A 66,491-nucleotide genomic window follows, 5' to 3' on the forward strand; every position below is an offset into this window, starting at 1 on the left:
AGTGTTTGAATAAACTAACTACACTTCAGTCTTGCTGGTGACAGGCCACTTGGGGATAGAGTTAATAAGGAACTGAAAAACTGGGAAAGAGGAATTGGAATCATTTTTTGGGTGAAAGGAAAATTCCAACCAAGGCAAAAAATCTTTTAGGTCCTAGCTTCAAACTACTATTAAACAGCTGCAAGTCAGAACAGAGTGAGTCTCTCTGAAATTTAGTCTGTTCAGTTTGATTCCCTGGGAAGTTAATTTTCTTAATTTAAAAGCTGCTAATTGGCAGGCTAAGGTCCACATCTGGTGCATGTATTGTCTTGGCATAGACACATTAAAATTTTTTTAACGAGTTGACATTTAAAAATTGAAAGATTGCACAAAAATCTTAATTTGCCACTTGTTCTTAATGCAAAAGATCTGGCAACACTGTCCATTGAAGCTGGCAATTGTTTGGAGTTGAATGGCAGTCCTCTCCTTTAACAGGGCTTGTGCTCTCTGATTTTCCCAAGGTCCCCACCACTCCCTATTGTCTCCCAGGTCAGGAGGCCAAGGGTCACATACCATTTATCATCATGTTTGGTCTATTCTTCTCAAACATGCCTCCCTTTGAATCAATTATATTATTCACCCATATTCCTGAGTTTGTGACCCCTTTTCCAGCTCAATGTAATTGTTTGAGTGGCTGCCTGTTGTGTGCCCTATAGTGCAGGGAGAGACTTTTAAAGGAGCTCAAGGATCTATAACCTAATTCATTGCTTTTCAACTCTGGGTCATGATCCATTAGTGGGGTCATGAAATCACTTGGTTTAATGGATTTCAGCCAGAATCTTTAGAATGGAATAAAATGAAAATATTGAAGTGCAATACACACATTAAATATTATTTCATGAGACTTTTGTTACATGTATGTACTAGGCATGAAAATAGTCCAAGTGAGAGACTGTTGTGGGATTATGGTGCATCTGGAAATATTCATGAGATGTCAGCAGCTTAGAAGAAAGAGGTACCAAGTTGACTGGCCAATGTGAAGGTGGAAGGGTAGTTCAAACAAAGGATAACAGAGAGCCAAGACCCCAGGGAGTGTGCAATGTCCCTTCAACTGCCTAATGGAGAGCACACACAGAAGCAGGAAAACCTTGGGGGTAGCGGGGGAGAGGGAACAATTTGGAGGACTCTGTTCCGTGCCAAGACTTAAATATTTCTCTCTGGAGAAGTAGGAACCCACTGTAAAAGAACCACCATATCTGTAAAGCCTTCTCAATAAAAGTCAGCCTCTACAAGGTCAAACTTAACCCTTTAGGCCCTATTATCCTTATTTAATAGTTAAGAAAAAAGCAGCACACAAAGGCTAAACAATTCACTAAAGGTCAAGAGCAGAGCAGAAGTCAAGGTCTGATTACAAAGCCCACACATTTCTCATTACACTTTTTTTGGGGTGGGGGAACAAGATTCACTTTTTTTTTGAGCAAAAGCAATGCAGTAAGTGCAGTGTTTAAAAGAGATTAAGTTACCATGTGTGTACAGCGTACTTGAGACACTGGAAGCAAGACGTCTATCCTATCTAGAACCTAGAACTGAAAACTTATTAATAGTAATCATCATCCAGGAAAGGGAACTACTTTCTCAGGCTGGCCATGAGGTCAATTATTTCAACTAAACTTACATAGCTAGTGCTTATTTCAACAATGGAGAAAAACAGTAATTTTGAAGATTGAAGACCATTCTGATTTTTCTGGCCATACACAGATCATTGTTCTAATTCTCTTCACAGAACTGTACACTGTTAGAGGTTAAAATTCAGCTTGTAAGCGATGTTTTCCCAGAGAATTCAGTACTATCATTATGCTAATTTTTACAAATAAAAAGGATTTCTAATGTCCAAGGTAGAGAAAAGTTAATTAAAATCAAAACCATGTATCTCAGGTATTTTTAACTCATACATTGTATTGTATTGTATTGTTCTCTTGGTCTCTGAAAGAAATGAACCAAGAATGGGATTATGAAAATAGGTGACAGAGTAGAGTTCAGAGGAATTCACTGGGCTAAGGTTGAACTTGCCCCATTGGTGATGAGTGTGGAGTGGGTATGCCCTCTGACATCCTACGGGGCATTAATCTTAAGTTTCTTTGCAAGACCTTTTAGAAATTAGAGGCATTCACATGGAGCCTGACAGAGCACTTAAGGTGGTGCTTTGTTGAAATTAAGGAGTAGCTTTGGAAACATTTGTAGATGCAAGATGTTATGTGGACCTGGGTGGTTAATACGCAAAATTTAAAAACAATGTTTTTTGACAAAATGTGACTCATATTACACATTACAAATTCTATAATCTGAAAATGATCCGTTCTCTGCAGTATTACAAACTATAACCCACACCTGCTTAGAGAGCTCCCCAAACACATCATTGCGTTCAGACTGTCTCCCCGCACTCAAATGCTCCCATCTGCCCCTCCCGCCTTTGCCCTTAGGTTCCAACATGTTTGAAAGCCCAATTTATTATCTGGTTCCTTTGACTTCAGTTATTTATTCAACATGGAGCACCTGCTCTCTGCTGGGCAGAACAGACTTGGTTCCTGCTACCACAGATCAGTCTAGCAGCAGTCAATAATTACCAAATGCTATAAACAAAATGCGCAAGGTGCTGTGCAGAAGTATAAGGTGAACTAACTTAGATTGGGGGCCCAGAGAGGCATCTCTGAGGCAATATTTAGCTGAGGTCTGAAAGATGAGTAGGAGTTAGCTGAGCAAGACTGACCAAGCACTGGAGAGGGGTTAACAAGTAAAAAGCACTGAGGCAGGAAGGAGAGCTGCAGGTTCAGGAACTGAAAGGAGCCCATGGCTGGAGTGCAGGGGAAGACATGGGGAAGCCTTAAAGATTATCTTTAGTCCTGTGACCATGACCTTCCCCTAGCCTTCCTGAGGTGCCCCAAGCTGGACCAAGAATCCTTCCTTTGTGCATCCTCTGGATTATACTGGCACTGTTTCTGGCAGGCTCCTTTATTAAATTCCTGAAGGCAGAGATTATCTTAATTTAATTTTGGACATTCAATATATCACAAATAATCAGGAGTATTTTGTTGATTCAAACAAAAGAATCAGAGGACTAATTACTTTCCTTAGCTTTGCCACCAAGCTACAGCACAGACTCATCCCTGGATCCTCTGGACTCGCAACCTTTTTCAAATTAATGGTGTCCAAAGACCTACTTGATCAGAGGTCTCAAATTATGAATGTGCCTCCTCAGGGTAACTTGTTTATCATCTCTAGTGGGCAAAAAGTAAGACAGCTGAGTTAGGGTAAAGTTGTGTCTGAATTTTCCCTTAGTCTGTTGATTTTCTTAAGAAAAAATAGTAAGTTTCTAAAAATGACTTTGGTTTACCTCGAATGAAAGGCACAGATAGTTTTGAATTCCTTCCAGTAGTAATAAGAGAACGAGGTGCTCAATGAATCCCAATACTTTTATTCTGAATCACAAGTTCCTGAGTGACTAAATTCCTAGTCAAACTTAAATTGGGTGGTGACCAACTACCAGAAAATAAACACCTACTTTATTAATACAATAACAACAGAAAGGGTTTCCAATTTCTTAGAAGAAAAATAACATGAACCGGCACCACCTGGTAAGTGTTACAAGAGTAAAAGCCCACACTTATTGTTCTAAGAGCTCCCTACCACACTGCTGATGTTTCATCAAAGACAACTACCATCAGGGCTGCTGTAGGATCATGGGTAGTTTCATAGTCAAAAGAACACTGAAAAGATGTTATTCCTGTTTTAGAAGCTCTTGATGTAGAGAGAACTTATTAATGTGGAAAACAGAGTCTTGCTTCTTGAATTCAAGATAAGCCACGAGCTAATCTATTCCTTTTTCTCTGATAGCATCTGCAGGGCACCCTGTGAAGAATCCTTTTTCATTCCTACCACCTTATGTGGGTGAGAGGAGAGGAAAGGGTGGAAAGGTGCCAGGGTACTAACAGGCGACTCGGGTGGTGTTCTGCACTCTGCTCCCTTTCTGTTGGCAGTAGTAGGCGTCTTTTCTGGCAGCTGCAGCAGCTTGATGAGGGGAGAAAGAGGTCACCCACCAATCACCTCTTCTTGAAACCATATTTTTTGCGTTCATAGAAGAGATCTGTCTTAGAGCTCCCCAAATTGACAATCTTCGGGCAACCATCTCTCTGGAAAACAGAACAGAGAAGTTGTTAAAAGTCTTTGAGCCTACACTGAGAGGAATTTAACATAAAAATAACTTTTGGATTAATGGTCCAGCCATTCATCTTGCCATTTTAGTTACCTATTTGACCAATTGTCCAGAACTTACTAAGCACCTAGAATGTGCCAGGGCTTATCTACCCTTAATCCAGTGGTCTGCACTTAAACAATGCTGGATTCTTAGCCCACTTCTGTTGCTAATACATATGATATAGTTGAGGAAGGATCTAAAACTCTTAAGATGTCCAGCGAGTTTTCTTCTAGTGAAAGGTAAAAGGTAATCATCTACATATAAAGCTCTCTAGCTCTCTTCCACTATCCCAAGAAAGGAGAGAATATAACCAAGGGAAAAAACCTAAAGCCTTTTAGGAAATAGTACCTTACATTTAAAATGCCACAGGAGAATACTGGGCTTGATATGTCCTTATTAATTCACTTAATTTGACACACAGTCTTGGGGGAAGAGTGCTCCTGTGCCAGAGATGGCTGCTGACAGTCCCAGTCTGATTTGTAATGACATGCTCCTCTGGCCATTTTGTGAGCTTGAGTGGTTTCAGTGAAGCCCCTGGGAAGCTGTGTTCTGCAGAAATGATGACTTCATCACTTGATTTGGAATGATGGGAGAGTTGCTACTGGAAAAAACCTTCACAGGTCTGATGATTTTATTAAACATCCATTCAAAGGAGGTTGCTAGCTGTGACATTGGGCTATGGAATAAATCAATGAAGTCCTTAGAAATCTCATTTTTAATTCAGCTGATTTATCATTCCAAGGACTAATATCAACACTACAAAAATATGTGAAAACACACAAAGCCAACACTAACATTTCATTATTTTCTAGAAAGCAAGTACTACGTATTACATTGAGAACTACCATCTGTAGAGTGTGGTGTGCTGAGGGAACCAGGCTATGAGCCCACGCCACCAATTGCTTGCTAGGTGAACTCTAGTAAGCCAGGTACTCTGTATTGAAAGTCCTGGAAGTGAGGAAGCAGCTGCCTTTCCGGGCTCAAAGCAGCCTGACATGAAACACAGTGGTGCTCTAAGACCTTTAGAGATGCTATGAGGTTGTGTGGTATGATGATAGCCTGCCCAGGCTTACTGTGCTTTACCGACCGGGCGAACATGTGCAAGTCACATCTCTTTGGACTCATATTCTGCAACTGCACAAGAAGCAGACTGGTTAATGTCTGCAAACCTGTGTTCATCTAGCCCTAGAGTCCTAGGAGGTGCCATCCCAATGTGTGCAGCTCCACTCACTCATAGCCTAGGATAAAGACAGGAGGTTCTGGGGCTAGGCTACCTGAATTCTGATTAAGTTGTTAACCTCCCTTTTTCTCTGTTTAGTCACATATAAAATTATTACAATGGCAGAACTTACCTCCTAGAATCAAGAATCAATAAATATACTTAGAATGGTGCTTGGCATATAGTCAACTCTTAATAAGTTATAAGTTGCCAAAGAGAAATATCAGCAATTTCACAATGGTTCAAACACACACACGCACACAGCTTCTGTCTAAGGTATTTTTATGAGGACAGAACTACATATTTTTTTAAAAGTTGGTAAACCAACGCATTGTATTATTAGATCTTTGGGGTTTATGGCATTTTTTCTCACTGACTTACAGGATTCCTGCTTGGTTGCCTAAACTTGTTTTTTATTTTCTACGTATCTCCTATGGATCTCATGGTTGTTCCCCAAATCTACCTATGTTGTGAGAGGTGAGGATGTGGGCACTGGAACTGTGGCTTTTGTTGGAATGCCTATGAATGGGGGGCATGGAAAATTTGTGAGTTGAGCTAGAATACATTTTTAAAATACCTGCAAATGTCTGCCTCACGGCAGCAATTCTTTAACAAATACATGCATGAATACTGAAAATGTCATCCTCTCAGTCTTCTCCAAGGACACACATTTCCCCATTCCCAGCACAGGGAGCTATTATTTTAGGCAGCTGTAGCTTGAATCGAATGTCTGTAGTAAATGTTTTATGGCTACTTAATTTCTAAAATTTCACAAAAAAGTAGACATTGGACCACCAAGTACTTGTTTCTCTTATACTAAACGTATCCACTAACACATCACCGGGAGAACCCTAAACTGGGCTTCTGCAGCAACCAAGGAGAACTCAGTGCCTTTGGGTTTCTTTCCTGAGGAGGGTTGTGTGTCAAATCCATTTCTATGGCAGGAAAGTAAGCTACAAAAATTAGCCTGTACCAGTGATGAAAACCCAGCCAGGACTTTCAAGTAAAACTAAAACTATTGACATGGGGTCCACAGCTCTATTTCTTACAAATGGTAACAAAGAAATATGAACAGGTGCATCTATCAAGACCTGCTTTATTAATAAACTTAAAGGTGAAATGCTGTCCATTCTTCCAGCAACTATTTAATGAATACCAATAATGTAAAAACCAGACTATTTGCTGGTTTGGGACCTAGGAGTAGCATCACATCATCTATCTGAAAGTTTATTTTATTCAGCTTCTTAAAAATATATTTTTATTAATTTCAGAGAGGAAGGGAGAGCGGGAGAGAGAAATAGAAACATCAACGATGAGAGCCACTGATCAGCTGCCTCCTGCACGCCCCCTACTGGGGATCCAGTCGGTAACCTGGGCATGTGCCCTGACTGGGAATCGAACAGAGAGCTCCTGGATCACAGGTCGATGCTCGATCACTGAGCCACGCTGGCTGAGCTGAAATTTTATTTTTAAAGACCTTCAAACTCTCAGTAACTGCATTCATGAGGTAACAGAGTTTATTACTTCCTTCTTGTACATTTCCCCAAAGCCACACACAGCATGCTAGTAGCAAAACCAAGTCTTGAACAAGGGCTTTCTCTCTTCCAGTCTGGTGTTTTTTCTAACAGGGCTTCACAAAGGAAAGAACCAAACTTTTCACATGGTCTAGGCAGTTACAGATAATGACAAATTTCTGAATTAACTTTGAAAAGTACTGATTATCTTCTGCATCTATCTAACTGCTCTGATGTTCACTGAAATGGGGAGAAGAGAATGGTAGAAATAGCAAGAGTGAGAGGCATATCCTTAGCCACCCTAAGAATATAGTGAGGTGGTAGAGTTAAGTGCTTTGAGTTAGACCATGCATCCTCAAAGGGAATGAAAACACCTGTGACATTATAGTGGTTTATGATCTAAAGCTCCTCCTTACCCAACAAAATCTTAGTATTTAATTCCTCTTGTTAGGGAGAAAATTTAAATTTTCAATTTTCACCGGCCTGGGCATGGCTCAGCAGTTGGGCATCGACATATGATCTAGGAGATCAAGGTTCGATTCCCGGTCAGGACACATGCCCAGGTTGCAGGTTCAATCCCCAGTAAGGGGTTTGTGCAGGAGGCGACTGATCAATGACTCTCATCATTGATGTTTCTCCCTCTCCCTTCCTCTCTCTGAAATCAATAAAGATATATTTAAAAAAAAAAAAATTTAAAAAATAAATAAATTTAAAATTTTCTCCTTGGGGGGGTGATAATGAAAAAAAAGCTGAGAAATACTGAGTGAGTTAGACCTGGATTCTAGTCCTAGATCTGCCACTTATTAGCCATGCGACCTTGAGCCAAGTTGCCTAACACTTCTAAGCCTTAATTTCCTCACCTATATCACATAGAATTTTTGGAAAAGAATGTTCAGCACAGTACCTGGCACACAGCAAAAGCTCCATAAATATTAGCTGCTATTTTGTTTTCTGGTTGGGACAGCTGAGGAAAATGATAAATAAAAGGAGAAAAGGAACCAAGGATTATGGGGGGAATCAGATGCTGCTGCATTAGAAGAAACTACAAATTAGTCCTCTGATGGCAAAGCCCACAGGTACTATCCCTGACTCCTGAGTATTCTCAAAGTTTTGAAAAACTAGAGAACACTCAATTTCGTTTATTGGTTAATTCTCTTAAAAATGATGAAAGTTGCAGGAAGAGAACAATAATGAGGGTTGCTTGGGTTGTGGCAAGATTTCTGCATAGGAAAAAGTCTTAGGCACTTAATCTACACAGTGATCTGTAGGCTGAGAGGCTAGATCATGTCACTGGACTGCTTTGTGTTCCTTGGAAACTTGCTGAGTAAATATAAGCTAGGTGTCATCTCAAATATCCTCAAAACATTCCTGTATAATGTGAAATAGGGGAGGTGACATCTAGGATAATGCTCAGGGACAGAATGAGGCAAGAGGATCCAAAGGTATCAGGTCACATACCACATGCAAATGAGTCATACCAATTAACATTTATTAAGCACTCTCCGGTTGCAAGCTTATGCCAGATAACAACTCTAGCTACAACCATGAAAAAGTTCAAGAAAATATCCTAAATGGACTCTAGCTAGTTTAAGATTATTTGTACTTTCCTATTCACTGCTGTTGTCTCACCATGGTTTCACTGCTTATATAGGCTATAAATAATTACCAAACACCTACTATGTAACAGACAATCTGTAGGGGGAACTCCTATGGATGACTTATAGGGGCAGCACCAAAAATATGTCCCATGCTTACACTACATGCCAGACGCTGTACCAAGAAGTGGGGAAAACAAGATAGAAATCCACAATCCAAGGTCCTTTCTCTAAAGGAGTGGAATCTAGCTGGTGGATCAGAGAAGCAGGATATGATTCGACAGCCAAAGGTAAATAAACGCAAATCAGAATTTAGGGCAGGAGGATGTTCAAACCACCAACTGAAATTATGTTTGTCATACTTTATGACCCCTCTCATCTCCCTAAATAATAGAAAACTTAATAAACAGTCTTATCTGGCCTGATATATCACACTTACTGGGGGTAGACAGGATCCATATGCATAGACTGCTGAAGTGGCTGGGTTGTTTCTCAACAGAGGCACATTCTACCAAAAAGAGTTATGAAAGGACAACTTGGGGTAATGGGGACACCACTAGGTTTAGTCAGGCAGTCTGCTTGCCACTTATTAGTTAGATGAGAGACTGTAAAATGGGGATAAAAATAATTCCTATTTAACAAAGTTACTGTGAAGAATCAGGGAGATAACATCTATAAACTATCTACTCTTTGCTCATGGGAATATTAAGAATTATACATTTTTTGCCTTATCCTAGATTAGGTAACCAGATACCTTCTATTAGCCTATTGGTATTGTGCCACACTCCCTTTTATTGTGTCATAAGAAGAAAACAAGCTGATTCATGGGATTTCCCCCCAAAGAAGTCTGCTAAAGAAAAATGGTAAAACTTACCCTAACTATAGATCTATACGCCCTCTATCTTGCATTTGACTTAGGCAATTGAATAGCTAGCCACTGCCACAACATAATGTCCAGGGCCGAAAATGTCATGAGACAGAATCACAATCAATTCCACAATATCAAACCAAAGGCATTCTTTAACCGCTTAAAAACGAAATCAACCTGACTTGTCCCCAATTTAAATGTCACTACCTCCACCCAAGCAGTCCTTAATGATAGTAAAGAGAATTACTGAGTGGCTATTACACACTATGCACTGTGCTAGGACATACAAAATGCAGGTTGTTGCGTCTGAATAAAAATAATCAGAGAGACATCAAAGGAATAGAGAGTAGGCTCTCCAAATTGCCAGTGTCGACAAAGATTTGCTTCTCTTGCGTTTTTACCCTTGATGGAAAATAACTGCCTTTTATTGGACTACACCCAGTTTGGCTCAGAATTTGAAGAAAAATTATAACTTAGGTGACTAACTGAACATAGTAATCTCCACAGACCATAGGAGTTTGCCATGGTTGGCAAAGTGTTTTTAAATAAAAGATCAGATGGAAAGCTTAGAACATACTCACATCCTTCTCCTGGATGGTGCACTCCTTACAATAATAGGCATCAGAGACTCCGGGGCCTCCACAGATCACACAGCGCCCCTGGTAGGAGCCATAGTTACACTCATCACATATGCGCACCAGGGTGCAGGGACGCACATAGGAGTCACAGATCACACACTTGCCATCACCTGTGAGGGAAAGAGAATGGAGTTATGCCCACTTGCAAGTACCTCAAGTTCTTGCTCTCCTGTTATGGGGGAAAACACTAATCTCCTTTTGACAGTGATTTAGGGCTTTCTACTTTGGCATTACAAAACTTGGCTTACTTAGTGTCCACCTCAATCCCCACAACACTTAAGAAAAAGTTAATCAATTAACAAGTAAAGCGTTTAGAACAGCACCTGGTAGATGGTAAGTCCATATAATTACTGGCAAAAACTGTGTGTGGTGGAGATGGGGGTCATGCTACTTCCTATCTATCCAAAGACAAATTTCCTCAAAACCTAAACATAGTGTCTAAAATGTGCAAGCTGGAGTAGCGAGGTGGAGGAGGCCTTTGGTTGTGGTGCCCCATTCAGTGTTCACATGCTTCCAGAAACATCCACATAAAGCCCTCTATGCGGCACCACAGGAAATGCCCGTTTACTGGCTCCACAGAAACTGAGTGCAAGAGGTGGGGTGCTGGGGAGGGCGTGTTCCACTCACATTTTTCACACAGTCTTCCGATGGCTGCAAGATGAAAGATGGTAGAGTACAATTAGAATTAAGATTTTGACGGAAGGGAAAAACATCCTTGAGCTTGGGCTGGGAACAGAAGCAGGGACTGCAGTGAGCCCTGAGCGATTTTATCCACTTCATTCTCATAAACTTTCCAAAGCCACACCTTCCTGAAACCCCCCCCTGGTCCTGGGCAAGGAGTTTCTCCCGACCCCGTCCCGGCCACTAGCCTCCGGCTCCCAGCAGCACGCCCCGCCTCCTTTCCATTGGAGGCCGCGAACCTGCGCGCTTCGACACTACCCGCCGACAGGCGGGAAACGTGGTGCCTAGGCGGCAAGACCCTAGGAGGAGATGGGAACCCCTGACTCCCCAACTCCTAGTACCACCCGAACCCACAGAGCCACGGTCATGGAAGCTGTCTCACCAACGCCAGCCTGCTTGCGACAAAAGATCAAGTCCGGGTGATGTTTAGCCATAGTTCGCACTCAAGCCGGCCACCGGAAGCTCCGGGAACTTCCGCCCGACCTTTAACCTCCATTGTTCCTGCCTCCTTGTTGCCGTGATTGGTCCTCTAAGACTTCCATAGGCGTTTGCAGTATTTTCACCAAGTCCCGCTCACTCTCGCGCGATCAAAACCCTTAAGTTCCCAAAACTAGTTTCCCTTGTAGTTGGGGAGCCAAGTCGTGGCTAGTCTGTGACTCATAAAAAAGTGCCTTTGCCCGATTTGGATGGAAGAGACAAACTGAAGTACAAATATGAAATCTGCCCTCGATAAGACATCTCTGTGCAGGTATTTACTGCCATAACAGTTTTTATGCAGCTTTTCCGCCTCCCCTGTGGGTCGCTAACTCCAGAGCTCCGCCCACTGCGCTCGCGGGGCTCCCGAGCGTCTGAGGAAGCCCCGCCTTCCCCGTGAGGCCTTTCGTCTCGGGCCACGCCCCCTGCCCGGAGGCTTTAAAAACACCGTGTGGCACGTCACTTTCACGCGACCTCATCTTTGTCAGTGCACAAAATGGCGCCTTACAGCCTCCTGGTGACCCGGCTGCAGGTGAGCGAGCTCAGGGTCCTCTGGGTTCACGGGGGCGGGGTGCCTCCCAGTGTGCCTGCGGCTGTGGGCGAGGCGAGGCCTGGCAGGCCCGACCTGCGGTGACGTTTTGTGTACCTGTCCCGGCCGCGGGCCCAGGGCCCGTGCCGGGTCCTCCAGCTCCTGAGGTCAAGGCTTCCCAACTCTGTCAGCTCCCCCAGCCCTGTCCCGGCCCCGCGGGCAGCGTGGGTCTAAGCGGCGGCGGCCGGGTGGAGAGTGGAGGCACCTCTTTCTCCTCTTTGAGGATTGCACTCTCGTTCCCTGTAGGGTTTCTTTCCGTTCCTCAAGGTGAGGACAAGGTGACTGGGGGAATGGGCGTTGTTGAGCCTGCTAGGCCCGGAGCCTGAGGCCTCGCTTCTCATCTCTCAGCAGCAGACTTGCTAGCCAGGTGCATGTACAGTTGCCAGGCCTGGAGTCTGGAGAAGAACCTAGACTCCTGTTCGGTCTTTTGAGGATCCTGCGGAACACATAGCCAAGGATTGCAAAAGGCGTTACGGCCCCAGATGTAGTAAATAATAACAGTAATCTCTAACCTTTGCACAATATTGCAAGACTTTTCTTATCATATTTTGACTCATAATCATCCGGTGAGGTGACTATTCTCATTTGATAAGTAATGAAACTACTAGAAAGTAGGTGAAAGTTACTGTTGTCGCCAAAGTGGCCTGAGCATCTCGTCCTATAGCCCCTTTGTTCTCCTTGTTCATGTCAGCCTGTCCTCACAGAACTTTCTGAGCCAGAGTGTGATTTTTGAGCTAACGTTTGTATTTTTGAGAGTACCAGAATGGAGTATTTTGAGCTCACAGTTAGTTGCTTTTCAATTACTAAATGGAGGGGTAAAGAGACTCAACAGTTTGACCTTGACTCTCCTGTTATGAACCATCTAGAAAACTGACTGTGACTGCCAGATAGATTTTTCACTCTTAACATGACAGCCCTAGGAAGGTGCTATACTCAAAGCATGTATTCAATATCAAGCATGTATTTTGTTAATAAAAATAAAGCAATTATTTGTAGATATTCTCTGAAAGTCTGTCAACTTTGTGAATCTACTTTGAATCAAGCGGCACAACTTGGATTTAAAAATAAATTGTTACATGCTGTACTCAGGAAGCATTATGTTACTAGAAGGTTTTTTTGTGTTTTTTTTATGACTGTTTAAATTTAAGCCATATGGTTAAAGTGAAGTCATTTATCTTAAAATACTTCTGATCTCTCAATTCTGGGGAAAGACAGGGTTTTTTCCCTAACTGCCTCTTCAGATCTTTTGACTCTCCAGGTTAACACTGTGGAAATACTGTAGTTGTTTCTTCCTGATCCTGCTATCTCCTGATGTAGTGAAGTCAGGAAAGATTATTTAAGATAAATGATTACAGGTTTATTGAGCTTGGAAGAGAGGACTAATATCAGTATTTTTGAACTGAAAAAGGATCTTGGAAAACATGAGTGTTAGACCAATATAGAAAAAGATCTGGGCTATAGTTCATATTCTACCCTGACCCTGTGACCTTGAACAAGTTAGTTCTGTATCCTAGTTTCTTCATCTGTCATTTGGCTTCCATTCAGATTGTTATGATGAGTGTTATAAAGTCACAAGAAAGTTTATGATTATCATGTAATCCAACTTCCTCTTTTACACATAGACAAAACTCAAGACCTTGAGGGCCTGGGTGACTTCCAGGAACAGAGTCAGGATTAAAATCCAGGTCTATTTGTTCATTAAGATGAACGAACAGCATTATACCACTCTGCCTCCCAATAGCCAGGCTGTGCTAAATAATTGCCAGATGGCCAGCTAACACTGTCCTCTGAAAACCTTGACCTCTTTTGTGTTTAGCTCCGTTAGAGATGTGATGGAACTACTTGGTTGTCATGTCTGTGGAACCCTGTCTATGCATTAAATTTTTTCCTACTTCATTCACCACATATTTACTGAGCATCCATGGCTTGCTTCATATACAATGATAAGCAGAACAGACAATTCCTGTTCTTATAAAGTTTCCACTATATTCTAATATATTCTGCTACAGAGAGCCTTGGAGATCTTTCTCAGCCAAAATATTTTTCTTCTGCTCTTGACTGGACCAAAGGTGAAGGTAGATAATAGAATGATGGCAATTACTACTACCACTAAGAGTAGCTAACATTTACCGTACTGTGTACCAGAAATCTCACATGACCCTGCGAGATAAGGCAAACCTATTAGCTCTGTCTTACAGGTCAAGAAACATAATGTAATGGTCAAGAGCATGGAGTCTTACATCACACTGCCTTATTCCAATGCTGACTCCAGTACTCACTAGCTGTGACTCTGGGCATGTTACTGCACCTCTCTATGCCTGTTTCTTCACCTGTGTGATACAGGTAATAAATAGCACTTCAGACTTACCTAATAATCATATTATAGTTGCTGAGTATTTAGGACCCTGCCTGCATGTAGTAAGTGCTATATGCTTATTAAGTAAAACAAAATAAACTTGCCTAGGGCCTTATCTCTAGCAGATGTCATTTGAATCAGCACCTTTCTGTTCCAAAGCATGAGATCCCAGCCACTGCACTATACTGCTTTCCTTTGGCATCAAGATTCAGCCTGTTGCCCAGGGTGCCATTAATGCTCCATAACCTGAGAACAGTGCTCTCTATAAGTTGAAAGTGTTCTATCATTTGACAGTACCTGCTAGCAGGTAGTAAAATTAGAAACAGAGTGAAGAAAATGGAGGTGAAATTATTGAAAAGCCACATTTACTTTCTGGTTTTTATTATTTACTTTTGTGCAAAGGGCTATGGGCAGTAAATACATGGAGTCAGGATTTGCAAATACATTTCTGAGGTCTTTGGTTTTGCCTTTAGGAACTGGGATGCTCAGTTTTCATGTGACATTTGGGATACTGTGTAACCTGTATGTAAATCTCAGGTGGCAGTTAACCACGAGAAGTCTGACATTTGGCAGAAGTTAAGTTGAAAGTGCCTCTATAAAGTGCCATGTAAAAAAAATCTTGCTTTGAATTATGAAATAGTTCATTCTGGTTGCATGTTCACTGTAGTACTTTCTCTGCTGTCCTATAGTCAGCTGTTGATTTGAATCGAGTGAATGAATGATCGAATAGATGAGTAAACAAACTTCCAATCTCAAATTTGGGAGAGGGAGTAAAATCACTGTCTTGAAGACCAGGGGAGCATACCATTACCTTTGGGACAAGCTGTTCCCAGAATATTTATTGAAAGCTTACTATATGCTTAGCGCTATTCTAGACACTGGGAGTGCAGCAGTGACCAAGCATAGTAGAGCTTGTATTGTAGTTTTGGGGAGACAGAAGATAAACAAGTAGACAAAATTGTAGTTACTAAGGGAGATAAAATAGGATAGTGTGGTAGAGGAGGGGTGGGGATATGACATGGCTTTAACCGGGGTAGCTGGGGAAGGCCTCTCAAGAGAGGTGACATTTGAGCTGATACTTCAATGATAAGAAGGCAGTCCTTCAGCATTTTGGGAGGGGAGAGACTTCAAGTAGAAGGAGCAGCAGGTACAAAGCACCTGAGATAATTATGAGCTTAGCATGCTGAGGATAAGAAATATGGCTAGTGTGGCTGCGGTGTTGAGAGGAAGGTCTTAGCAAGGGGTAGCAGCCAGGGTTATGTAGGCTCTGATAAGGATTTGGGGTTTTACTCCAAGTGTAATGAAGCTTTTAAGCTGTGGAACAACAGTATCTGATTTATGGTTGAGAAAACTCATTTAGGCTGCTGCTTGATGGGCCACAGAGGGACAAAAGAGGAGGCAGGGAGACTAGTGGGGCTGATCGAATTAACCAGGGAGTGGTGAAGGTGTCTAGAGCTACGGTTCTCATGGAAATATTTTGGAGGCATATGGGTTGGATGTGGAGTGTGAAGGATAGAGAATAATTAAGGATGACTCCTAGGTTTGGGGCTTGAGCAATTGAGGGATGGATGAACTTGAATTCAGTAGTCACGTGTTCGCATAGCACTTGTAAAACTTAGGTGTGGGCCGAAGCTCATTTATAAATTCTTGATCTTTTTATCAGCTCTCCGCATTACCTGTATTTCACAGGTAAGGAAGCTGAATGGGACCAAGTGTCGAGCCTAGGGTCCCTCACTTGAGTGTGAGCATCATGTCTGAAGTGAGCCACATTCTGTCTCAGGCCTTAGTCTGGTACCTGTTGTCTTAGGACCATCTGGGAAGTATTTAAAATGAGTGTTGCCCTGGCTGGTGTGGCTCAGTTGGGCGTCGTCTCATGGACTGGAAGGTCACTGGTTCCATTCCTGGTCGGGGCCCATGCCTTGGTTTGGGATCCATCCCTGGGTGCAGGAGACAGCCGATCTATGTTCTGCTCTCACATTGATGTTTCTCTTTCTCCCTCTCCCTTCCTCTCTCTCTAAAAAAAATCAATTAAAATATTTTTGAAAAATGAGTATTGATGCTTGAGTAGTCCGTCTTCATTTGCTCCAGCTTTGTTTGACTCACCTGGTTTGGAAGGTGTGGGCTCTGGGCCTCTCAGCATAAAGAAGGGAGGGACTACAGGAAGGCTGCTTGTAGCCTTTAAAAAATAGCACATAGAATAGCAGGAACCTGAGGGATACTTCCTCTACCACAGACTTACCGTGGGGCCTCAAGCAAGGTCTCAACCCTTTGTGGCCTTCAGTTTGCACATCTGCAAAATGGGACAATTAATAGCTGTCTTCCCATTAAGGGGTCCTGAAGACCTAGTAATACTTAAAAAGTTCCTTAAACTCTAATGCAGTATAAAAATTTGCAAATACAGTGGTACCTGGGTTTTTGAACATTTCTATTGACTAACATCTCATGTTATGAATGCCGTAAACCAGGAAGTCAGTGCTTGGGTTTTCGAACACGCCTTGGGAGTCGAGCATGCCACATGGCCTCCACTGAGTGCAAGATCCTGAGGCCTAGCTGTCGGCTGTTGATCCCTCAGTTTTTTGAACGTTTCAGAACTCGAATGGTCTTCCAGGACGGATTACATTCGAAAACCGAGGTACCACTGTAGTTTTTGGTGTTATTTTAGGAATGGGCCATTTCTAACATTGACAGTAGGGACAGACTTTTTCTTCAGATTGTTCCAAAATGAACCTGTAAAAGCTCTTCTTTATTTTGGGGGATCCTGAAAGGAATGGAGACTGGTTTTCTTGGATTCATTCTGCAAAGCTTGGGCCAAAGGAAGGAGCACCAGCTTTGGAGCTAAGACTGTAATTTCACCTTTGCTGTGTAGCTCTGGGCAAAATAGTTAATATTCTAGAGCCTCAGTTTTGTAATCTGTAAAATGGGTACAGTACCTTCTGCCTCAGATGGTAGTTGTATTAGATGGGACTGTGCGTATAAAGTACTTGAGGCAAATCTGGCGCAGGGTATAAGCACTTGGTGAATGTTACTCTCTGTCACTAGTCCCGAGGATGGCCTACAGCCTCATGGCCCCGGCATTTACCCTCAGCTCACATGTTTGAAAAAGACTGGTTCTAGGGAAGTTGCTTGTTCCTTCGGTAATCTGCATGGGTACCGGGTATGTACTAACTGTTGAGGAAAACCTTCGGGGACTGCTCTAATAGAGTTGGGAGAAGAGGTAAAATGAACCCATTGGCTTCCTGTGTTCTGTTCTCTAAGCTGAAGGGCAACATTGAGAAAATGAGTTCTAGAATTGCATTTACAGTATTTTAATCATTAAATATTAAATTCCTTGAGGGTTTTAGGCCCAGTAGTAGTATTCCTACTTTCACCTATGGAAATTGAGAGAGTTTCTGACTGGGAGCTTTAATTCCGTGGCCAGTGCTGGGAGGATGTACCTAAGGGGTCTCAGGAATTCCTTTAGCTCTGCCCCCAATTCAGTGCTGGGCTCCTTCGCCTTCTGCTGGATATTTGTGGTGTTACTGTTTTTGTTTACGTTCACGGGAGAGAGTTGCAGAGCTGGTGAAGACAAGGCCCTGCCTGTGAGAGAGCTTATATGCTGGCGAGGAAGAAGTCACTTGATAGCCGTAATACACTGGGCTGAAGTAAGGGGAGGGGCTCCGTGTTGGGTGGGCTAAGACCGCCCTGAACCTTGGCAGTTGCCGTGGCACGTTTAGCCAGGCCTCTGCGCCAGTCACCAAGCGAGGTCTTGTTTTACAAATAACACCTGTTTGTCCCTCACAACCACCCTAAGAAGTAGGTATCATTAGCCTGTTTTCAAGATGATGAGACTGAGACCCAGGGAGGTTAAATAGTTGTCTGAGGTCACAGCTAGCATGTAACACAGCCAGATTTTGAATGCCGATCTGTTTGGCTGCTGAATGCAAACTTTCTACCACTCAACCAGACTGTTTCCCCAGAGTCCTCCCTGGGAGTAGAGAGTAGAAACTAGATGTCTGTAGAGTAGGCTAAATAGAGGGGGACACAGTTCGGTTGGCTCCGTGCCATGCCCTGTTTGGGTGTATGTCTGTTTGCTGCTGTGAATGCCTCCTGCTCACAATACCTGCAAGAGCTTGAGAGGGAGAGGCTAAACTGTGGGTCAGCCTCACAGGCTGCCTCCTGAGCTCGCAAGTGTGTGTTGGTGCAGATCTACTGCCTGGGGGCCAGAGCAGGGCTGTGGATTTGCATGCATTTCACAGTGTGGCTGGAGTCTCTACTGCTGACACCAGCAGCAAAGGAGAACTAGACAGATGAGTGAATCTATCAACTGATTCCTTAAAGGAACACCCTACTGCCTTGTATCCTATTAGAGGCTGTAACTTGGAGAGACACCAGTCCCTGTCACCTTTCCAAGCCTCTGACAAGCTGCATCACTTTTGTGCCTGCCAGTTGCATAGCAACCGAGCTAGCTGATTGCCTCCTGGCAAGAGGGAATTGTTTCCCTTTGGATTCCTAGGAGAGGTGCCAGGTATCACCTACCATGGGTGGGAGAAAGTTGTTAGAAGCTGCGGAGGTGTGGGAATATGCTTTTTCTTAGGAAGGTGTTGACTGACATGCATTCCTGTGTTGTCCACCTAGGCAGCTCCTCCCTGAGGCTTCCCTGCTCGGAAGAGCTAGGCAGCAAATTGCTCCAAGCTGTGAGCCTGAAGGGTCATGGTTAGAGGAACCACGGTCTTAGGCCACCCAAGAATTGAAGTCATCCTGCTGGTAAAATGGGCTGCCTCATAAGGTAGTGCATTCCCCACCACTGGACAAGGCCTGCGTATGTTGGATGACTCCATAGGCATTCAAGGACAGAAAGAGTGGATAAATGAGACCTTTTCAGTCCCATTTCCATTCTGAGACATGCTGTCCTGGTGCTTGTGACCTGCTCTGGGACTCCTGGTGTGTGTTTGGTGGTTGGGAAGAGAGTACAAGGTATAGTGGGAAACAGCAGCCCGTAGTTCTTTCCCAGCACACAGGTAAGCAGTATATTAGTGGCAGCATCTCAGTCCCCCAGGAGAAGTGAGTAATAGCAGCTTACGTTTATTGAATGCCTGCCAGGACCCCAGCTAGCGAGCTCTGTACTTTTCATATATTTTTTCCTTAAAGAATGCAATATATTCATAAAAACTTTCTCTCCTCCTCTCCATTTCAGTCCTCAGAGGCAACCACTGATAGGAATTTTGTATGTATCATTCCAGACTGTTTTCTCTGCATTTCCAAGCAATACATTCTTTCTGCTCTTCACAAAATCTCTGCGCTTTTATTCCCATTTTACAGAAGAAGAAACTGAGGCCCAGCGAGGTGAGGAAACTTGTCTCAGGTCCCACAGCTGAGATTCTAAGCCAGATGCATCCAGCTCTAGAGTGGATGCCCTTTCTATGACTTGGCACTGGGGTTGGAGTGTTTCTACAATGGCACTGGTCAGGTCAGAATGTGGCTGGTGACTTATCTCTCTTACAGAAGCAGCTGCCTCTAGAGACCAGGTCTTCTTCAGGAGCCCAGCTTGTTTGGACAGTGCACTTGCTCTCAGTGCTGGTGCCCACTGACACGTTCCCTAAAGCCGTGCTGGCATATGCCATGCTTCACAGGATGGATAGAAGGTCAGACTGGCCCAGCCAGGCTGGCCTCCTGCCTGAGAAGATGTCAGTTCCTTTGGTTTGGACTGTTCTCTAGATACAAGATTTCCCAAGGGAAGACACCTGTCCCTTGGGAAGAGAGAGCAGCATGTCTGACCTTGGCCAAGTGGGGAGGCCAGAGTTCTGAGTGGGTGTGCATGTGACGTGCCTCGGGGTGGACCAGTTTCGCATTTGCTTTGGCTCTGAACAGGTACTGAAGGCTCTGCCTGAGGCTCTCACTACTTGAATTTGAAAGCATTCAAATCATTGCTCTGCCTTCATCCGTTCTATCACCAAGTATTTCTTGAACAACTGCTGTGTGTCGAACATTGTCCTAGACTCTGAGTAGATAGAGGTGACCAGAATAGACAAGTTTTCTGCCCTTGTGGAACTTACATTTTAGTGGAATTTACTTTCTCATCTGGCTGAGTCACCATTTTCTCATCTAGACAAGGAACACAATGACCTGTAATAATCCCACGTGGCACAGATGTTGGGAGGATGACATAAGGTAACCTTTGTGATCTTGTGTGGCACAGTTTCGCTTTGTTTCTTTTTTTAAAAAATTCATTTATTTTCATTTCATTTCTGGTCTGGCTTCCTGTGGAGTCTACTTTGGGTATGTTCCTTTCTTCAGAGTTTGTTCTGTGTCAGTAAATGCGGGATCAGCAGAGCCTTTGTTAATCTTGGGGGCCCTGGAGATTTGTAACCCATCCAGCAAGGGAGGGGAGCCTACCAGATGTGGGGGTCAGACGCCACCAGAGGCACTCTGAGAGCCCACCGAGCAGAGGTTGGGAGACACTGTCTGGAGCATAGTGAGAAGAGTGTGGGCTCAGTGGATTCCCAGCTGTGTGACCTTGGGCAGGCCACTTCCTGTCTCTGAGCCTCTTCATCTTCAGGGCAGTTAGGGAGGCTGAGCTCTTTACAGTGTTACTGGCACAAAGCAGTGTGGCAGCAAACTGCTATTTACTCCAAAACAGAGCTGAGGGCATCTGGCTACTGGTCACCCTGATGGGAGACTCCCACCCAAGTGTAAAATTAGGGAATTTGTTTATAGCAGAGGAAGCGCTATAGGGATGCTTAGAATGGAGAAGACACGATTATGGTTTTCAACGATTTGAAGGGCTGAAGTGTGGAAGAGTGGCTAAGTTTGTTTGATCTGGTTCTGAAGGACAGGGCTGGGAAGTGGGGCCTAGTGTGTGTTATGCACTGGGCTGGGTACTTCCTCATAGGTACTCCTTTTTAATCCTCACTGCAGCCTGTGAAGGTGTTAACCCCACTTACAGATGAGAAAAGCAATGTTTAGAGGGTTAAAGAAAACTGCACAAGGTTACAGAGCTTGTCTGGGCAGAGCTGGGATTTGAGCCTAGGTCTCCACCACTAGAACCTGTCCTCTGATTTAATGGAGGCATGTTTTGGTTCAGTATAAGAAACATTTGTTGTTGTAAAGTATTAGAGCTGTCCAGTAGTGGAATAGGCTTTTGGGAAGAAAATGAGCTCCTTAGCCTAATCTTGTTGAATCAGGCTTCTGGAGTTTGCCAAAGAGAGGTTTTCTGACTTGAGGCTGCCCTCCTCCCCTCTGTTCCTGAGAAAGTGAATGTTGAACACTTAGTGAAAGTCTCTGCTAGATAAGGGCTTGGTGTTTATCCAGGAGAATTTCATAAGGCCTGAGACTTGGGCTCCGAGTATGGGAAAAATTTTTTCCGTGTCCTAATTGTTGTGACATCTGGGTTGGATGACCTTATGGGTGAACCTAGGAATGTCTCTGGGCCCTCATGCCAGGTTGAACTGAGTATTGAGTATGTTTTACTTTTTGACTTACGAATTAAAAACCCATCAGGTTATTTTTTTTTAAAAATATGCCCAATCATCATTCTTTTTAAAATAATACTTATCTGGACTACTCATACCCCAACCACAGTGGTTAGCATATTACAAGACTCAGTGATACCTACTTTTAAGGTAAAATTAATTTCTTACCTTTTTTCTTTTTAAAAATATTTGCTTATTTATTGTAGTTAATCTGTTTTTTCTTTTTATTGAATTTATTGGGGTGACATTGGTTAATAAAATTATATAGGTTTCAGGTGTACAATTCTATAATACATCATCTCATTCCAAGTCTCCTTGCATCACTATTTATCCCCCCATACCTTCTTCTACCTCCCCCCACCCCCTTTCCCTTTGGTAATCACCATACTCTTATCTGTGTCTATGAGGAGTTTTTTTGTTTTGTTTTTTCCTAATCGTTCACCTTTTTCATTAAGTATTTTCCTTATTTATAAAGGTACCTATTGTAGGAAACTTGGAAAATACAGAGGCATAAAAAATATCATAAAAATTACCTATAATTATTTATAGTATCCCAATTCACCCAGAGATAACTACTGTTAAAATTTTGGTAAGTTTCCTTAAATTTTACAATTCAAATTAAAAACTTACACAATAATACACATATTTATAATCATACAAGTAGCGATGAGAACATCCTTATAAATATTTGAACACTACTGACAAAGCTAAAATCTTCCTTTTCTACCAGCTCTTGCTAGAGTTTCCTCCTTCCCCAGGAATAGCAGCAGATCCGTTAGGGTGTGTCCTCTTAGGTGTGTATCTACATACATAAATGTACATACAGAGTACAGAGTGTTAAAGCACTATTTGTGCATTTAATTATAACTTAACAATGAACCTTAGGGACTTTTCTTAAAGTGTTGTAGAGTATTCCACAGATTGGATGAACTATAACCTTTTGTTTTATTGATTGATTGATTTGAGAAAGAGAGAAAGATGGATTTGTTGTTCTACTTATGCATTCATTGGTTGATTCTTTTTTTTTAATCCTCACCCGAGGATATTTTCTCCATTGCTTTTTCAGAGAGAGTGGAAGGGAGAGAAAGAGAGAAACATCGATGTGAGAGAAACACATCAATTGGTTGCCTCCCGCACATGCCCCTACCAGGACCGGGGATTGAACCTGCAGCCAATGTATGTGCCCTTGGCGAGAATCGAACCCGCGACCCTTCAGTCCGCGGGCCAACGCTCTGACCACTGAGCCAAACAGGCCAGGTCTCATTGGTTGATTCTTTATGTGCCCTGACTGGGGATCCAACTCACAACCTTGGCTTATTAGGATGACACACTAACCAGCTGAGCTACCTGGCCAGGGCTAAAATACAACTTTTAAAAAAATAAACAGACATTTATGTTGTTTCTAATTTTTTAAATATTTCACTTAATGGTGCAGTGAGCATTTTTGTAGCTGCCTTCGTTTGGACAGGTATGGTGTGGGTAAATATGGAGAAGTGGAATTTCTAGGTCACAATGTATGTTGTTCTTAAGTTGTTTTTTTTTTTTGTTTAATAAAGTTTTATTTTTCAACATGTACAAGTGAGACCTGTTGTTTATGCATCTTCACCAACAGCTGGGGCATCCCCACCTTTGGTGTTTCTGGTGTAAATTATTTGAACTCTGTGTTTTGAAACTAGTTTAGTAAGTCATTTACTTAAGGAGCTCCTGAAGGGCTGCCCTGGCCAAGGAGCCACAGATCTTCAGTGTCTGAGACAACAGCTGGGGTTATAAGCTTATAGTTGGAAACTTCCTTACAGAGTTTGTCATATGTTGCTTTGTCGAACAAGACTGGGTTATTGAGGTTGTCCTGAACTTTGCCTTTGGACCATGTCTTCTTTTCGGCCTTGCCCCCAGATTTGTTCACTGGGTCTTTGTCTTCCTTGGCCGACTTCCCAGCGTCTGTCTTCTTATCGTTGTTGGGCGGCATAGCACTCGAAGAGCAGCTGCTACCACTGCCATCTCAATAAGATTTCAGACAGAAAGCTAGGTCCTGGCCGAGTAGCTCAGTTAGAGCATTGTCCCAATATGCCAAGGTTGCAGGTTTGATCTTGGGTCAGGGCACATACAAGAAGCAACCAATAAGTGCATAAAGAAGAACAACTTTCCATGTTGTAGCATGTGTCAGAATTATTTAGGCTTTTAAAATTTCTTTTTAAAGCTAATATTCCATTGAATATATGTACCACATTTTGTTTATCCATTCATCCATCAGTGGATAGTTGGGTTGCTTCCACTTTTTGACTATTGTAAATAATGTTGCTATCAACGTGGGTGTACAAATATCTCTCCTTGCTGCTCTTTGAACACTATAGACACTTCATCATGTTACTCAGAATGGTGTGCAACTTAAAACCTATATGATTTATTTGTTTCTGGACTTTTCCATTTAATATTTCCAGATCGTGGTCGACCACTGGTAATTGAAACCATGGAAAGTAAAATTGCAGATATGGAGGAGCCTACTGTACAAACATTTTACACTTTAATAGGTAGTGCCTAAAAGTGTCTTTCAAAAGTGTTAATTAGTTTACACTCTAGCCAAAAGCATCTGAAGCTGGTAAATTATTGATTTGCCTTGTTAACAGTTTGCTCTTAAAAAGTTAACCAAACCTGCTCTGTATTTAACCCTGCTAAGCAAGAGAGAGCTGGTTGGTAAAGAAGAGGCAACATTGGTTGTTTTAATTGACCGATGTTGTCCTAGCCCCCTCCTGTGTGCCAGACCTGGTGTTCAGGCAGGGGGAATTTAGTAACAAATAAACAGACACAATTCCTCCCCTTCTGGAGCTTACAAACCACTGCAGACAGGTCTCACAGATGAACGTCAAGAAGTAGTAAGGGGGAATGTAAAATGGGTTCTCATTGGGCTGGGAGTTCAAGAATGATTCTCTGAGAAAGTGAAATTAATTTGGAACTTGAAGGATTAATGAGACTTATCTAGACAAGAGGCAGATTGGGAAGGGGATGGGCAGTTAATTTACAAAAAGAAAGAAATAGGTCTGTATATAGACATTGGAAAGATGTATAAGATATTTAGATAAATGATAAAACCCAGTTGCAGAACAACTGGTTTCTTGTGTAAAAAACACAGAAGGGGCTGAGTGTATGCTTATAAATGCACAGGAGTAATAACAGAAACTGTGCCAAGTGCTTTATGTAATCTCCTATCCTCACAATGGCTCTGTGTGGAAATGAGTGTTCAGCGAAGGTAAACTGTCCAGGATGACTCAGATAGTAAATGGTGTGCCATACTTTAAGCCCAAGCCTCCCCACTGGGGCAGCGGCAGGTTGTAGCTGCAGCTGCAACGTACCGCGTCCTTCTGTGCACAGGCTGTTGAAAGTCCTTTGATGTATCATTGTGGGTTCTTCATCCCTACCCAGTGAGGCAGATCGTGAGGATCCCTTGGTGGATTTTGAGCTGGAGGGCAAGTGGATCTGAAGTCTGCATTGGGAGCTCACTGCTGCTGTGGTGGGTAGGTGGGTAGTGATTGGGATTGCTGTTCCTAGTGGGGTCGGCTCTCACCACTTGGTGACCTACACAGGGAATGGCACCTGTTCACTTGTATTGGTTCAGATGCTGAGGTTGGCAGGGGTTGGATTTAAATGTCCAGGTGACACAAAAAAGGGAAACTGGGGCGATAGCTTGAGCTTTGCCTTGTCCTTGCCCAAGGGCATATTCCCCCTTAGGCAGGGAATGCCGCCTAGAAGGGAAGTGGCTGTTCCTTTCCCTGTCATTTCTTTGGGTTCATTTTATTCTTCCCTGGTCAAAATGAACCCTATTAAGGTTGTCATCCACAGTTTAAAAATAACTAATACAGATCCTATCATAATAGTCGTTTATCTATTGCTGCACAACAGATTTGTTGCCCCCAAACTTAGAGTCTTAAAACAACAAACATTCTTGCTCAGTTCCTGTGGGCCAGGGATTTGGGAGCGGCTTGGCTAGATGGTTCTGGTCCGGATCGTTCAAGCAGTTGCGGTCGAGATGTCAGCCAGGCTGCGGTTATCTGAAGGTTTGGGCTGGAGCTGGAGCTAGGGCGCTTGCTTGCAAGATGGTGTGCTCATATGCCTTGCAACGTGGTGCTGGTTATTGTCCTCAGTTCCTCTCCAGGTGGGCCTCTCCCAGGACTGCTTAAATGTCTTTAAGCAGACAACATGGTGGTTGTCTTCCCCGAGAGCAATCAAAGAAAAAGAGCCAGGTAGAAGCTATCCTTTTGTGACCTAGTCAAGGGATGAGAAAATATCCAAAGCACATGCATGCAGTTTTCCTCATTAATTCTTCCACCTATTCAGTAATTATTTATTGACTCTCTAGGATGTGCCAGGTAGTCTAGATACAGAGACAGATAAGACAAGTAAAGCTTGACACTAACCCTCAAGGAGCTTAGAGTGCAGTAGAGTAGCAGCTATGCCATACGTGGTGCTTCCCAGCTCAATGAGAACTTGTACACATGTTCTCACCTAACCTTTCCAGTAACCCCGTGATCAGCAGACTGGTTATGCCCCCATTTCCCATCTCTGGTGTGCAAATGATGGTGGATTTTCTTAAGTTGATAGAACTTGACTTTGCTTCAGTTCTAGCTATAGATCCCTTACCCTTTCTCCTGCCACAAGCTGTGTTCCTGTGGCTGCTGTATCATCCCTATGACTCAGATGAGGAAGCCAAGGCTGCAGTCCCTGAATAGCTCTTGACATCGTCATTTCTCACCTTTTTCACCTCACTGATGCCTCAGGTGGACCACCCTAAGTCCTCATTGACAGTTGCTGTTGTCTTTCTTCTTGCAGAAGGCCCTGGGTGTGCGGCAGTACCATGTGGCCTCAGTCCTGTGCCAGCGGGCCAAGGTGGCCATGAGCCACTTTGAGCCCAACGATTACATCCGCTACGACCTGCTAGAGAAGAACATCAACATTGTTCGCAAACGGTAAGGCCGCTGGGAGCCTGGGGACTGCTAAAGGTGCTGCTTCTGCCCCCAGCCCCTCTCAGGCAGCACAGCAGGTGCTTGATGGAGGGTGGCTGATGATGGTGGCAGGACCGAGGCACTTAGGGTACAAAGGTCCCTGCTGAGGAGAGGCATTCCAGATTGGCTGTGGCCCTTCTGCTTTCTGCCAGCGAGAAGTCTGTTATCAAGAAGCCTGGTGATGTGGACCATAGGGAAGGTCTGAGGGACTCTTAGGTGCTGTCATCTGACCCTCTCAGACACCCTTTCCAGGACAGGCTGCTGACCCTGGGCCAGCCCTCTGGGATCCACTGGGCCTAATTGCTAGAGAAATATCTCTTTCCTCCTTTGTGAGTAGGCCCAGAGGAGAGCTTGGGTGGAATCTTGAGCATTTTGGAGGGGTTTCTCTTTCCAGCTTTGCACTGCCATCTTGTGCGCCAGGTCCTGGGCTAGGTGCTGGCACCGGAAGGATGAATAAGATGGCACAGGAGAGTGTGGGCAGGGGCTGGGAGCATGCACCAGCCGGCACTGCTCCTGGAGCTTGGACCACTCCCCGCCTGGTGGCAGTGACCCTCGGAATAAGTGAGAACAGATTATGAATATACCCATTTCACAGCCGAGGAACAGGCTCAGGTGAAGAAGCAACTTTCCTGAGGCCACTCAGTGAGCGAGTGGTGGGACCTGGACTCCATGTTCTCATCCAGTGCTCTAGCCACTGTCCCACACTCCCTCTCTGTCGCCACTGTTTACCTCTTTACTGGGATCCTCACTTCACTTCTAAGGGTAGGGACTGTATTAATCTTTATCTAGTTGTAGTAAGGACCTGTGAATGTTCGGCAAGGGTGGCCATACTAATAAGAGCTACCTAAGTGTGCAGTTTGGGCTAGGCGTGTCACATACATGATTTCTGTTCTATTCAACAACCTCTGTAGTTGGTTGTTACCCCCTCCTCCTCATTTTGCAGATAAGAAAATTGAGTGTCAGATTGGGGAAGTGCCCTGCAGGTCTGGCTCCAGTGCCTCCCAGTGTCAGTTACAGCATTCTTTTGGGTTTCATTTAGGCTGCAGGTTAGAATCCCCTGAGAAGCTTTTAAAACTGCCAACACTAGGCCCCCAGTGATTCTGGTTCAGGTTGTGAAGGCCTTACTCCTGAAAATGTGGTCCATGGATTAGCAGCGTCTGCATCCCTGGGCCCCTGGGATATTGTTAGCAATGCAGAACCTCAGGCCCCAGCCCCGCCCCAGTAAGTCAGAATCTGCTGTTTAACAGCATCTCATCAAACTGTTAGTAGCACTGGCCAGTTTCCCAGCTGGTTCTAAAGTGTTGTCAGGGTTGCGAACCACTGTCCCCATCAATGTGGGACCTGTACAATTATTTTCCCCCCAGGAAACAATACTTATTCTTGCAGCTCTCTGACCATAGTTCAGTGGGAAAATGACGGATTTTCCTTTAGTGTGCAGAACAGCCACCTTGCTGTTCGTCATACTTGGAGAGAGCGTTACCGTAGAGGTTTGCTTTATGAAAACGTGACAGAGTATCGTTCACCTTTTAGTCTTTGCTTTAGAAAATTAACCAAAAACTGCCCTCTAAGGCACTGGGAATTTTTTGTTTTAATTATATAAGTAAAATTAAGCAAAAAAGGTTTTTTCCTTTGCCTGTTTATTCCAACCCTGCATTAACCAGAAAAGTCCATTAATTTACAGCATTTTCCAGATCAGTGCAGATAAGGGCTGTTCTGTTTTCATTGTTGCCAAAGAACAGGGGTTCTCCCTGGGGGTAAGGGGTGGATTTTGTCCCCTAGGGGAATTTGGCAGTGTCTGGAGACATTTTTGGTTGTCCTAACTCAAGGTGGAGTGGGGGTTTAGTCTAGTGGGTAGAGGCCAAGAACACTGCTGAACTTCCTACAGTGCAGAAGACAGCCTCACCGCAAAGAATCATCGGCCCAAACTGTCCGTGTGCCACGGTCGAGAAACCTGAAGGTAGAAAAGAAGGTAGAAGTGAGGCTATTCTAAAAAGATGTTAGTGAATTAAAATACATTCAAGAATGTTTTGAAAATCCAGGGGTCTTGCAGGGGGACTCTTTCTTCACCCTATGTCTGTGACTGAAGGGGCCCAGTTCTGTTCCTGGGAACTGGCTCTCTGCCATTTGGTGAAACAGAGGGACATAGAGGACCCATTTTGCCATCCTCAGTTAATCCTCAAGGAAATGTGATGATAGACTCGTTCTTAGGCTTTTTTCATTGTTGGACTTTTTTCTACAGCTTCAGACATTTGCTGTCAAGGTCTTTAGCTTTGAAGCCCATGTGCTATTTTTTGTCTCCCCTGGGCCCAGGAAGAGGGGCTCCGCTCCGTGCGGTGAGTCTCTGCAGGGCCACCAGCCTTGGAGATGCTGCACAAAAGGGGGCAGGCTGCACCTCAGGCCAGCGCTATTTTTATTCAGGGTTCTCATGACAGCAGAACCTTGGAGATTCTCAGCATTGCCTCTTGCTCTGCTGTTGCCCACTGAGCCAGCACCTTAGGGAGCTCTTGCTCTCCAGGGATTCAGCAAACTTGGGAGTGAGGGGCTAGGACCAGGCCAGCGGGAGAGAGGGTCTTTGCTTCTCCAGTAGACCTGAGTCCTGTTGGTAATAACAATAGTGATACCGAGTGAACACTCACTGCAGGCTGGCCCCGCAGGTGTTGTTGAGAGACAGCACAGGACAACGTAAAGAGCATGGACGGTGTAGCCACACTGCTTGGCTCCTTGTGTTCTGCCGTTGCCACTTGCTAACTTTGTGACCTGCGGCAGGTTACCTCACCTGCGCTTCAGCTTCCTCCTCAGTGTTGTGAGGACAGAATGAGTTCTGTACAGTAAAGTGCTCAGAGCAGTGCTGAGCTAAAAGTAAATGCTGTGATGAAACCAATCTGTAGTGACAGCAGATTAGTGGTTGCTTGGGGGGTGGGGGTGGGGGGGCACAAGGAAACTTGGGGATGATGGATGTGTTCGTTATCTTTTTTTTGTACATAACCCCAAATTTTAATTTTCTTGCTATTATCAGTTAATCTTTTTTTAAAAGTTTATCTTTATTGTTGAAAGTATTACAAGTGTCCCATTTTTCCCCCCATTGATCCCCGCCACCTCGCTCCCACCCCGCCCCAGGCCTTCATCCCATTATTGACTGTGTCTCTGGGTTATGCATATATGCACAGAACTTCTTTGGTTAATTTCTCCCCACCCCCCGTTCCCCCCTTCCCTCTGAGATACGACAGTCTGTTGCATGCTTCAGTGTTTCTGGGTCTGTTTTGTTTGTCTGTGTTCATTATCTTGATTGTGGTGATGAGTTCACAGGTGTGTACATATGTCAAAACTTATCAAATTGTGTACTTTACATATGTGCAGTTCATTGCACTCCAGTTATACCTCAATAAAGCTGTTTTATTATAAGCACTATCTGTTATCTCATTCCAGTCAAAGCCCTGGACTTCAGAGATGGGTTGGTGAGCTCCCTGTAAGGAAATGTCGCTAATGTGGTCACACACAGTGGCTTAGTAATAGGGTCAAGTCTAGACTCAGAGCCCATGACTCCTGATACTTTTTTTTTCTTGACTTATTGGGTGTAAGTGGAACTCTGCTCCTCCCCAGGAGGCCTCAGGTTTGGCATAAGCTTTGTGCATGGTGGGAGGCAGTGTGAGGTCCAGCCATGGCTGCTGTGGCAGGAGAGGGAGCAGCTGCTGTGCCGTGTGGCAGCTAGGTTCAGTGGGCAGCATCAGGGAATCATCAGGGCGCCTCAAGGTGGGTGGCCGAGGTGACCTGCACTGACCTCGTTCTGCTGTGGGGACCCTGGGGGGGAGGAGGCAGTTGAGTCCTGGCTGGCGCTGCACCTCCCCAAGGGTCAGACTTGGACTGCCATTTTGGCTCTGATGAGGAGGGGAGGGGTGAGACTTAGAGGGAAATGGGGTCTGGAAAGAGGGGGACCAGTGAGAGGCTAGAGGTGGTGATATGGGGTTTCTGTTCTTGAGAGCTGACAGCCGCACCTCTCTTAATGAGGTGAGAGCAAGTGGGGCTAATGGGCAAGGCTTTAGCATAATAGGGTAAGGGGGCCTCTGACCCCTGGGGTGGAGGCTGTGGATGGAGGGCAGGGCAGGTTGGGCGAGAGGGTGCCGATTCAGATCCTCTGTCTTTGTGGTCTGACAGCACAGGGGAGTTGTTCATGGACAGAGAGAGGGTTCACGGTGAGACTGGCTGTGAACTTAAGGTATTAACACCACTCTGCTGAGCTTCCACTCCCTCTTGGTTGTTTTATTAAGTGCCAAGGCTACAATGGGGATTAAATAGAGTGAAATACATGTAATAGATGCTCATCAGATAATAGCTATTAATATGCTAAAAAAAATCCTTAAAAAAAATATCCCTGCCACCTCTTGTGATGATGTCATTAACTTATTTATTGAGTAATTTTGGAGCACCTAGTAAGTGCCAGGTGCTGTGTCGTGTGCTGGAGATGCCACAGTGAGCAGTACCATTCTGTCCCCTCCCTCGTGGAACAAAGGGTTCCCTCCTGCCCTCTGTCAGGGTGGCCATGTGCACAGAAGGGCAGTGCTGTGGGTGGGCAGGGGACTGTGCAGACTGTATCAGGCAACCCCTCCAATTTCCCCCAGACTGAACCGACCTCTGACCCTCTCTGAGAAGATTGTGTATGGACACCTGGATGACCCAGTCAATCAGGAGATCGAGCGGGGCAAGACGTACCTGCGGCTGCGGCCCGATCGTGTGGCCATGCAGGACGCCACAGCCCAGATGGCCATGCTGCAGTTCATCAGCAGCGGGCTGCCCAAGGTGGCCGTGCCGTCCACTATCCACTGCGACCATCTGATCGAGGCCCAGGTCGGGGGCGAGAAAGACCTGCGTCGGGCCAAGGTGAGCTGCAGGCGGTGTGGGGGCACAGTGGGTGCAACGGGATGAGAGGCCAAGCCCTCGAGCTGGGCATGGCCTCCACGTTCTAGTGGGCTCTTTTTTGGGGGTTAGTCTTTTTTGTTTTGTTTTCTTCTGTAATTCTTAAAAGGTCATTTACTCATTGTGAAGATGTTAGTAAATACGGAGAAAACCTATAAAAAACAAAGTCATCCTTACTATATGAAAGGTATTTTGTTCTGGTTCTTTCTCTGTTATATTAGAAAAATTGTGCAGCCGTCAGGTTCTGGTAAATATTGTCAGTTGCTCTGGAGAGGGTAGTTTAAATTTCCCAATCTGCCAGCATCACGTGTGTGTTCACTCACACTTTTGTCTGACCCCTAAGACCCTATCAGGGAGGTAGGCCTGTGGCTATTGTATAAATTTGAGGCAGCCAAGGCACTGGGCAGGCAAGTCCTACAGCTGCATGGGGTGGGGCACGGTTAGGCCCAGACCCAGATCCGGCTCCCACTTGAGTGCTGCCTCTTACTGACTGGGCTCCTTTGGGGGTTTCTTCTTCTGTTTTGCCTAATGAGATACGAGGGGCTATGTGCCATGCTGAATTCCCCCCACCCTTCCTTATGAACCAAATCCCTGCCCCTCCCCCAGGCTCTGCTTGTGGTACCTTTGTGTGTGCTTACTCTTGGCAACGGTCTGTCTCTCCCAGGACTCCACCTTCTCCACCCCCAGCAGTGGAAGTGGGCGCCCCTCATGGAGGGTTGTTGGCAGGAGCTGAATGTTGGCAGGGCTGTGGCCCGGCTGGGCACAGAGCAGGGTGTGCAATTGAAAGTGCTCCAGCTCCCAGGGTCAGCACAGCTCAGAGAGGCCCTCAGACCCATGGGAAACACTCAGGGCAGCTTTCCCATTCAAGCCCTTTTTTCCCACCCTGGCCCACCGGTTTGTGTCCTAGTTGCACAGAGGCTCTTTTTTGCACTCGGCTGAGAGAGCCCAGCCTGCTGGCTAGTGGTTTCCATGTTAGCAGCAGCAGTGATGGTAGCGTTGCAGGGGCTCCTGTGGTGCCCAGAACGGGGCATGCCTGGAACTGGGTAACTGCCCACAGCAGGGCTACCACCTTCAGAGTCTGGCCTTCCCCTTACTTTGTGGATTCAGACTCTGTCTTCTGTAGATGAGAGTCACAGAATCATAGGGTTTAAGAGCTCATTCCCTCATTTATTTAACAGATATTTATTGAACATTAATTATATGCCAGACACTGTGCCAGGGGATAGGGATTCAGTGTAAACAAGACAGATAGGCCCCACTATCGTGGATCTTAGAGTCTAGTAGGGACACAGAGCTAAACAGTGACACAAATAAATAGGAAATTGCCAGTTTGTATATGTTATGAAGGGAGAACACAGGACTGAGAATAAGAAAAGTGTCTGCTTTGTACTTTAGAGGGGAAGGAACACCTTTTTGAGGATGTAAGCTGAGACCTACCTGAGCAGATAAGTTGATGTTAACTGGAGGAAGAACATTCTAAAGAGAACTGTGTGTAAAGCCCCAAGGCAGGAAGCAACTCAGTGTATTTGTGGAATTGAAGGGTGGGAGACTTGTGGGGCTGGAACTCTGTGTGGCAGAGAGGGTGTGGTGAAGTGGTCTGCGGCAGACATTGGCAGGGCCCTGAGGGCCATCCTAGGAGTCGTTGAAGGGTTTAAGCAGGGGAGGGATATGGTCAGATTTACATGTTTAGGGCCCAGAGAGGCAGAGTGATCTGCCCAGGGTCACACAGGCAGCCAGAGGGATCTAGTCCGAGTTCAGGCCTAGATTGCTGCACCAGTCTGGGGCCACCACACTGCCTCTTCCCCTGCTTGCACAGACATGGATTGGAATATGCACCCAGACACACGACCACCTGCCTCCAGCCCTTGGTACCAGTTTTATAAGTGACTGATTTGTAAATGAATAAGCCAATATATTAATAATTAATTGGAAAGAGACCGCTCTGGGAACCCAGCTTCTTTGTCTGCCATTCTTTCACCTGGCAGAACCAAATGGGCCCTCAGAAGGATGCATGGTTGGTCTGCAGTTTAGGTGGGGGTTATGTGGTCTTGAGGGTGTTTTATTGAGGGCCCAAGTGAACTCCCGTGCCTTGGAGCATGGCTCTTCCGTGCCCAGAGCCTGACAGGTCTCATTTCCTAGTTCTGCCTTTGGGACTCTGCAGTCTGCTGTGGTCCCATCCCTCTTGTCACTGGGGTCTCACTGTCCAGGGGCATTCATGGCTTTCAGACAAACCCCAGCTTCAGAGCAGTGTGCTGGGAAGCCTGCCTTCGAATTACAGACAGAATGGGTACAGCCCGCCCCATTGTTTTGTTGAAACCTACATTTCAGGACATGGTCCATTTGGCAGTCTTTCATTTGGAGCCCATCAAACATATTACCAAGTATTGAGCACCTGTACCACGCTGGATGCTGGCCTAGGTATTCTGAGATGTGGGGAGGTAGCGTTATTTTATATCAGGATGTAGCTCTCAGGCTTGGGTTGATCAGACCTGGTTTCAAACCCTAGCTTCTCTGTTTAACTCTGGGATCTCCAGCAAGTTGTTTCCCCTCTGAGCCTCTATTTTTGCATCTATAAAATGGGCTTGATGACAATACCTGTCTCCCTCACGGGATGGGTTGTGAGGATGTTTAGTGTGATGTTATTTCTGTAGTTGGGCATTCAGTAAATGTCCGCCAGGATTACAGATGAGGCGCCCAAGGCTTAGATAGAGAAGCTCGCCAGTGCCACAGTTGTGCTGTGGTATGCCCTGCACTGCTGGCTTTGGTAGAGGACTGAGGGTCAGAGGGCCCCTGGAGGTGATGTAGCCGGTTCCTTCTACAAATAAGGAGACCAAGACCCAAGGCAGAGAGGGAACTTGTTCTGGACCCACTCCCTGGCCAGGAATCATAGAGCTGGGGTTCTGTCTCTGCTCCCTTGTTTTTCTCCGAGGCCTGGCAGCTGAAATGGTGGGCCACTGTCCAAGCCCTTTTGGATTTATTTGCAGAAGGCTCCAGGAGAGAGCCCGTCTCCACAGTGCCAGCATTTCAGAGTCATGGGGGAGGTGAGGGAGGGAGGAGGGCATGAGCAAGGGTAGTTCCAGACACAGACTGGGTTACTAATGCTCTGTATTGATTTGTCTCAATAGGACATAAACCAAGAAGTGTATAATTTCCTGGCATCTGCAGGTGCCAAGTATGGCGTGGGCTTCTGGCGGCCTGGCTCTGGAATCATTCACCAGGTAACAAAGGGCTTGGCCTGCCTTTTGGGGGCGGTGGCGGGCTGCCCTTAGGGAACCAGAGAGCACCTCCAGGCCTGCGGGAGCAGGGGGCTCGGGGCTCAGGAGGGAGAAGGGGGAATTGGAAGACAACATCTCAGTCAGCCCTTAGGCTCCTCTTCCTTCATTTTTAAATTAATTTTCATTATGTCAGGTTATACATTAAAATAGTGCCTCTGAGCATCTCAGGAACCAACATTTTAAGTTTGGCCTGCTTCTTGCTGCACCTTCTAAGCACTATAGTATTGTGTTACTTTTTGTTTTGCTTTCTTCCACGAGTGTGACCCCTTGTTGCATGGATGGCTAACTCTAGCTGAGCACATACCCTGTGCCAGGCACAGTGCTCACCACCACCGCATGTAGTAGGTGTTTTATTAGCCACACCTTACAGGTGAGGAAACTGAGGCACAGAGAAGTTATTCTCCTTGCCCAGGGACACCCAACTGTCCAGTTGTGGAGCAGGATTTGCACCCAGGTGTCTGGCCCTGGTGCCAGCGCTCCCCACCGCTGTGCTGCTTTGTGGCCTCCCGTCACACTGAGAGCACTTCCCCCTTAGGGCTCACAGGATTCCTGGAGTCTTTCTGGCCCCTTCTTGGTATTTGGTAGGGTGGAGGTACCATAGGCCATGGGGCTGTCGGCCAGGAGTTCTTCCAGGGTCTCTCCAGGGAGGAATTCTCTCTTGGTTGGCAGTTGTGTCTCTGTTCGTGCAAGTGTTTGTGTTTGTGGGGAGATGGGTGCTTAGCTTTTCATCACAGGACCGCTCACCTGGTTTGTGGGTATGCACTGTTTTGTGTCCTTTGCCACCCATTATACATGTGAAACCTGCCTCTTCTTACCTTTCCAAGGTGACCCTTCTTCCCACCTCCATACCGAGCCTCACTTCCCAGGCCTCCTTCAGGATGAGCTGAGTCAGACTGTAACACAACCCTGTGGGCCCCCAGCACTGTCCACTCTGAATCCAGAGGCCACGGATCACTGCTCTGCCCTTTCACACCATCGCCCTTGCCAGGAAGGGACTGCCTCCCTCAGCGGCATGGCCGGGAGTCAGATGGACCCAGCCTTGACCTTTTGTTGCTAAGGTCACCCCAATCCAGGTGTCCCCCATTCCACCTCAGTACAAATGCCCAGGTCTTTTTGGAAGCTCCTGGGCCAAAGTTTGGGGCTTTGAGTGATAGCTCACACCTGCCACTGGCCATCAGCTAAGCGTACAGCCTGATGCATTTGTTCCTTTAAAAAGGAAATTCTCAGGGATCCTGTGATCCTGTGCAGCTTTACTTTTCTCTCCCTCTTGATGTCGGGCCTTCCGAAGCTTTAATCCACCATGTTGAAGTCAAACCTTAACTCCTTTCCACCCCCCTTGAATGCCCTGGCAGTTCTCCTCCCCACCTCTGCCTTCTGGTTACCCAGTGCCTCCCCCTACCCCCCCACCCTGTGCCCAGCATTGGCGCCCTCTTGTGGGACCCCTTCACAGTATGACCCCAGTGTGTGCTTTCTCCACTTGACTGTGTGCTCTGGGGACAGGGCCTGTGGCTTATTTCTTCCTCTCTAGCTATGGGCCTTCAGCCAGGTCAGTACAGAATAGGTCCTCAGTGTATGTGTGTGTTGTGTGGACGGACAGCTGAATTTCCAGCTTTATGTTCTAGATGTTAGTTCACCCTAAAATACACTTCTCCCGCCGTCACCCCACCCCCATTCACTCAGCCACATGCAGCTGATCACTAAGGTCACTGTCACAACCAGCTTTATGGTGATACTTCCTGTAGTCCATAGGTCTGCACTAGCCCCTCCCTTTTGGATGTGGACCACACTTGTGGTCTACACCATGTGGACACACTGAATTTTGTGTGTCTGGTCTTCATGGATCAGTCTTTCACCATCTTGAGGAGCTCAAGGGATTAATTAGTTTTAAATCTTTGTACATGGCTGGGGCAAGGAGGGCCAGAGAAACGAAACAGCCAGAGTTTTCTCTAGCAGTTGTGTTTTTTTTTAGAGATTTCCTCTATGTTGGCCAGCCAGCTGCCACCCTCTGGGAAGGGGCCAGATCTTCTGACTCTGAATTCCCAAGAGGAAGAGCCCTCGTACCTTGCTGAGTCTCCTGGGCAGGTGCCTGGCTTGGGCCAGAGGCCCTGGGGTTTCTGTAATGTTGCAGGGAGCCTGCCTACCATTTGGTTGGTCCTAACAGTTCATAGAACCTTTCACATCTCTGATCTCATTTGTCCTTCCCAGCACCTGTATGCGTGTTGGAATAATTCCATCTGGCAGATGAGCAGCAGAAACTCAGATAAAGGATCTTGCTGCAAATAATAAATGAAAGTAACGCATCTCCCAGGCACTATTGCAGCTTACTGTACATAATCTCACTGAGCCATCTCAGTGATGCAGTGAGGTGACCACTGGTGTCCACCTCTTTTCATAGATGAGGAAACTGAGGCTTGGAGAGGTGAAGTGATTGCCTCAGGGCCCACAGCTACTAGTAGTTCTGGGGCCAGAACTCAGACTCAGCATGTAGCCTTCTGGCCGGGCTTTCCCGGTAGTTTCCTGCAGCCATCAGTGTCCCGCACCTCGGGCTATCCTGGGATAGCTGACTCTGTGCCACCATCACTGCCAGCACCTTTCAGCTGGAGGAGTCTTGATAAAGGGAACGCCGTGCAATAGGAAAGGTGATGGGGCCAATTATTTTCCTGAGCAAGCCACTTCAGTTCTCAGAGCCACCTCCAGGCTGCTGGGGTTGGGCAAACATCGCCTGTACTGCTGTTCAGTTCAGCAGTGGAAAAGCTTAGGCCTGTGTTGCCTTTGGGTCCCCAGTGCTTCCTTGCGGGGGCTGGAGCCAGGTCATGAAAGAATTGCCTGCCCTGATCGGAAGCCAAATAGGCACACTCTCATGTCCACCCCACAAGTCAGGGATTGTCATCAGGGGCACCTCTCAGTGGTCACACTTGTTCCCAGACCTGTCACAAGATGCATGCTTGTATCCCAGTTTATATGGTTCTTACCATAGTCCTGGGGTCAACACGGCGTGGGTATTCTTAGTACTGTGCCAACAATGAGGCAATTGAGGTGCAGGGAGGCCCTTACCAGTCCAAGTCATATAGTCAGGAATGGTCAGAGCAATTCACAAGCCCAGGCCACCTGTCTCCCAAGTCTCTGGCTCCTCTGGGCCCCACTGGAGGGGCCTGATCCTGGAGGAATGCCTTGGAATGGCCCAGTGGCCCAGTGTCAACAGGGGGCAGTTTTGCAGATCCCTTTTGGGCCCTACCTCCATTCTCTGCTGAAGGCTTTTAAAACTCAAGATTTTGGATTCTTTTTCAGATCATTCTGGAAAACTATGCATACCCTGGCGTTCTTCTGATTGGCACTGATTCCCATACCCCCAATGGTGGTGGCCTGGGGGCCATCTGCATTGGAGTCGGGGGTGCTGATGCAGTGGACGTCATGGCTGGGATTCCCTGGGAGCTGAAGTGTCCCAAGGTGAGTAGGAAAGGGCTCGCTCCAGGGTAGCCGCGGAGGCGTGGTTGATGGGGATGAATGGGAGATGTGGAACCCAAAAAGGGTGACTGACTAGGTTAGCCTCACACCTCTTTGGGAAGGAGGCAGGGAGAAATAAGCAGAAGTGGGAAATCCAGCAGGTGGACTCCTGGTTGGCAAATGGCACACAGGGCCTGTAATTGCTGTCTTGCCCCACCTATTCAGGTGATTGGTGTGAAGCTGACGGGCTCACTCTCCGGTTGGACCTCACCCAAAGATGTGATCTTAAAAGTGGCGGGTATCCTCACAGTGAAAGGTGGCACGGGCGCTATTGTGGAGTACCACGGGCCTGGCGTAGACTCCATCTCCTGCACTGGTGAGGAAGGCGCCACGGGACGTGGCCCTCAGCCTGCGTTGGGCCTGATGGGGCCTGTAGTTGAGCTGTAGAAGCAGTGAATGGTCTTCCCCTGAGAATTTCTCTAGTCAGTTTGGGGATTGGGGTGGACACTTAGAGGCAGAGGGGAGATGGTTAGTCCCTCTTAAACAGGTCCCTCTTAAACAGAGGCGGAGATCGAGGCCCCTCCAGGAGGTGAGGGAACTCAGAATTAGGGGCTGAGCCAGCTTCTGCTTCAAGGCTCTGGCCATGGCACTGGGCCACCTTGGGTGATCGAGAAGAAGGATCCCAGGGAGGGTGGAGGTAGCTGGTGGTGGGAATGAGGAGCCAGAGACAGGTCTTTACCCACAAAGCAGTTCTTTCCCACGTCTTCTCTTGGCTGGAGTGGAACCTCACTCACTTCCTTGGATTGGTAGGAGCCCGCCTCTTTCTCTCCTGGTGACCTGACCTCAGTGCCTGGGCCCCCAGAAATGCAGGGAGACTCGGAACAGGCCTTAGAGATGGTCCATTCCAGGCTTCCCCAGGTGTCTGCCTCAGTGCCACAGAGCTACTGTTCAGCTGGCCCTTGTACCCTTCCAATGATGGGTGGTGGGGTCATCTGACAGGTGGCCCTTACTACTGTTGATAGCTCAGTTAGGAAGTTAATAACAAACCCAGACCTGTGTCCCAGTAGCCCTGTGAGGCCTGTATTTTGAGGGCGGTCAGGACATTGGTAAGCCTTGCCAGTTCTCTGTGGGGCTCTGTGGTCCAGCTAGTGGTCATCATTCCAGTCTTACTGCTGGAAAGCCTGGGAGCCAGAACATTTCCACATAGCACCGTGTGTGGCTGAAAGGGGCAGGCGGACCCAGACCTGAATGTTGCACCCGTGTTTGCTTTATGGCATGACCTTGGACCTCTCTGAGCCGGTTCCCTCCTCTGCAAAGTGAACAGTTACAAATGGGCATTCTGGCCAGGTCAGCCTTCAGTACATGTGGCCAACTGCTCTGCTAAGTGGGACAGCCAGTCCACAACTAGAGCTCGCCTTGGAGGGGTCTCTTCACTCCGGCCAGCGGCTTCTCTGACAGCCCCGCACTGAGCTCTGGCCCCCATGGCCTCTTCACTGGCCCTGGTTTTAACTGGGCCACTAGATGGCTGTGTGAGCAAGGGAAAAAGTGACGCCTGCTCCCAGGTGTGTGGGCCCACACCAGCTGCTCAGCCAGCCCCATGGGCTCTGTTCCTTCACAGGCATGGCGACAATCTGCAACATGGGCGCAGAAATTGGGGCCACGACTTCAGTGTTTCCTTACAACCATAGGATGAAGAAATACCTGAGCAAGACAGGCCGGGCAGGTGAGCCAGCGGGAGCAGGTGGTGGGGGCAGAACAGTCAGCAACTGCACCTTTCCCTTTAGGGCAGGGCTCCTAACCGGGTGTCCCCAGACTGACTTCGGGGTTCTGAAAAGCCCCTAAAAGTGTATGAAGTTATGTGTGTGCTCTTGTCTTGGAGTTGGGTGTCTATAATTCTCACCAGCTTCTCGAAGGGCCTGGCATCTAAGTTTGAGATATCTCTGCCTCAGTTTTGGGCTTTGGTGTCCCCTGAGAGGGTGGCTGAAGGTCAAACCTTCTTGGCCTGGTCCCTGGTGCCCCCTACAGGATGCTCTGGCAATTACATGGATCTGCTTCTATTTATAATTTCTGCCCTAACAAGGGGAGGTGGAAAAACATTTGCTAACAAGAACCACTTTCCCAGCTTCCCTCACAACTTCCCTGGGGTTCTAGCTTGGCTTCTTTGGTGCTCAGAGTTGGAAATGGGGCCTGCGGGAGGGATCGTTGGAGCCTCTGAAGGGAGGTGAACGAGGGTGATTGGTGGAGCCAGAGGCCAAGGGGCCGGGGAGGGCTTGTCAGTTTGTTTCCAAACTCTGAGCACATGGAGTCCTTCCTAGAAGGCCCTTCCCTCCTGTCCATTACCAAGTAACTTCTCCTTCGAAACTTGGAGCTTCTTACCTGTAGGAAACCTTCCCTGGCTCTGAGCCTCAGTCGGTGTTTCTTCTGTGTTCCCCGGTGTGCCTGTGTGTCTGTCATATTGTGTTGTCACTTCTGGCTCCTTCACTAGACTATAGCTCCTCAAGGGCAGGGGCAGTGTCTGTGCTGTTTGTTTTGTTTGTTTGCCATCAGTGCCCAGGGCCTGGAGTTGGGCAGGTGCTGGGTAACTATGGCTCAGATGGGTGGGGGGGCGGTGGGTGAACTCTCATGACCAGTTTCTGTTTCAAATGCTTCCGCCTCCCTCCCTGTTGATTTCAGACATTGCCAACCTAGCTGAGGAGTTCAAGGATCACCTGGTACCCGACCCCGGCTGTCATTATGACCAAGTGATTGAAATTAACCTCAGTGAGGTGAGGAAGGGAATGGGATCCAAGGAGTTTCTGAGAGTGGGGAGTTCAGGCCCCATTTGATGTGCCCTGGGGAAGGTCACAGAGGATCCTGGCCTGCACACTAGCAGGGCTCTTGGGCCTCTGGTTCCTAAGTGCCCCTGCCATCTGCTGCCTGAATTGGGCTGCAGTGGGGGGAACTGCAGCAGGGCTCTGTGGCCAAGGGGAGAAAGGAGGAGACTGTGGCTCATGATGCAGAAACTGGTTCAGTTTGCCACACTTCAGCTTTAGCAAAAACCAAAAGTATGTTCTGGAGTTTGCTTTGTTGACAGAGTTCACAGGTCAAGGTCTGAGATTCCCAAGCCTGAGTGGGATTTGGCACCCTGAGACCTGCAGACCAGGCGAGGGGCCAGGCAGGCTGCAGGAACAGAAGCAGCAGAGGAGGGTGGTCGAAGGTCGCAGCCCTGAGGCTAGCCTGTAGGAGTTCAGATCCTGACTCTGCCAGTTAAGACTGTGACCTTAGGCAAGTTAGTCACCATCTACAGACCTCACTTCATCATGTGTAAAAGCTAATGCAGTCATTGGATTTGAACAGCTCATTCATGTCAATGATTGCTAACGTTTATTGAATGCTTTCTGGGTGCCGGGCACCTTGCTAAGTGCTTCACATTTGTTGATAAGTGTTGTCACATGCAAAGCATCTGGCCTTAAGTCCATTTTGTCTTACGATTCCAGAAGCACCATAGGATGGGGATAATGGACTTAGGAAGCTGACAGCCTTGATTCATTCCATGCCTCTGCCGCCTCCTAGCTGTGTGACCTTGAGCAAGGCACGTCAGCCCTTCATCTGCAGACTGGAGATAATGCAAACCTGGCAGGGCTGGAGGGATCTCAGGAATTGTGCATAGGATGAGTTTTGAACCCTAAGAACAGTAATTGGCCACCCAGGCTCTCCATAGGGGCTTGTTGAGCGGGAGCCCGACAGCCTCTGAGGAGGAGAGGCTGTCCACACTCCAAGATCTGTTCTCTCCCCTCTCTTTCTGCTTCTCATGCCTTTTTTTCCTTCAGCTGAAGCCCCACATCAATGGGCCCTTCACCCCTGACCTGGCTCACCCTGTAGCAGAAGTGGGCACTGTGGCAGAGAAGGAAGGATGGCCTCTGGACATCAGAGTGGGTGAGCACCTCCCACCCTGTCGGGTTAACAGGCCTCAGGGCCAGTGGGTCTGCCCAGGGCTATGGATGATCGCCTGTGCTCACCACAGGGTGCTTCTGAATGTACCAGGCACTTTCTGAAATTGTTTGGTTTTTCCTTACGGCTTTTTAAAGAAATTGCTTTTTCTTGGTATGAAAGAAATATGTTCATTGTAAAACACCCCCAATCTCAGCCCCCACCCGGAAACCAGCTGTGGGGATTCTTTGAGAGGTATACGTACCTGTTCGTGTGTGTATCCTGTTTTACAAACGTTTCGTCCTACTGCCCAGGGACCCTGATTTCACTTGTGTGTATGGACACTGGCATGTCAGTATCACTAGCACCTGCCATTGTCACAGACAGTGTGGCTGTGAAGAGCATGGGCTCTGGAGCCAGGTGGCCTCGGTTTGAACCTGGCTCTGCCACTTCATAGTGGGGTGACCATGAGCAAGTTCCCACACCACCCAGTGCCCTGGCTCCCTGTTTGTGAAATGGGGTGATGACCGTGCTTACCTGTTGAGGTTCTTGGGGGGAACGACGAGTTGGTATGTGACGAGCTTCTGCGTGTGGGGCATAAAGTGCTGTGTAGTGTGTTCTCCCTTCTTAGGGCAAGCACAGAAAATATTTTGTGGTTTAATAATTAGAAAATAAATAGCTGCGTTGATAAGAAACTGTCTTGATGTCTATAGATAATGTGTCATCCAGTCTTTATTGACTTTTGTAATAACTATGATAGACTTTTAAAAAATAACTCTTTCCCCCCCTGATTATAAACCAATATTAAAAAGCCAGAGAATTCTAGAAAGTCTAAAAGAAGAAAGCATCTCCTCTAAGCCCTTGCCCAGCAGCGGTCTCTCCATGTCTCAGTGGGAGCCCTCTGGTGTGCACACATGTGCAGATTAATTATTGTAGGGACAAGCGGCATGTTCAGCGGCCACACTGTCTTCCCTTAAATGGCTGGGTCATGAGTAGCTACTCTTTACTGCTGGACAGTTAGGTTGCTTCCAGTTTGTCTCTGTTAAGAACAGCCCCTGGCCCAGCACAGTTGGTGAACAATTGACCAGGTCTGGATAGTTGAGGTTAGGTGGAGACCTCTGGCCACTGTCTCCTCCTGACTCCTGCTCCACTGCCCACAATGCACCAGGTCTGATCGGCAGCTGCACCAACTCCAGCTATGAGGACATGGGGCGTTCAGCAGCTGTGGCCAAGCAGGCGCTAGCCCACGGACTCAAGTGCAAGTCTCATTTCACCATCACACCGGGCTCTGAGCAGATCCGAGCCACCATTGAGCGGGATGGCTATGTGAGTTCCCACGTGTCCCTGCCCCTAGCTCCCACCCACTAAGTAATGTGGCTTCAGGACAGGACAAGCCATAACCTTGTCCACTGGGCTGCTCAGGTCCCTGCAGCTGCCCCAAGATCCCAGTACAGCTCTTCATTCCTCAAGTGGCTGAACCACCTTTCCTTGCGCCTGACAGTTTCCGGTCCTTCTTTCTCTGCCACAGGCACAGATCCTGAGGGATGTGGGCGGCGTGGTCCTGGCCAACGCCTGTGGTCCCTGCATTGGCCAGTGGGACAGGTGAGAGACACATCTTTGGTAGGACAGTCCCTGTGTCCTGGGGTTTGGAGCCCCAGATGTTGAAGGGAGATGTTATTGGGTTGGAGAGGAGACTAGCTTCAGGAGGGACTGGGAAGTTGGGCTAGAAGTAAAGGAAGAGCCCTGCAGTGGGACTGAGTGGCCACCTGCCTGAAGCCTGGGCTGGTGGGAAGAAGCCAAGGAGGCCTCATCCTAATTGACACAGCAGGGGCTCCCACAGCATTTGAAGGGAGTCAGTGACCCCTGAGGTACCCCCTGCTCTCTGCATGAGTCCCACAGTGGAGGCTTGATTCAGGGTCTTCCCATGACCCCTTCTCTCAAGAGCTAGGCAGAATGGGCCATGTGACAAGGCCAGACATCCCTAACCCTGTTCTCTGACCTGGCAGAAAGGACATCAAGAAGGGCGAGAAGAACACAATTGTCACCTCCTACAACAGGAACTTCACTGGCCGCAATGATGCGAACCCTGAGACCCATGCCTTTGTCACGTCCCCGGAGGTGAGATGACCTAGCCAGGCCCTGGCATGGGACTGCCTCTGGGGGCCCTGCCCCTGGCCAGTCAGGGGAGATGGGGCTTGGGGCAAGGGCATCTGACGGGCCTGCTCTGGGAGGGTTGGCATTGCAGGGCAAGGGGTTATGGGAGCAGCCACCAAGGCCACAGGTCTTGCCAGCAGCAAGCATCATGCTCCCCCAGTGCCCCCTGCCTGGCCCCTTGTTTCAGGAGCCAGAGGTGCTTGTTTAGTACAATTGTGATCACCACCAGGAGCTTTGGAATTCCCACTGAGACAAATGCCAGCCCCGCCTCTACCCAGCCGAGTGGGCTTGGCCAGGTCACTTTCTCTTATGTGCCCCGGGATCCTGTCAGGATTGCATGAGTAGCCCACAAAGCACTGGCACTGTCTCAGCCAGATGGGGCCCTGTTGTTATGATAAACATGGAGTGAGTCCGGCTCTCAGGCACTTAGTGGGGGTTCAGTTTCAGCCATTGTCGGCACACAGGCCAGTCTTTCTTGACTTGATTTTTTAAATGTGTGTTTGAGAAATACTTTTATTTGCTAAAAATGGGTAACGAGATGTCCTTTCATGTTTCCAGTGTGCTACCTGCCTAGGGACATTTTCATCATAGCAGCATTTCTGTGCCGGGGTGTCTCCCGGTCCAGGATGGCACACCTATGAGAGGAGAGTACCCAGCAGTGCCAGCCCTGCCCTGTGGGAGGGCACTGAGGTCCAGACCCAGTGGGGAGTGGTCGAGGCCAGACTTCCCTGGGTTCAGGAGTCCTCTGTAGACCCAGTGGCCCGTGGTCCCAGAGATATTCCTGAGCTGCACCCTGTTTTGATCTAGGATTTGGCTGGGAATGGGGGACGGGAGTGGTGGTTCGTGCTAACCAACAAACTGGCCACCTGTTTCAGATTGTTACAGCCCTGGCCATTGCTGGCACCCTCAAGTTCAACCCAGAGACTGACTTCCTGACAGGCAAGGATGGCAAGAAGTTCAAGCTTGAGGCTCCAGATGCGGATGAGCTTCCCCGCACGGTGAGCAGGCACTGTGCCTCCTGTTCTCAGCCCTGCGGGCCTCAGGCCACTGCCCAGTGCTATGTGGGCAAGACCCTTCCTGGCATCTTGGCCCTGTCTATCCTGGGCTGGCATGGATGGCACCATTAATGAGAATGAAGCAGCTATATTCACTGGGAGGGAGGGGCTTCGGGCATGGGGAGCTTGCCTTCTGTGAGAGAGGGGACTGAGGACTCAACACCCACGTTCCTGTCCCCCTGCAGGATTTCGACCCTGGGCAGGACACCTACCAGCACCCTCCCAAGGACAGCAGTGGGCAGCGGGTGGACGTGAGCCCCACCAGCCAGCGCCTACAGCTTCTTGAGCCATTTGACAAATGGGATGGCAAAGACCTGGAGGACCTTCAAATCCTTATCAAGGTCAGCGGTGTGGGGACGGGATAGAACAGCCCCAGCCTGCCAGGGCTCCCTTCCCTGATCGGCAGGAAGGCCATGACACCACGTGTTCTCCCCTGGGCATGGGGAGGAGAAGGGCATGGTTAAGGTGGGGGCGGGAAGGGAAGTTTGGCTGCAGAGGAGCAAGGGCATCTGCAGCCCAGTGTCCCCTTCACTGCCCCGTGCCAGGCAGAGCTGGATCTGGCCAGCTGCTGTCTGGGGCTCTCAGCCATCCGGCTGCAGCTGGTAAGGCCTCCTCCAGTGGGTGTGGTAGTGAATGCCCCACAGAGAGGGCAAGAAAGGCATGTGTGACCCAGCAAAGCCGGTCTCCACCCCTGGTGGAGCCATTGATTGTTCTGTTCCCACAGTTGGGCATTAGTGGCGTGGCCTGTGTTTGGGAGCTGAGCAGCCACTAGCCTTTGTGGTGTAGCCGGAGGCCTCAGCCCATGTTGGCCATGAATGTATGCTGTTTACTGAAGGGTCTCTGGGCAGTGATGCAGCTGGTATTAAGCCAGGACCCAGACACATCCCCTGGCCCTTCTCTGTGTCCAGCATGGGTCTGTACTGTCTTCCAGCCTGTGTATCTCTTACGGGGGGCCAAGGCCTGAAGGGTGAGCGAGCGACCCCTCCCTGTCCACCCTGTCTAGCCTGCCCCCTTTGAGTGTCCTTCCTTGGAGATCTCACTCCCAAGGCCATTGAGGGGTGGTTGATGGCCTTGCCTGCACTCTCTTGGCCAGAGGTGACAATGTCAGGACTGCAGACCACCTGTCTTGCACCTCTTTTCTGTCACCCTTACTGAGTCCTGGCTACTGGGGCCTGCTGCCTGTCTCTAGAGGGCTTCTCCCCTAATCCACAATCAAGGGCCACACTCAATCTCTCTTCTCTGCCCACCCACCCAAGGTCAAAGGGAAGTGTACCACTGACCACATCTCAGCTGCTGGCCCCTGGCTCAAGTTCCGTGGGCACCTGGACAACATCTCCAACAACCTGCTCATTGGTGCCATCAACATTGAAAATGGCAAGGCCAACTCTGTGCGCAATGCCGTCACCCAGGAGTTTGGTCCTGTCCCTGACACTGCCCGCTACTACAAGGTGGGTCAGAGTCAGTGGGGTCAGGGGTTGGGGTCCTCTGGCACCTCCTGGTGGCTGGGTGGCACAGAGTGGGTGGTCCAAGGAAGGGCTGCTCTCCACCCAGGAGCCCACGCCAATAGCCCTGCAGTTGAACAATGTCCCGGTGCCATGGAGGCAATCCCGTGTGTGTCACCTCCACTGTACACCCACTGCTCTGGATCCTGTTCCCCACTGTGGCCCTCCACCCAGCCTGCCTCCGTGCTGCGGACCGATGGGTGGATTGCACCTCCCCTTGCCTACTCTAGATGGGCAGGGCCCATGTCTCAAATCGCCTGTCCCCTCAGGGCCTGGGTTGGGCTTGATTCACCTCTGATTTCACCTGCCCTTGGGGAGCAGGTGAGGGGCCTCTGCCGCCCGGACTTGCGAACTTAAGGAAGCCCAAGGGCAGGGTGGGCAGGGCCAGGTCCTCTCCCTCAGACCTCACTTCTTCCTCGCCTGACAGAAACACGGCATCCGGTGGGTGGTGATTGGAGATGAAAACTATGGCGAGGGCTCAAGCCGGGAGCATGCGGCACTGGAGCCCCGCCACCTTGGGGGTCGGGCCATCATCACCAAGAGCTTCGCCAGGATCCACGGTGAGCCGGAGCCCTATCCCAGCCCCGCCTGCTCCCCCTCACTGGCAGCCCAAGGTCACCTAGTGGCCGAGTTGGGCCTGGAGCCACATGCCTGGTTTCCAGGCCGCGCCCATGGCTCCTGCTTTCTGTGCCCTCCAGCCTCTGCCCCTTCGGATTTGTGTTGAGTCCACGCCCACAGCTTCCCATCACTGGGAGCACTGATCTTGCTTCCAGCCTTGTGGACCTGAGCACTGAAATCCAGGGCACCTGGTCCAACGGTCTTTCTGCTGGTGAATGTCTATCAGGAGGCTTTACAGAGGGAGACAAGCGCACACTTGTGTAGGGCCCTAGCGAGGCAGCACGCCACTGGGAGTGCAGCCGGCCTGGGCTTTGTCCCACCCCAGGTTTGTCCCAGGTGGTAGGACTAGGGTGTCTCCCGGAGCCCTAACTGGACTTGAAAAGGAAGCTCTCTGGCCTGACGAGGGTCCTGCACAGAGAAGGGGGACGGGGCCCTGCCCACTGTGGACTATGTGCTCTTTGCCTTCCAGAAACCAACCTGAAGAAGCAGGGCCTGCTGCCCCTCACCTTCGCCGACCCAGCCGACTACAACAAGATTCACCCCGTGGACAAGCTGACCATCCAGGGCCTGAAGGACTTTGCCCCTGGCAAGGTCAGGGAGCCAGGGAAGGAGGGCAGGCTGGCCATCCCATCTCCCCAAGGGCCCTCCTGAGGGGGCAGTACAGGGGGCAGCCACCTTGCTTCCCCTTCTACACTTGGCCCCACCTGCACCTCTTCCCATGAGCCTTTGTTCCAGCTGGAAAATTCTCCAGCCGACCCCCAGAGAGGGAAGGAAGTGCCTCCCAGCGATGAGGGTGGGGCCAGCTGAGGCCCTCCTACTGTTCACTCATTAGCCCTTACTTGGCCTCAGGAGTTATGCTATTCAGATCTTACCACTGCCACCTAGGCCCAGACCAGGCCTAGGACTTGGTTCACCTGCTGGCACCCAAGGCCTGGCCCAGGGTGGAACCCTGCCATTCTGACCCTCCAGCAAAACCCAGGGCCATGGTCCTAAGAGCCACGCCACCCACACCCACCTTCTCTCTTGCAGCCCCTGACATGCATCATCAAGCACCCCAATGGGACCCAGGAGACCATCCTCCTGAACCACACCTTCAACGAGACCCAGATTGAGTGGTTCCGTGCCGGCAGTGCCCTCAACAGGATGAAGGAGCTGCAGCAGTAAGGTCCCGCTCTGCCACCGCCATCCTGCTCCTCAGACTCAGCTCCCGTGTCACAGTGCAGTGCTGCATGTCATCAGAACCAGATCTGAGTTGACCCAGCCAGGCTTCCTGCACTGAGACGGGGTGGCCAGGCCTCCTGCCCCCTCCCTCAGCCCACGGAGTGACCATGGTTGGAGTGACCCATGGGTTGGAGGGCTGTTAACCTGCCTTCCCATTTGTAGTTTGGTTCAGATCCTGAGCACCTCCATGCAACTGTATTTATTTTTGATGACAAGACTCCTATCTAAAGTTTTTCTCCTGTCTGATCATTTCACTGGTGGCTGAAAGGATTTTAAAGCACCTTTTGGTCTTGCAAGGAAAATAAGAATCCACATTCAGTGACTGTTCCTGTGTATGTGTGGTGTCTGTGCTGTTACCGACTCCAGGGTTTGGGGGGTCTTTTCACCAAAGCTGGTGGAGGCCCTCGATAACCGCCATAGCTGGACCCGTCTGCAGTGAAGACGTGAGCTGGCAGGCCCCCCCCCTTCTTTTTTGTTTGTTTTTATTGATTTGAGAGAGAGGAAGAGAGATGGGGAGAGAGAAACATCAATGATGAGAGTCATTGACCAGCTGCGTCCTGCTGGGGATCAAGCCTGAAACTCCGGCATGTGCCCTGACCCAGAATTGAACCACGATCTCTTGGATCCTAGGCTGATGCTCAACCACTGAGCCATGCCGGCCGGGCTCAGCCCCTCTTCTGCCTTAACCCACTTCTCCCTCTATTCCAGGGTGGGCCAGGGGCTGGGCCCAAGGTGCAGCTTCCCAGGGGAAGGCCTTCCCTGCCCATGCAGTTAAAACCAGGCCCCAGTGGTAGTGTGCCAGACACCACTGCCTCCCCTTCCTCTGGGCACTCAGTCCTCCAAACACAAGTGGGCACAGGCCACCCTGTCCAAGGTCACAGCTAGTCCATTAATGCACACTGTCCCCTGGCCCTCAGCATGAGGCAGTGACAGTCACCCATTTCACAGTTGCTCTTCTCCCTGGAACCACACCCACTGGCACTACCCACACCTCCACACTCTGGTGCCCCGTGTGGGCCAGAAAGGCCAGGGCGTGGGGCCCCTTCACCAAGACTTACTACAAAACCAGTGTCCTGGTCCCAGCAGAAGTGGGTGAACCTGGCAAAACCATTCTGCCGAATAAACAATGGGGTGCTTGCCCTCATGCCAGCATCCCCAGATCCTGTGGCAGACCCACAGGGTGTTCCTGGTGCCATGGCCATGGTCTGAGAGTGGCAGCTGTCCCCAAGCTTCTTGCTGTACCGATGAGGGGGGTGGACACAGCTGGTCACCTGTCCTCACCTTGAGCCAGCAAAGCCCACAGCCTCTACCTCCCATGTGCTAGTGGGAAGGTGTTTGTCCCTTAACTCCCAGGCTCTTCTTAGCAACTGACAGCCCGCATGCCCCAAGGCAGCTCCCCCAGGCCAGCCTCTCACTCCCTGTGCTACCTTCCGGAGCCTCCAAGTTCCACCAGCCCAAAGCCTGGTCTGAGGAAGCCTGGATCTCAGCTCCTAAGTCCTGCCATTTGTGGAGGGCCATCTCCACAAGTGATTCAAAGAGAGGAAGGACATGCTGTCCCTGCTGTGGCAACCCCGTGACCTTAGGTCATGACAACACCAGTGAGACAGAGATGGCTCCTCAACTGCTGCTGTCACTGTTTATTGAATGTCTTTGCTGTCACTGAGAGCAGGACTTCCAAAGAGATGAGCAGGCCGGGGGGCAGGGAAGGAGAGAGCTGGTCCCGGCCGGCAGGTCCCTGCCACACATACTCTGCTCCTTGGCATTCTGAGGCTGCTGCTGTCTCCAGGCACCTTCCAGAGGTCGGGGTGGGGTCTGCAGACCAGGCTGGTCCCCCGTCAAGGCCCAGGGTTAGCTGCTGGTCCACCAGGAGAGAAGGCCCAGGCCCGGCTCACTAATGGATCCCTGCCGGGGAGAGAACGGGATACATCTCACCTACCTTCAGGGCTTGAGCCAACTAGGACAGGAGGCAGGAGCCTTGTTCAGGGTCCCCAGCAGGCCCAGCGCTCCCAGCTGGCTCACGAGCACACGGCCAGACCCCCCCCCCCCCCCCCCCCCCCCCCCCCCCGCCCCAACTGCCCTGAGGTCTGTAAGGAAAGTGCTGGTTTACTAAAGATACGGCCCCTGGCCCAAGGCCTCCGGGTCAGGTACCTTCCTCATCCCTGGGCCTGTCCAAGTGCAGACACCAGCAGGTCAGTCATGAGCATGACCTCCCAAGCCACCTGAGGTGTCTTCCTGCCAGTACGCCTAGTGACCTTGAGCCCCAGCCGCCAAATACATGTAGAGGGGATGCCCCGGGCCACCTGGATTCCTGACAGACACAGCTGCCCCCAAAGTGAACAACCTGGGGCCCACATTATACCAGAAAACCTTACTAGAGGGCCCCTGAAACCCACTTTTGTCATGTGTCGCTGAGTTCATGAGAATAAAGGGAAAAACGAACCCAAGTTGGATCTGGCTGGTCACAGCTTCCCTGTCACCTCAGGCCCAGGCTGGGTCTGGTGTGAGTCACCCTCCCTGAAGCCCCACCCTTGCTCTTGGGACTTGGTCTCCTCCCAAGTCCCCTCTGTGGTATCTTTCTCCCATTATCAGTGGCCCTGTCATCTAGCTTGGGCTGTCCCTCTCTTGCCCCGGCCTACACCTCCCCATAAGGATTACTGCCCCAACCTAAAGAAGCCAAGAAGTGACTGCCCAAGAACACACAAGGACCCTCACGCTGACCTGCTGGGAGAGGGGGTTCTAGGAGTGGAACCCAAGCCACCACCCAAGGAAACGGCTCCCGCGCCACTCGCAGCTGGGCTCGCCTACCACACGGTCCCGTGGTTTCGGCAGCACATCGGACATCTCACCACAAGCGTGTACGGGGCCTCCTTCTTGGGCAGCTCCTCGCTGGCAGAGGTGGCCTCGGCAGAGCTGGGCCCGGTGGGGGATGTGTCCACAAAGCTCTCGTCCACCACCCGGAAGCGGATCTCCTCGCCCATGTCCATGTACAGGTCGTGTGCTCCTTCCTCCGTCTCGTACTCCCACACCCACACCTGCTCTGCATCGTCGCTGAGTGGGGCCCAGGTCAAGGTAACAACCGGGCCACGGAGAAGCTCCTGAGGGTTGGGGGTTCCTCCCACAGCACCCCCCCAGGAAAATCCAATTCCAGGTTAAGTTCACTTTGGCTGAGAGGTCACAGGAAAAGCAGGCCCATGTGCAAGTGGTGAGGTTGGGCCAGGTCTGGGCCCCCCAGAGAGGAGCAGCTCTTGGAGAACAGGACCAATGCTGGGAACGCCCCCCCCCCCCAGCACCCCCAGGCTTCCTCAGGCCATCAAAGCAGGAAGGAGGCTTCAGAGCAGAGCTTGAGTTCTCCCCTCAAGATGGGAATGACCAGGGCCTGTTACTGCCTGGGGTCCCCTCCCTGCCGAGGCTGGCTCAGCCTGTGCATCCTTTCAGGTGTCAACTGCCAAGTGCAGAATCAGCCCCACCACCCGCCAGCTGTGGCCTGGGGTCAGGCCCAACGTCTCAGTGCCTCAGGGTCCCCACCTATAAAAGGGGGGCTGTAGCAAGGCCCATCTCACAGGGCTGTGGTAAAGAGGGAAACACGGAAAGTGCTTCCGCAGGACCCACGAGTCGGCCCTCCAGTGTCAGCTAAAGCTGTTCTGTGTTCTGTGCACGGGGAGATTCCACATCCCTCTCCATCCGCACCTCTCAATTTTCAAGGGGTTGGTGGTAGGATGGGAGGTCCTACCCGAGGGCCCAGAGCTGGCAAGAGGACCAGCAGGGCTGGGTCAGGTTTTCTGACAAATCCTGGAATCACATACAGACCCTGACCCTGGCCCTGCACAGGCCCAGCCAGAGCTGTCTGCTGAACCAGTGAGGGCAACTAGGCCTTCTCCCTACAGAGCCCACAATGGAGAGCCACACTGCCCTCTAGTGGCAGCCCTGGGGTCCTGCCTCTCCTGTGCCAGGTCCTGTGCTGGGCACCATGGGTATAGTAGTGACAGAATGGGGTCCCTCCCAGTGATCAGTCTCAGTGACAATGCACAGAAACAGACAACTGCAGTGCAGCAGGCGAGGGCTGGGACAGGGACAATGGGGCAGACCAGCGGAGGGCAACAACGCAGGCCAGGACCCTCAGTCAAGCCCTCAGATGCTAGCTAGCTACCACTTGCAGACCAGGGAGGAGGGGCGGTGAGCCAGTCGGAGCAAAGCTCTCAAGGGAAATTATCTTTGAGATGATTCCTGCAGGGACAACCTGAGCAAAGTGAACTGGAAGTGAGCAGTGCCCTGCCTACAGTGTACACTACATAACCAGGCCTGGCAGCCCAGACAGAGGCCCAGGCGTGGGGACCCATGGTCAGGGGGAAGCACAGGCAGGTCCATGCTCTAGAACATAAGTGCAGGCTGGTGGGGGAGGCACAGAGGCCGCAGCATCAGATCCCAGGATGCAGGGCCACCCATGGAGTGAGGACAGTCCTTCAGAGAGGCCCGAGCTCTGGGACCCTTTAACCAGCAGGATACAACTTGGCTGGCTGCTGCAGAGATTCCGGGGGAATGAGGATGTCGTCAAAGAACCCCAGAGAGACTGGAAAAAAGGGACAGCATGGGACGGGGCTTACAGTGGACAGTTCAACAATGAGGGCTCTGCATATCCGAGAGGCAAGCCCCTTGCTGGGAGCTGCATCATGGAAACCTGGGCCCCTCCCCAACCTAGAAGTCCCACATGGGCCTCTGCCTATGCCACTCACACATCCTGAGCAGCCACCAAAACCTGAGGTGGACACTGCACACAACATGGGCCAGTGAGTGCTGATTACCCTGAGTCACCGCACCCCCCCCCCTCCAGAGCCCACCCTGAAGTCCTAGGGCCCCACCTCGTGGTGGAGCCTCACAGTGGCTGAGGTCCTCGCCCTACATGAACGCAAGAGAGGGCTGAGTACATTCGATCACAAGCTTCTCTGACGTCCCGAGAAGATTCTGCTTCTATATCTGACCCCTCCCTGACCATGGGGCGCAGCACAGAAGCTAAAGGGAGGCCATCTGGCCTGACCACTGTCCCCCCACCCTTCTCAGGTCTCATCTGAGGAGTCAGGGCTGCCATTACCGTGCACTCCCTCGGGGCTGCAGCCTTTGATCTTTCCGATCAGAATCTCATCCAGGAACGGATGGAACACCACATAGCGGAAATGCACTGGAAAGAAGAAGGCATGTCAGGGACGAGCAGGCACGCAGAGAATGGCTGCTGCAACCAGGGCAGCCCTCACTCGCCAGCACAGACCCAGAGGTCCCGTAGCTGCTCCAGGAGCCTGCCTGGCAGTCCACGGGGATCCCCCTGTGGGCCCAGACCCGGCAGCTGAGCCGGGACCCTCACGCCGTGCGCTGTGAGGTCACAGCTTGGCCTTCACAAGAGGTCAGCAGCAGTGGCCCTGGAACTGACAGCTGGCTCCCAAATCCATCAGCTAAGTCACACCTGGGCCCAGATTCTGGGCTGTTGATGACTCCAAAGTCAATTCCAATCTCCCTCCAGGCTCTCTCCTTTCGATTCTAAAAGGGCAGAAGCACCTGGCAAAGGCTCCCGCTGCCTGGTGAAGTTTGCCCCAGGCACAGCTCTGACCCGGAGAGAATGCTAAAAGTGCTCTGAAATTAAGGAAGGGGGACAGAGCTGATAACCCAGCGAAAACGCTTCTGCAGGTTCTCGGACCCTGCCCTAGATGGCCCCATTAGCAGGACCGCAAGGAAAATGCCAGGTGAGGTCTGTGCCCACTCTGACCCAGCGCCTGGAAGAAGCCATCACCTTGTCACTCCTGCCCCTGCTTAAAGCACTGAAGAAGGAGGGTGGCACTCACCACTGGCCTGAATACCCAGGGCCAGAGAGTAACTATGAGGCTGCCCCCTGCTGGTCACTGAGTGACTCCCGATCTAACCTTGTCGACTGTCATGCTACTATTGCAGAGAGGCTGGGTAACCTGCTCATACCCACAGTTATTCTGCCCTGTTCTGCCATGGGGGGACTCCAAGTCTTTCTGGACCAGCAGACAGGGCCATGGGGTTTAATCTGCCTTCCTCAGACAGGTTTAATCCCCAAACACAGGCTTTTGCCACCAGCACCCTCAGCTGCCTGGTTGGCCAAGGGACAGCAAGGCCCACGTGCCCCTAGCTCTCTGCCAGGCTGCCTCCTCATGACCACTGGGCAGGAAGGCATGGGGGGAAGGAGAGGTGGCAGCGGGTAACTCCTCCCTGTCTGCAAGGAGACAAACAGGAGTCATCTAAGCCATCATGAAGGCGACAAGTCCTCATTTGATCTCACGGAGAGCAAATGAGGGCAGCCAAGGGTCACTTACCCACAGAATGGAAAAACCCTGTCCCCCATATGACACAACATCAGTTCAGTTTACTAAACCCCCCACGGAACCTCTACCAAGTCTGTGCCAGGCCGGTTTGGGCACTGGACTTACGAGGCGGGGAGGAATATGATCCTGTGCCCAGGGAACACCAGTCTGGAGCAGCCACATGCAAAAGCACACGGGGAGCCACCCAGAGTCCAACAGATGACTGGTGAGCACACTGTGGTCTATCCGTGCGATGGGATAGTATTCCCCCTCAGAGGCATGAAGTGCTGACATGTGCTCCAACGTGGATGATGCTCAAGGACATCACGCTATGTGAAAGAAGCCACTTACAAAGGCCACAGAGTGTATGACCTACCTCTGGGAAATGTCCAGAACAAGCAAGTCCAGAGGCTGAGAGAGGTAGAGTTACTTGCCCAAGGTCCCCACCCAGAAAAGCCGAGCCAGAATTCAAAGATAGGCCACGAGGGGCCAAGCCCAGTGCTCTACTCCTCATATGTCACTCCCAAGAAAAGGGGGGACCCAGGTGAATGGGGGCGGGGAGTGAAAACCAAGTGAAATCTTACACTCACTGACAGAAACAACCAAATGGACAGAATTTCTTCAAATTTAACTTTTCTTTCTCAGTTTTTCTTGAAGTTCTGGTGCCTCTTATTACTTGTCTCCTGTAACCCAAGGCCCCCATCCAGAAGCAGAGACTGGGCTCACCTCGACAGCACCCTTTTCCGTAGACAGAGGCCCTTGCAGCACCGTCTTATTTTTCTGCTAGTGAAACTGCTCCTGTTTCTCAGGGCTCTCTACAGAGCATGACAGCTCCAGGAGAGCTAATTAAGTCTCTGGATCCCTGGACACAGACACCAGGCAGCTGCATGGCACGTTCTGGAATGCTCGACATCTCTGCGCCGGTGCCAAGAGGCTGAGCAGTATGGACCAGGGCAGGGCTCCTCAAACGTGGCCCTGTGTGACAGTCACCTGGCTCCCAGTTAACACGGCTTGCAGGCCCCACTCCCAGAGACTGTGACTCAGCAGGTCTGGGGCAGACAGGGCAAGTCTCGTGCCCAGATTCTGACTAGCCCTGAACCACCTAAGTGGCCCTTTGCCCTCTGCTTCTGACTTGGTTGGGTTCAGGCAGGAGAGATAAGCCTGGCCCGCTCGTCCTGAGAGCTCTCCCCAGGGGATCCTTCCTCTACTTCTCCCCCCTTCCCTCCAGGTCCCACGGCAAGTCCTCCCATCCCTGGTGCACAGCCCTCTGCAGTGACTGCAACTCTCCACCCCCGATGCTGTCCTCAGCCATGTGACCTGCTTTGGCCAGTGGGATATAAGCAGGGGCTCTCTAATGAAAGGTGAGAGCATGTGGAACAGAATGAGCCACCCCGGCTGATGCCCCCACCCCACCACTAACCAGTCTGCCAACCACCAGACACGCGAGGCCACCCTACATTAGCCACCCCTGGCCAAGCCAGGCCAGAAGAAACCACCCAGCTGACCCCCAGGTTCGGGAAAAAGGTTCAACTGATGAGCGCTGAGCACTAGCTGCGTGCCGAGGTCCTGTCCTAAGAGCTCTGCATGTATTCCCTTAGTAATCCTCCCAACAGTCCCGTAACGTAAGACCTGCTGTAAACTGCATTGTACCGATGAGGAAACAAGACACGGAGACGTTACACGCTCCGCTCAGGACACAGTGAGTAAGTGAGAGCTGGGATTTGAACCGAGAGGCCACGCTTTTAACCATTACGTCCTGTGCCCCTCAGAGTCCCTCACCCCCGACCACCTTCTCCCAGGAGGGACAGCTGTGCTCCCCTCTGCTCCCCACACTTTTAACCCAGCAGTGACCTCTCCAAGTGTCTTTGTCTGGCCTGCCCACCCGCCACCAGCCTGACCAGCCTGAGGGCCAGGCAAAAAGCAGGGTTCAGGAGCAGACGAGACCAAAGGGGGTGTGGGCACAGAGCCACGATCTCAGAGCGGGAGAGGCCCTGAGAACCACTTGTCCACCTCCCATTTCTTATAGGTGAGAAAACCGAGGCCCAGAGAGAAGATGCTGCCCATCGTCACCCAGTCAATTCCTAGCAGAGTCAGGACTAGGTCCCAGGTCTCCGAACCTCCAGACCAGGACCTCCCACCCCCGAAAACTGAGCGTCAAAAATCCAATGCCCCAGGAGGAGAGGGTACTCACCTTTGGTGTGCGACGCGCCATCCCCGGGAAACACGTAGGCGTCCTCCAGCTTGGTGATATCGAACAGACAGATGCAGAGTCCCACGTTGTAGACAACCTACGTGCATCAGTGTACACACACACACACGGTGACCCCAGGCCCAGCTCCAGGCAGTCTAGTCTCTCTCGAGACCCACCTCAGGGCAGGTATGATCACCTCAGTTTTACAGCTGGAAATGAGTTGGGGCACTTCCTAAAGTAGCACAGGTAAGGAACCTCAGAGGGAGGTTATTCTGAAAATAACAGGGCCTTTGGTGACAAGGCAGATCCAGGTTACAATACTAGCTCCACCACTTACTGTGTGACCTCCAACATCACCTCTGAGCCTCAGTTTCCCCATCTACAAAAATGGACATGCCAACCTGGAGGTATTTTTAAATAAAGAGAGAGAATGGATGGGAAGCCCCATCTTAGTACCTGGCTCACATGCAAGAAATAATAACAATTAATCAAGGATTACTATTATTTTATTTATTTATTTATTTATTTTAAATATATCTTTATTGATTTCAGAGAGAGGAAAGGAGAAGGAGAGACAGAAACATCAATGATGAGGGAGTCATTGATCGGCTGCCTCCTGCATGCCCCCAACTGGGGATCGAGCCCGCAACCTGGGCATGTGCCCTGACCGGGAATTGAACCACCATCTCCTGGATCCTAGGTTGACGCTCAACCGCTGAGCCACGCCCAGCCGGGCAAGGATTACTATTATTATTAGTAAGGATAGTGGTAGGGGAACCCCTGGTTAAACCTACACTTTCCAAGCTCCCCAAGTCCATGCTAGAACCCACGGCTCAGTGAACATCAGAACCACAGCTAATCTCCCTTCTGCTCACAAAATCTCAGACACACAAACATGGCCACAAGGACTGAGGCTGGCAGAGTGACACATGGTCAAGGTCACAAGACTGGGCAGAGAACATCCCATGCCCCATTCCCCACTGCATGGTGCTCTGAACAACTGGTCATTTGCTTGGTGTCTGCTAACCTGCCACCACCATCATCACCTCCCAATGAGGGACCTTGCAGGGCTGTTCAAGGATTAGCAAGAAGCTCAGAGGACTCAGAGTCCTGGCCAGACCTCACCACATGAGGCAAAGTCCAGCACAAGCTCTATGTCCTTAGCCAGACCATGGACCTTTCTGTGCGGCCTCCTCTCAAATGACTGAATGATTCAGATACAGAAAGACTTGTTTCAACAGGTCACTGAAGGACCCATGCCACAAAAGGAGAACATTCCTTTCCTGGACTTGGCACACCTCTCTCCACGATGGTCACACTTCATCCCCCATAGGTCCCTTTGCTTTCTACATCACAAAGTAACCAGAACTTTGGACTCCATGAGTACCAAGGACTCCATGAGTTCTCTCCACCACCAACAACTCCCCACATCTGCACACCCCCTTCTGTGAGCTCAGCCTCTATGGAAGGGACTTGCCTCCTGTCTGAAGCCAGTCAATCTTCTCCTTGCTGGATCCTCCCCACCTATCACCTCCTGCTGTTCTGTGGATGAAAACCAATACCCCATGAAGTCCTGCAGGCCCTGTGTGGCCTGGCCTCTGCAGCCGAGTCAGCTTGCCCATGCCATACCAGCCTCTTCCATGCCATGAAGGTGCAATATTCCCTCCAAAGGCCACAGGGCCTTTGCAAATGCTGTTTCCTCTGCCTGCACAGCTCTTCTCTCTGCCCAGCCCCTCCCACCATGAAAAACTAATCGTCTAGTTAGCTCCTCCTGGCTCTAACAAAGCAGCTAGTTTCCCACATTGTAAGTTAAATTCCTTTCTTCCACAGGCTGTGAACACCTGTCCTTCATAGCCTTTTCTTCAATTTGTCATAACACTCAACTGTGGGACCCTCTCATTCATATCTGCTTTTCACACCACACTACAGGCAGACCTTGTCTGTGTCAATGAATCAATCAACAGACAATTATGGGACATCTATTCTGTGCCTAGCTCTGCCTAATATTGAAGATACTGTGGGGAAGAAGACAGACAAAGGTCCCTGTTCTCATAGAGAGGAAAAGAGAAAAACAGTAACCCAGTAAACAAATAAGAAAATAGAGTATAGTGCCCTGGCCAGTGTGGCTCAGTTGATTGAGCATCGTCTCAAGCACTGAGAGGTCATTGGTTCGATTCCGGGTCACGGCACATGCCCCGGTTGCAGGCTCCAACCCCAGGAGGGGGTGTGTAGGAGGCAGCTGATGGATGTTTCTTTCTTTCTTTCTCTCTTTTTCTCTCTCTCTCTTTCTCTCTCTCTCTCTCTCCCTTTCCCTCTCTTGCAAATCAATAAAAACATATATTTTTTAAAGACAAAAAATATAGTAAGTGAATTGCTAAGAAGGAAAGAGTGTATGACACAGAATCATTGAGGAAGGAGGGTCACTACAGAAAAGGCTGCGGGAAGACCTCCGGTGAGCTGGCACTCAGGCACATAGGCCTGACACATAGAAGAAGGGGCACATACATTTTTTTTGCAGGAATGAGTGGAAAAGCCTCCTGACCATTCATCTTCACAAAACAATGCATGGCTGGACAGCAATTATTTCTATTTTACAAATGGAAACCGAGGCCCAGAGTGGGCAAATGCTTACCCAAGACTGCAAAGTACTTTGGAAGTGTGGGGTCTAGCACTTCGCAGTTACCAGGGCCTTTCTCTGACCCAGTTTCTCTTTTGGGTCCCGCCAACATTCACGCACAGGTGAGGAAACTGAGTTCTAAGATAAGGCCAAGGTTTGGCATGACCAAGGCCAGGCCTGCAGCATGCGCGCGGGCGGCGCTGGGCCCTCCCGTGCCAAGGCTCACCCGCGACCCCGTGGGCCCAGTACCTTGTTGGCCAACTTCTTATTCAGCTCCTCGGCAATGGAGTCGTTAAGCTTCCTCTCAAACTGCCACGGGGGGATCCGCACCGTGTCCACCATCTCCACCAAGACGAACATCCTGGCCTGCGCTGGGGGCTCTGGGAACGGGAGGGTCAGTCACGCACCTGGGCCTGGGTCCAGTCCCTGTCCCTGTCCCTGACCCTGACCTCCAATCGCCGAGACGACCCTCTGGCCGGCAATGTGGCTGTGAGGCAGGGTCTGCGGTGTCCCGTTCGGGTCATGCTCCGCTACTGCAAAGGGAGGAAACTGAGGCTCAGCGCGACGGTATCTCAGTCCAGGGTGAAGAGAGCGCCACCGTGCCGCGCTGCCCGCCCTGCCCCCCGCCACGCGCCACCCGCCACCGCACGCACCGCGCGCCCTCGAGCAGCCCGGCGGTCGCACACTAGGGCTTCCGGAGAACCGACCAATAAGAAGCCTGTGCCCGCCCCCCGACGTAGGGCGGCGCTGCCTACTGGCTCCTTCGCGGAGCGGGGTGGGGCGGGGCCTTGGTGGGATGGGGCGGAGCCTAAAGGGCCGTCTCCTCCTCGGAGCTGGCGACCCACGGACAACGCTATCTGGTTGCTAGGCGACCTCAGAGCACCCTCAGGGCCATACTCTCCTTGCTGGTCTCAGACTGTCCTCTGCCCTGCAGCCGGAGCGATTCCTTCAAAACACAAACACAATCTAGTACGTAGACCCTTCAGTACTCTGACACCGGGAGAATCGACGGGAAAGAGACAGGCAGGGCCCTTCTGGGATGATAGAAATGATCTGTATCTTCTTTTAGGGGGCTGGTTATACAGATGTATACAATTCTCAAAACTCATAGAACTCAACGCTTAGGATCTTTGCATTTATTGTAGGCAGGTTACATCTCAGTTGAAAAGTGGTAATAAGTTGGGACCAAAAAAACACCTCAGTAACTTCTCACTGGACTAATAATAAAGTCCAAACCCTTATGGTAGCTCACAAGGCCCTAACTTGGGCTTGGGCTAAGAGAATTCAATAACTTGTCCAAGATCGGGCACTGCTAAGTCTAAACCTCTGCATTATACTCCCTCTAAAGTTGGTGGGTTGTGAAAATAAAGTTGATGGGTGTGGCTCAGCTGTTGAGCATCAGCCTAGGATCCAGGAGATGGTGGTTCAGTTCCCGGTCAGGGCACGTGCCTGGGTTGCGGTCTCAATCCCCCAGTCGGGGATGTGCAGGAGGCAGCCGATCAATGACGACTCATCATTGATGTTTCCCTCTCTCTCTCTCTCTCTCTCTCTCTCTCTCGATCCCTCTCCCTCTCCCTTCCTCTCTCTGGCATCAATAAAGATATATTTATTTTTAAAAAAGAAAAGAAAATATACTATAGCGTGCTTCAACCAAATAAAAATTTGAGAACTTACAAAAAACCTTGGGGTAGGTGACAGACACTCAGAAATGCATGATGCTTTATTTTGCCAGTTTTACATATATGGAGATCTCTCTATGAGACTGGCTGCAGTGGTACTAAATTTGACCTTCCCTGCATCCCTATTTGACCTTCCCTGCATCCAGGTCTGTCTGCCTCTCCTAGGATTTGAGCTACTTGAAGACAGGGGGAAATGTTACTTCTGCTCTTTATGTCCACAATCCCCGAGGAGGCATTCATTAAAAGTGTTTAGTAGATTATATTCTTTCTCTCAAATATCTCTCAAATTCTATTCCCATAGCTACTGCCCTGGTTCAGGCCTCTTCATTGTTCCTCTGGAGCTTAGCCACATACCCAGCTCCCAGCCTTAGTCTCTCTTGCAAGCAACTGCCACTGTCCCCAAAGCCTTCCCTCATGAATATCTTTTGCCTCCACAGAGAGGTCAAGATTGAACCCAGCCTCCCTCTCCAACCTCACCTCCCTTCTGTTCTCCAGGCACTGGAAGCCTCCAGCCCCAAGGATGGAACAAGCCCTTTTATAGCCCTGACTCCATCACTTCTTTACATGGAAAACTCCTATTCATCCATTAAAACCCAGGCCCTGGCCAGGTAGCTCAGTTAGTTAGAGTGTCAACCCAATACACCAAGGCTTCAGGTTTGATCCCTGATCAGGGCATGTGCAAGAATCAACCAATGATGCATAAATAAGTGGAATAACAAATTGAGGTTTCTCTCTCTCTCCCTTCCTCTCTCACAAAACAAAAATGAATGCAGTGCCTTCCTCATTCATTCATTCTTTCAACATACTGTCTAGCTGTTGGAGATCCAATGGGAAAGAACTAGGCCCCTGGCCCAACTGCAGCTCAGAGGGGTTGGAAGGAGGACAGAGAGAGAGAATTTGATACGCTCAGAAAATCTAAAGTACTTCAGCTGATTTACAGGGGAGACGAGAACTGGTGAGATTGGAGACCTAGACATGGTCCAGATCACTAGGGCCTTATTATAATATTAACATTCAATCCTCACAACAGCTATAAAAGGTAGGGGTTATTGTTATCATTAACTAATTTATTTCATTATCATTTACCATTCTCCTTTATGTCATTATTTCATTTTGCCTCTTCTAAGGCAGAGAGGTCAAGTAGGGCATTCAAGGTCACACAGTTGCAGAGCTGGGATTCAGGTTCTAGAGCTCACTGTCCTAACCACCGGGCTGTTCCTCCAGGACAGTAGCCGAGGGCAGCAAAGGGAAGCCTCAGAAGATTAGAACAGGTAAATGGCACACTGATACATCAGCTGGACCGACAGTGGATGGGAAGGGGCTGGGGTGGAGACAGGAAGACCAGTAGGAAGTTATTGGGTGACTCCTGTAAGAGAGGCCCCTGGCAAGGCTGGCAGCCCTGGAGAGTGAAGTTGGGCAGAGCCCAGAGATCCTCAGGGGGTGGTCTCATCCACCCGGTGAATGACCTGGGGACAGAAGTGGGAGGAGCCAACCCCTGAGGGCTTTAGCCCCTGGCTGGGTGGTGGGCCTTTCACAGAGCTGGGAAACTGGAGGAGGGCCAGGCAGGGGCGGGGGGATGGGGACAGCATTGCAGAGTTCAGCGTTTTGGGTTCCCAGGCTTCTTTTATGGTGTTCAGCTCACAGGATTGAAACAGTGATTTGTTGGCACATTTGGTTTCCTCATTAGTAAAAAACAGGGACCAGCTTCTTTATTAATTCTCTGCGTCATTCTGTGGAAGCGTGGAGGTGGCTTACAAAAACACACAAAGACTTTGTCTGCGAGCTCCTGGGCAGAGGACTTCTCTGTCCTGTCCCTCCGCATCCTCTGGGCCTAGCCCTGTGCCTGGCACATGGTCAGGGATTCTAAAGGTGTGTTATTTGCATGAACAAAAGGATAGCAAAATAAGTGCTAAGAGTGTAAAAGTGAGGGAGAAATAAGAGTGGGGAACTAATCCAAGAGGAGGAGAGCCAAGTGTGTGGTTAAGGGCAGGCAAGCTGAGCGATTGAGGGCAAGCAGATGAACCTCTCAGCACCTCGGCTGCCTCTCTGCAAAACGGAGATAATAAAAGAACTGACCTCAAGTGACTGTCCATCCCTGGGGGGCTGGATAAAAAATATATACAGTATATCATAGAATGGAATAATGTGAAGCCATAAAAAGGATGGGAATGCCCTTTGTGTATTGATACAGAATGATATTCAGAATACATTAAGAATAAAATAAGTCAGGCACTAAGCAGTGTGTATAGGATGTAACCATTTGTATCAGAAAGAGAGAAAAATAGCCCGGCCGGGCGTGGCTCAGCGGTTGAGCATCGACCTGGGATCCAGGCGATCAGGGTTCGATTCCCCATCAGGGCACATGCCCGGGTTGCGGGCTCGATCAATGACTCTCTCATCATTGATGTTTCTCTCTCTCTCTCTCTCCTTTCCTCTCTGAAATCAATAAAGATATATTTTTTTAAAAAAAAAGAGAGAAAAATAATACTGTGCGTGTGCACGCGTGTGCTCCTGTGTGCGCATGTGCAGCGTGCTCTGCGACATTACACAGACACCCGATCACATTGGTTGTCTCCAGGGTGGAGGTTGAGAGAGGGACAGGGGTTGGAGGGAGAATTTTTAACCAAATACCATTTGGAATCTTTGATGTTTGGGAATCATGGGAATATATTACCTACTAAAAAATGAATACCATTTATATTTTAAAAAGCAATTAAGTGCACTCAATATAACCCTGGTTTTGTGATATAACTATTTAGATTTTATTGGTGACATTAGATTAGTGGTTGCATTAAATAACTGAAATTTTTTAAAAAAAGCAATTAAGATTTCGCATCTTAGAAAAACACCCTCCATTGACCCCCTTTCCCTCCAGCTAGTGCCCTATTTTCTGCTGCCTTTGCCGGCAAAACTGCTTGAAGGAGCCGTGTGTGCTTGCTGTTTGCAAACCCTCTCTTCCTGTCCTCTCTTTACTGCTCCAGCAGTTTTGGGGCCCTACATTTCAACCAAACTGCTTTCTCAAGGTCACTAATGGCCCAGGTTGCCAGGTCCAGTGGTAATTCCCAGTCCCCATGGGCAGCATTTGTCCCAGCTGATCACACATTCCTTCCACATGGCTTCCAGGGGCCCAGGCTCTCCCTCCTCGGACGCCCCTTCCCACCTGGACATGCGGGCGGCCTCAGGCCCACCTTTCCGCGGCCTGTACTCTGGCCTGCTCCCTGCTCTGAGCTGCATCCTTCAGCAGCTGGCTTCCCCGAGAGTCCGTCTTGGGCCAGCCCTCTCCCGAGCACCAGGTTCACACATCCTGCCAGCTCCACATGGCCCTTCGGCAACTCAAGCTGAACCGGGACCAAAGCAGAACTGCTGATCACCCCCCGCAAACCTGCTTCCATCCCAGTCCTCCCCCTAGATAATGACTTCTCCATTCCCCCAGTTGCTCAGGCCAAAACCTGGGGGTCATCCTTGACTCTCCTTTGTCTCTCATACACCTGTGAACCTTTGAACAAACCCTGTTGTTTCTACCTCCAAAATGCACCCAGATTCTTCCCTAACACCTCCACTGCTACTCGTGGTCCCAGCCACCCTCACCCCTCACCTGGGCCTTTGCAGAGCCTCCACCCTGGCTCCCTCCCCATCTCCCCCCACCCCCCACAGTCTACACTCAACACAGATGCCAGAGAGACCTGTTATAACACGGCTCAGAAGTTCTCAGTCTTCCTCTCCAGATCCTTTTATGCTCCATCTCACTTGGGGAAGAGCCCTCACAGGTCTGGGCTCCCCCTCCGGTGACCCTTCTGACTGTGCACCCCACTCCTCTGCCTGATTTTCTGATGCTGTTCTCTCTCCCTAGAGCATTATTCCTCCCACCACCCCCATGTCTTCATCCCTCACCTCCTCCACGTCCTTGCTTTAATGTCGCCTCGGTGACGTTTTCCCTCACACATATCCCCATTTTAAATTGCGAACCAGCCCCTCTCCCTACCCTACTTCCCTACTTAATAGGTTTCTGTAGCATTTATTGCCTCCCGACATATGGCAGTTACTTATGAGGCTGTTTTATTGCGTCTCTCGGCTGCCAGCGCCACATAAACAGGGGTGTTGTCTGTCTTGTTCCCTGCTGATCCCCCAGTGCCAGGCGCACAGCAAGCCCGGTGCAACTATCTCTTGGAGGATTAGATGAAAGGATGGAAAGAAAAGATCAGCCCTGAGATAGGCATGGTCCTGAAAACTTGCTGGGAGGTGGAAGAGTGGCCCTCAGCTTTCCAGCAGTCAAAGCAGAGAAAAACATCTCCATTAAGAATGGAAACTAGCCAGGCCTTCAAGGTAGGTCCCCATCTCCTCGATTCTGAGCCCAGCGAGGACTTTCTCCAGGCTCTCAGGGAGTGGAGGCCCTGAGGACAGAAGGAGGCCCTTGACGGTGTCGGAACAGGCCCAGGAGCCATTCTCAGTGGGGCACTTTTAAACCGCCCCCCCATGGAGGTGGGCACAGCTGAAGTGCCACTGGAAATGGTGACTCTAGAAGGGACCTAAACAAAGTGTCCCAGGATGTTGCTGTCTGTTTTGGCTTGAGCCTAAACAAAGGGCAGAAAGTCAACGGGCACTTGTTGGGGCTACTGTGCATGGGGCCCCAACAAAAAATGGGGAACAAACAGATGCGGAGATCATGTCAAGCATTGCTGTCAAGAAAGGTCACATGCCCTGCTGGCGTGGCTCATCAGTTGAGCATGGACCCATGAACCAGGAGGTCAGAGTTCAATTCCTGGTCAAGGCACATGCCCGGGTTGCAGGTTCGATTCCCTAGTTGGGGGCGTGCAGGAGGCAGCCGATCAATGGCTCTCTCATCATTGATGTTTCTCTCTCTCCCTCTCTCTCTCCCTCTCTCTCTCCCTCTCCCTCTCCCTCTCCCTCTCCCTCTCCCTCTCCCTCTCCCTCTCCCTCTCCCTTCCCTCTCTGAAATCAATAAAGATATATAAGAGAGAGAAAGGCCACATGGATAC

General features: G+C 49.4%; 3 protein-coding genes and 1 pseudogene across 4 annotated transcripts; 1 reads left to right on the forward strand and 3 right to left on the reverse strand.

Annotated features, from left to right (window-relative positions):
• Window positions 1–3,431: 3,431 nt before the first annotated feature.
• PHF5A (PHD finger protein 5A) lies at window positions 3,432–11,269 on the reverse strand. The gene is made up of 4 exons (XM_016210282.2): window positions 11,129–11,269; window positions 10,693–10,716; window positions 10,009–10,175; window positions 3,432–4,166 (listed from the first exon to the last, which is right to left on the reverse strand). The coding sequence occupies exons 1-4, from the start codon at window positions 11,178–11,180 to the stop codon at window positions 4,077–4,079; spliced, it is 333 nt and encodes a 110-aa protein (XP_016065768.1). The 5' UTR covers window positions 11,181–11,269; the 3' UTR covers window positions 3,432–4,076.
• A 375-nt stretch (window positions 11,270–11,644) lies between these two features.
• Window positions 11,645–49,023, forward strand: ACO2 (aconitase 2). The gene is made up of 18 exons (XM_016210280.2): window positions 11,645–11,752; window positions 26,435–26,571; window positions 31,224–31,482; window positions 34,644–34,736; window positions 38,082–38,240; window positions 38,463–38,613; window positions 39,856–39,960; window positions 40,911–41,002; window positions 42,047–42,152; window positions 43,315–43,472; window positions 43,675–43,748; window positions 44,153–44,264; window positions 45,176–45,298; window positions 45,541–45,696; window positions 46,612–46,803; window positions 47,285–47,417; window positions 47,945–48,066; window positions 48,505–49,023. Exons 1-18 carry the CDS (start codon window positions 11,717–11,719, stop codon window positions 48,637–48,639), a joined length of 2,343 nt encoding a protein of 780 aa, XP_016065766.2. The 5' UTR covers window positions 11,645–11,716; the 3' UTR covers window positions 48,640–49,023.
• Window positions 23,206–23,579, reverse strand: LOC107534981 (small ribosomal subunit protein eS25 pseudogene; annotated as a pseudogene).
• Window positions 49,024–50,315: 1,292 nt separating the features above from the next.
• Window positions 50,316–60,429, reverse strand: POLR3H (RNA polymerase III subunit H). Of its 2 annotated transcripts, XM_087814948.1 has the most exons (6): window positions 60,065–60,429; window positions 57,199–57,295; window positions 53,783–53,869; window positions 53,200–53,263; window positions 51,543–51,744; window positions 50,316–50,598 (listed from the first exon to the last, which is right to left on the reverse strand). In XM_087814948.1, exons 1-6 carry the CDS (start codon window positions 60,173–60,175, stop codon window positions 50,545–50,547), a joined length of 615 nt encoding a protein of 204 aa, XP_087671074.1. In that variant the 5' UTR covers window positions 60,176–60,429; the 3' UTR covers window positions 50,316–50,544. The 2 variants fall into 2 exon arrangements, with proteins under 2 accessions (XP_087671074.1, XP_016065764.2); XM_016210278.2 differs by lacking the exon at window positions 53,783–53,869.
• Window positions 60,430–66,491: the final 6,062 nt, after the last annotated feature.

This window comes from Miniopterus natalensis, chromosome 2 (assembly GCF_054644295.1).
Source record: "Miniopterus natalensis isolate mMinNat1 chromosome 2, mMinNat1.hap1, whole genome shotgun sequence".
Taxonomy (NCBI): domain Eukaryota; kingdom Metazoa; phylum Chordata; class Mammalia; order Chiroptera; family Miniopteridae; genus Miniopterus; species Miniopterus natalensis.

Excerpts from the sequence above, each read along its gene's own strand:
- PHF5A (XM_016210282.2), bottom strand. The coding sequence starts at position 11,180 with ATGGCTAAACATCACCCGGACTTGATCTTTTGTCGCAAGCAGGCTGGC. Across the intron at positions 10,717-11,128 it reads TCGCAAGCAGGCTGGCGTTG|CCATCGGAAGACTGTGTGAA; the intron begins GTGAGACAGCTT and ends TTCATCTTGCAG. Across the intron at positions 4,167-10,008 it reads GCACCATCCAGGAGAAGGAT|AGAGATGGTTGCCCGAAGAT; the intron begins GTGAGTATGTTC and ends TCTGTTTTCCAG.
- ACO2 (XM_016210280.2), top strand. The coding sequence starts at position 11,717 with ATGGCGCCTTACAGCCTCCTGGTGACCCGGCTGCAG. Across the intron at positions 11,753-26,434 it reads TCCTGGTGACCCGGCTGCAG|AAGGCCCTGGGTGTGCGGCA; the intron begins GTGAGCGAGCTC and ends TTCTTCTTGCAG. Across the intron at positions 34,737-38,081 it reads GCTCTGGAATCATTCACCAG|ATCATTCTGGAAAACTATGC; the intron begins GTAACAAAGGGC and ends ATTCTTTTTCAG.
- POLR3H (XM_087814948.1), bottom strand. The coding sequence starts at position 60,175 with ATGTTCGTCTTGGTGGAGATGGTGGACACGGTGCGGATCCCCCCGTGG. Across the intron at positions 53,264-53,782 it reads CAGCCCCGAGGGAGTGCACG|TCTCTCTGGGGTTCTTTGAC; the intron begins GTAATGGCAGCC and ends CCTTTTTTCCAG. Across the intron at positions 51,745-53,199 it reads CTGCAGCAGCCAGCCAAGTT|CGACGATGCAGAGCAGGTGT; the intron begins GTATCCTGCTGG and ends GGCCCCACTCAG.